This window comes from Gastrolobium bilobum, unplaced genomic scaffold (assembly GCF_033153095.1).
Source record: "Gastrolobium bilobum isolate Gb01-03AN ecotype WA unplaced genomic scaffold, APGP_CSIRO_Gbil_v1 utg2492, whole genome shotgun sequence".
Classification (NCBI taxonomy): Eukaryota; Viridiplantae; Streptophyta; class Magnoliopsida; order Fabales; family Fabaceae; genus Gastrolobium; species Gastrolobium bilobum.
Window position 1 is genome coordinate 108,629 of NW_026896979.1, and position 72,089 is coordinate 180,717.

At 34.3% G+C, this 72,089-nt stretch overlaps 5 protein-coding genes across 5 annotated transcripts; 3 read left to right on the forward strand and 2 right to left on the reverse strand.

Annotated features, from left to right (window-relative positions):
- Positions 1-15,167: 15,167 nt before the first annotated feature.
- Positions 15,168-15,980, forward strand: LOC133303203 (basic leucine zipper 4-like). Its single transcript, XM_061503081.1, has one exon. The coding sequence runs from the start codon at positions 15,204-15,206 to the stop codon at positions 15,738-15,740; it is 537 nt and encodes a 178-aa protein (XP_061359065.1). The 5' UTR covers positions 15,168-15,203; the 3' UTR covers positions 15,741-15,980.
- A 13,529-nt stretch (positions 15,981-29,509) lies between these two features.
- On the reverse strand, positions 29,510-30,352 carry LOC133303192 (uncharacterized). Its single transcript, XM_061503068.1, has one exon. The coding sequence runs from the start codon at positions 30,350-30,352 to the stop codon at positions 29,510-29,512; it is 843 nt and encodes a 280-aa protein (XP_061359052.1).
- A 96-nt stretch (positions 30,353-30,448) lies between these two features.
- LOC133303193 (uncharacterized) lies at positions 30,449-32,736 on the reverse strand. Its single transcript, XM_061503069.1, has 3 exons — positions 32,632-32,736; positions 31,155-32,538; positions 30,449-31,047 (listed from the first exon to the last, which is right to left on the reverse strand). The coding sequence occupies exons 1-3, from the start codon at positions 32,734-32,736 to the stop codon at positions 30,449-30,451; spliced, it is 2,088 nt and encodes a 695-aa protein (XP_061359053.1).
- A 28,013-nt stretch (positions 32,737-60,749) lies between these two features.
- LOC133303195 (uncharacterized) lies at positions 60,750-63,121 on the forward strand. Its single transcript, XM_061503072.1, has 7 exons — positions 60,750-61,147; positions 61,395-61,441; positions 61,538-61,652; positions 62,311-62,355; positions 62,444-62,503; positions 62,645-62,740; positions 62,837-63,121. The coding sequence occupies exons 1-7, from the start codon at positions 60,887-60,889 to the stop codon at positions 62,954-62,956; spliced, it is 744 nt and encodes a 247-aa protein (XP_061359056.1). The 5' UTR covers positions 60,750-60,886; the 3' UTR covers positions 62,957-63,121.
- Positions 63,122-70,856: 7,735 nt separating this feature from the next.
- On the forward strand, positions 70,857-71,696 carry LOC133303188 (short-chain dehydrogenase PC-15-like). The gene has a single exon (XM_061503065.1). It carries the CDS (start codon positions 70,857-70,859, stop codon positions 71,694-71,696), a length of 840 nt encoding a protein of 279 aa, XP_061359049.1.
- Positions 71,697-72,089: the final 393 nt, after the last annotated feature.

Consider the following 72,089-nt stretch of genomic DNA (forward strand, 5'->3'; position numbering starts at 1 on the left):
TTAGCAAGTTTCCTACATCCAAGGGTCAATATAGGATTAAACTCCCTAGCACTTGCACCATATCAAAATAAGAGTATTTACAATACACTCAATAGGTCAAGCAAACAACCATTTGCAACTAACCTAGAAGCCCCAAATTTGCAGAACCCTAACCCTCAAGAATAGTTCAATATCAAAGCTACACTACAGATACAAGCATACAAATTACACCAGGAACCTCTTATCCCAACTGAGACAAAGCAATCTTCAGTTGCACGTATGTATGCACCAACGACTGCTCCAAGAAATCGAAGGTACTTCCTACAAGAACATCGTTCCAGCAATCACCACCAAGAGACTCCTTATGATTGTAATACCACCTGAAATCACAAGAAAATAAGCCCATAAACAAACAAGAAACAACATTTACAACAGTTCAGAGGTTAGAAAGGACACAATTGGTTTTTTGAGATGAAAATCTATCAGAGAACAAAAAGGAATTTTTATGAACGAAGGGAAAAATAGTTTCGAGAGAGTAAAATGAGCTAATGAAAATTATTCCTTTGATGCACATTATATGGATACCAAAAACAAAGTTTTAGTAAAGCCAAGTGAAAATATAAAAATACCCATATTGCCAAATATATAAATAATGCATACAAGTGGGTGCCTATGGAAATATACACAACAACAGTGATGTTTTTCACCATAGGATATTGGAAGAATCTCAATAATTGGTATTAGAGCCTAGTTCATATTGAATCATTATGGTTTATTGTTTCGACTTTTGGAATTTATATAAAAAGTTCAATTTGGAATTTACATAGAGAATGAATCTTTTGGAAATCTAGGATTCATTGTTTAATAAGGTTTTGTTATTTAAACTTTTGAATCTATACAAAGAAATAATATTTTGAAGATCTTAGGATTCTTAGTTTAATAAGGGTTTATTGTTTAAACTTTTCAATCTGCATAAAGATTGAATCTTTGGAAGAATTTGGCTTTATAATTTGATGAGAGTTCATTGTTTGAATTGGGAATTTGGATGAACAATGAATTCTTCGGTGAAAATCTTTGGGATGTGTGGTTTGAAAGAAATTAAATCTTTAAAGTCTTTGGTTTTGGGGTTTTCTTAGATTTGATATTCTTTGTTAAAAGCCAAATATGAAAATTTTTGGGAATTAGTTACCATGATATTTTCTAATGTACCCGAGCTGACTCACTTGGATTGGACTTTTTCATAATTTATTCCAGAATTTAGGACTTTTCAATAATTGTTAGTTATTTCATTTTTTGTTATTTTTAGAAAATGTTTATGTGTGCGTTGCTCATTTAATTGCACATGATTCCTTTTGATTCCGTTTTGTTTTGTTTTATTTTGCCTATTTAAGGCTTGGAGAACCCTATTGTTATTTGGTTAATAAATTTCAGAAAAGAGAAATAGTATTTTCTCGCACTTCTTGCATTCGTTCTTCTTTTTATTTAGCCAATTGATTACTACTTCGTCATTATTTGGTAAACGGGGCTCTGGTTGTCACATAAATGGTTGAACATAACAATGACAGTCAAGGTCGTGGATGACTGGGCCGAGGCGATGACAGCAGTAGAGGGTGTGGTAACACCCTTAACGGTGACGTTGAACAACCATATAACAACGCGTGAGATGCCACAGTTATAGCTGTAATTGTAGAACAAGGTAGACGAATTCAGGAGCTAGAACAATTGTTTGCTCTAACACAGTTGGACGAGTCAGATGAAGGAAGGGAATCTAAAAGATCATCTCATGTGGAGGAAAGAAGCAAAAACCACTTCTAGAACTAAAAGCGGCAAAGAAGAAGTCAACCTTGAAATCAATCTTTTTTTTGATAATATTAAGTGAAGATTGGGATCCCGAAATTTGAGGGAAGCACTCATCCAGATAAGTTCATCGACTAGTTACACACTGTTGAAAGGGTATTTAACATCAGAGACTTGATAGAAGACCAGAAGGTCAAAGTGGTTGCTATCAAACTGAGGAAGCATGCCTCAATTTGGTGGAAAGATATTAATAAGCAGCGAATCAAAGAAGGGAAGTCGAAGATCAGGAGATGGGATAAGATGAAGAAACTGTTGCAACAAAAATTCTTACCTATTCGCTACCGGTATAAAGCATTTATTGAGTATTATAACCTCAAGCAGCGAGACCTATTAGTTGAATAGTATACAACTGAGTTTGATTATCTGCAGATGCACTGTGATATTGTAGAGGACGACGAACAATTGGTTGCTTGTTAACTAAGAGGAAAGCGGACTAAGATCTTAAATGTTGTATACCTGCAACAATATTGGTCTTATAAGGGCGTATGTCGGCTAGCTTTAAAGGTAGAGGGGAAAGTTATGAAGCTCAACAGCTAGGGGTGGCAATTTATGACACGACCCGCCAACCTAACCCGGACCCGACACAAAATTTTCGTGTTCGGGTCAACTCATTTAATAAATGGGTCGGGTTCAGGTTGGAAAAATATAACACGAAAATATTTGTGTTGGGTCACGGGTTAACCCGTGAACCCGCTGACCCACAAATATAATTTTTACTTATTTTATAAAATTATTTTATTAAAATTATTAGATGGTATAAAAGCAATATGTTAGAGTTAGGGTTCAATTAGGTAGTGTCCCCCTTTCTTCCTTTCTGCATATCGTTTGCAGCCCTTTTCCCACAGCCCTCTCCACTGGTTTTTATGGCGTCTTCTCTGTATCGTCTCCGATCTCCACTTTCTGACCGCCCTCTCCCATGGTGTTTTACTTTTTTTCTTTGATGCTTTTGGGGATTTCTTGAATCTTCATCAATTTGATTTCTTTCTTTGTTTCTCAGTGGCAGTGCACGGGACATGGGTGTCAGGGAGAAAGATCCAACCCGGAGTGAGTGTGGAGATGAAAGAAAGAGAAATGTTCCAACAGGGTTTTTGTTTGCATTGGATTTTGATTAGTTGTGCCTATGATTTGGAATACCCATTTGTGTCTGAGCTGGATGTGGTTGTAGAAGAACATATATTTTTGAACTTAAAAAAGAAATTTCTTTTATGTACCATCTTCGACTATCAGATTGCTAATTTTCTCTTTTCCATTTTTTAATCTTTGAAAAAAATTCACTTGGAGATCTGGGGTACTGGAAATCAACACATGGTTGATGCTGCCAAACAAGTTGGGTCGAGTTGGGTCGTTTGAGTTGGGTTGGGTCGTGTAAAGAATAGTGTGTTTATATTCGGGTTGTCGTGTCAACCTGTTTAATTATTGGGTCGTGTTTGGGTTGAGAAATATAAAACGAATTATTAAACGTGTCGTGTTCGGGTTGAGACTATTCGTGTTTGTGTCAGATCCAACCCGTCCCGAACCCGACCCGTGAACACGAATTGCCACCCCTATTAACAACCAACACTAGTGCGTGGAATGATCCTTCTAACTCAAAACTAGCGAGCGAGGGGGATCGACCAATGGTGGAGCTAGCAAAATAGGAACTACAGCGAAGATGTGTTTCAAGTGCCGGAGTTTAGGACACTTCGTTGCTGATTGTCCAAATTAGCAGTATGTTACTCTTGTTGATACTCCAGCCGATGATATAGCAACACATATGATGAGTACAAAGAAGACCAGGTGGAAGAAGAGTTTAAATAGGGCGAGATTATCTATCGTGATGTTAGAGTATCCTTGGTTGTTCAGAGGATTCTGAGTGCTGACGTAGCTGATGATGAGTTATGGCTACGACATTATATATTTCACACCAAGTGCATCAATGGTGGTAAGGTGTATAAAATGATCATTGATAGGGGCAGCTGCGAGAATGTTGTCTCTAATACCATGGTCGAGAAGTTTGGACTGAAAAATGAGGAACACCCACAACTCTACAAGCTTTCTTGGCTGAAGAAAGCAAGTGAGATGAAGGTGAACAAGAAGTTTCTTGTGCAGTTTTCTATCAGCAAGAAATATACTGATGAGGTGTGGTGCGATTTCATTTCGATGGATGCATGTCATATCTTGTTAGGGAGAAGTGGCAATTTGATAGGAAGACATGAGATGATGGCTTCAAAAATACTTACACTTTCAAGAAGGACATATTGACTATTACTTTGGGGCCTTCTGATTTGAGGAATGAGACAAAGAATACTATGTTATCTAGAGTATATTTCCAAGAGGAAGTTGCCAATGCCGTTGAAATATTTGTTTGTGTGGTGAGGGAAAAGAATTTTGGTGTTTCTGACATTCCCTTGCAGGTTAAGCCATTATTGGAAGAATTTGCTGATGTGGTCCCCAAGGAGATGCCACCGGGGTTTCTTATCATGAAACCTTGAAGCATATTAATGGCCAACACAAACTGAATCCCAGGCACGCTAAGTGGGTGGAATTCCTTCAAGTTTTCAACTTTGTTATTCAACATAAGGTAGGAGCGCTAAACATGGTCGCAAATGCACTTAGCAGGAATCACTCATTGTTATCCACTATGCAGGTGAAGATTGTTGGTTTCGATACCTTTAAGGAGTTGTATGTTGATGATACTGATTTTAAGGATATTTGGAAGAAATGCATGGCAGGGTCCTATCTGCAGTTTTTTATAGTTGATGGGTTCCTTTTTAAGAGCAACAAGCTTTGTATTCCTCATTGGTCGCTACAGGAGGCAAACAACCCTTAGGGACATTCATGAGGGTTAGAAGGGAACTTTGGTGTTGACATGACAATATCCTTGATATGTGAACACTTGTATTGGCCCAAAATAGATCGTGATATTGCTAGACTTTTGGAGAGGTGCAGAGTTTGTCACATTGCTAAAACCAAGGGCACCAATGCTAGCTTATACTTATCCCTTCCTGTTTCGACTGCACCGTGGGAAGATATCAGCCTTGACTTCGTGTTAGGCCTTTCAAGAACCCAACGCAATAAGGATTCTATCATGGTCGTGGTGGATAGGTTCTCAAAGATGGCTCATTTTATCTTATGTAACAAAACTTTTGATGCTTCACATGTAGCTTGTTTGTTTTTGCAAGAAGTTTTGAAACTGCATGGCGTACCTAAGACCATCACTTCTGATCGTGATGTGAATTTTGTAAGCCATTTCTGGTGCACTCTTTAGAGGCTAATGGGGACGATGCTACAATTTAGTTCATCTCTCAAGCCCTAAATTGATGGTCAGACCGAAGCTGTGAATAGAAGCTTGGCCAATTTGCTGTGGAGCTTGATTGGAGAGAATCCCAAGTAGTGGGACTTGGTGTTACCGTAAGCGGAATTTTCTTACAATAGATCATAGAGTCGCACTGTAAGCAAGTGCCCCTTTGAAGTTGTTTATGGGCGTAATCCAATTACCCTCGTGGACTTAGCACCTATACCAGTACGTGACTATTTCAGTGCAGATGCCGAGGATTACGCCAATCACATTAAGGAGTTGCATTTGCGGGTTTATAGTCGTATTCAAAAGCAAAACGTGAAATACAAGCAACAAGTTGACAAGCATAGGAAACGAGTTATTTTCAAAGAAGGAGATTTATTATGGATCCACCATATGAAGGAACATTTTTCTGCTAGCAGGTTTGGCAAGCTTCAGCCTAGAGTCTATGGCCCCTTCAGGGTGCTCGAGAAGATCAACGACAATGCTTACAAGATTGCACTTCCTGGGAAGTACAATGTTTATGGTACCTTCAATGTTACAAACTTGTCCCATATCAAAACGAATAGGAAGACTTGGTGCGCGAGAGTAACAAAAGAAGACTTGTTAGATTCGAGGAAGAATCTTCTTTTGGCAGGAGAAGATGTTGCACCCGAGCTGACTGACTTGGATTAGGTTTTTCCATAATTTATTCCATAGTTTAGGGATTTTCAATAATTGTTAGTTAATTCTCTTTTTGTTATTTTAAGATTATGTTTGAGTGTGTGTTAATTGTGCGTCATCTCATTTGATTGCATATGATTCCTTTTGATTCCGTTTTGTTTTGTTTTGTTTTGCCTATTTAAGGCTTAGAGAACCCCAGTGTTATTTGGTTATTTTTGGTTAATAAAATTCAGAAAAAATAAATAGTATTTTCTCGCACTTTTTGTGTTCATTTTTATTTCTGTTTAGCTAATTGGTTACTGTTTCGACATTATTTTCATATTTAGAACCAAGGGAAAAGATATTTTTCTATTAGGTGGCAGACCCATATGCGCTCATTTATGTGGCAACTGGATAAAGAAATTTTAAAGGTTCAATGCAATTAATCATATATAATTGATGGGAAAGATTGATTGTATGACTCTAAAATGGGTTTGTTATTTCTCATTGTTTGCTTTTGGAATTAAGTATGGTTGATCTTTTAACAATAAAGGTGTTCAAATCCTATAAAGTTGATTTAATTCCAAATGGTTGGTCATATATACATTTTTTTTATGTAAATAATGATTGGCCAAATGGAAGGTTATTATTTAGTCGAGCAATAAATGTAGTATGTGTGTCTATTGTTCATGCCAATAATGCTTGGCCCAAAGGAAATGTATTATTTAGCCAAACAATGGATGCATTTGCGGTAATAAATATGTGACAATCATAAAGGAATTTTCGCAGTAGAAGGATCCATTATCTTGACAGAGGAGTGCAGTGCAATCATGCAGAAGAAGTTGCCTCCGAAATTAAAGGATTTGGGGATTTTCAGTCTTCCATGCATAATTGGTTCGGTGACAGTGGATAGAGTTTTATGTGATCTCAGCGCCAGCATCATTGTAATGTCGTTATTTATGATGAAGAAGCTGAGAATCACAAAGGTGAAGTCGACCAGGATGATACTGCAACTAGTTGACTGCTCCACCAAGCAAGCTTATGGAGTCATAGAGGATATACTCGTCAAGGTGGACAAATTCACCATTCTGGTGGACTTTGTTATCATGGATATAAAGGAGGATGCTATTGTTCTTATGATCTTTGGGAAACCTTTCTTAGCAATCTCAGGAGCATTGATTGATGTGCCAAAGGGTGAGTTAATCTTAAGGGTGGAAGGAGATAAAGTTAACGTTAAAGTGTTTGACAAAGAAGTTTCACCACCTACCGCTCAGCCCAAGGAGACTTTCTTCATTTATGAGAAGAAGGCTGAGGAAGACGACAAGAAAAAGGATCATCAGCCATATGAGAGTTGCAAGCCAGAGGTGAAGATGAAAAAGATCAGGAGCAATCATGCAAAAACCAAGTTCAGGATTTCCAAGGCCATTTCTTCCCTTCCATGCATATGAATATGAGCACCACTATGGCAGAGCGTACTTATTGAGCAGAGGTATGGTGTCATCACTTAGCTCGAGCTATAAGCCACCATAAACACAAGCTGCCACGTTAAGCTCGTTTCATTTTCTGGCATTCTTTGCTGATCAAGACTCATCGGATTTTCAGGAACTGCAAGAGGAACCATTCAATAGTGGAGGAGGCACATATGCATTACAGGTTCATGTTTGGTTCGTTTTCTTTTGTTTACTATCTGCAAGCATGTTAGCGAGGAAATAAGATTTATCTTACCTCAAGCTCGTTGGCTTGCTCGAGCTATGATTTGAGTTATTAGTGTTTGTTCCAATTTTCTATTTTGCGTTCTTGATTCTGTTCTTGATATTTAGTTTGTTAGCTCTAGGTTCAGATTTTTATTTAAATCATATTCCCAACATCTTTAATAGTTGATCCAACTTTGGTGAACTTAATGCTTAATATATCAATCCTCGTGGGAATGATAATTATACTTATTAATGTATTATTTGTACGACCAATATACTTGTCGTGATCGCAACAGTGTCATCAACCTTTGAGGAAGATAAGGCAACAATAAAAGCACCAATGTAAGAAAAAGACACATAAGAGAGAGAGAGAGAGAGAGAAAGAAAGAGAGATGAGAAATTTGGGGAGAGAAAAGAAATGAATCTTATTGCATGCGTAAAATTAAAACAATTGACAAATTTTTATGACAATAAGCATACTATCAAATCCTTAAATTGCTTGAAGCCTATATCTATATTATGGCAAGCCAATTAAAACAATTCCCTAATTGATTGGAAAGCAATTGAGCAATAGTTGTGAATCTAGAAGTGAAAAAGTGAGCCACCGGTTCAGGTACAAGATACTATCATTACCGCCTGGACAATTAGACATCCAACTCATATGCTAATCTTTCAAATGCCTAGGTATCTGAATCAGTCATTTGGGCTTAGCACTTAGGGCATGTTTGGTGCATAGTATTGGATAAGGCTTGATAGTATAAGACCTGATTATAAAAGACCTGATTAAATATTAATACTATCCAGCGTTTGGTATGGTATTGTATAAGATAATATCCTCCAATATTTAAAAAATTAATATATTAAAAGTAAACACCCTTTTTGTTCCCTGGCAATATCTACGAAATCCTTTTTAGTCCCTGGCAATAAAAAAGGACCACATTGGTCCCTAACAGTATGCAAAAAGGGCCACGTTAGTGACAGAGGAGTTGACATAAGGACTAATGTGGCCCTTTTTTTCATAATTTTAGGGACCAATTTGGTCCTTTTTTATTGCCAGGGACTAAAAAGGATTTCGTAGATATTATCAGGGATCAAAAAGGGTGTTTACTCATATATTAAAAAAGTATTTTAATATATTAATATTGAAATGATATATTAGTTCTTGAGAATTGTACTTGTAAGCAATATTAATACATCAACCCCTTATCAGGCCTAATCTCACCCCCTTAGGCCTGATTAAATTATACATCATTTTGATGTATTAAGGGGTTCTGCTGTATAAGCTTATACTATACGATGGTCACACCAAACAACTGAAAATGTTATAACGTATAATATAAGTTTATATTATCAAGCCTTATACATCACACCAAACAGGTCCTTAGGCTTAGGGGGCGTTTGGTAGAAGAGAAACTTTTTTTTTACCAGGAAATTATAATTACTAGAAATATGGTAGGAAAGTAAGTTTGGTGGGAAAGTGAAAAAAAAAATATTTGGTAGGCCAAAATTTTACCAGAAAATTTGAGTAAAGTTTGATAAGTCTATATTTGGTTGAAGGGTTAATATTGCTGGAGAAATGTGTGTAATTTACAAAATTAACCCTTTTTATTGGTTCTTCCAACATGATGTAACTGAAGACATCAAATTTTCAACTCCACTGTCATCCCCCTATCACCCTTCCATCACTAACAAAATTCAAAAGCTACAAAGTGCTATGGATGTATTTAGGCGGCCAAGTCTAGTATTTATTCTTGACACTGCTTTCTTAGAAGATGATGTCAACCTTTGGTTTCATTTGTAAATCCTTGCATAAGGCCAACTCTAAATATGAAAAAGGTTTCGTTTTCCACGCTTCCAAAGTGTGGAAAAAGGGTGCTTCCTGTTTGTTTCTGGGAGCTTCTCATGAACACTACCAAAGAGGGTCACAAGAGAGTCCACTAACCACTCTGATTTATCATGCTTCCTTTCCGAGATGCAAGGCCAATAGAGCTTTGTACAAGGTCATTTTCGTCTCTAGGGGCGCTCCCCTTTTTTCCTTTCCTCAGTAATTTCAAAATACCATCTTCGATATGGTATTCTGGAACAATACATTTTATCACATTTTACAAACATTTGACATATGCTGAGGAAATAATTTTCCTGGTTGAATTTTTGTAAAGCTTCTACCAAATATGAACAAGTTGGAAAACCAATCTAATTTGCTTGGATATCTACAGCAAAAACTCCTACCAAACACCCTAGGATACATTGAGATGGTTCACTACAATTCAGTATTTTATCACCAAAACAGCCAAAAATTTCCCCCATAGCTAATATAAATAGTCTTACCATGCCAAATTTTGCTCCGTTTTAGAGCCATAAACTACTAAATTAAGTAACATGTACATGTTGGCACTATCTATAATATGCAACATAAGATTCTAACAATGAAAGGTAAGCATTGCATTCACGTCACTTAAGGCTTGTTACGAATAGATTAAATTGAGTTGAATTTGATCACAGAGTAACTAAATTAAAAAAAAAAACACTATTTATGAATGATTAAATTAAGAATGAGAAGCCTAGAAGGGAATAAAATAGGATTTTTTGCGTACCATTTATGACTGACAAATCGATTTTCTTGTTTACACAAAAATATAAAATATATGTAATTAATAATTTCTCTAATTATATAATTTATATAGTTTGATAAAACATGCATAAGCATAGATCCGTTTAATTAAAAAAGGGATAGAAACTGAAAATTCGATATAATTTAACACTTGGACATATTTAATTCTTTTTAAGCTTTTTACTGAATTCTGTATAAGCCACTAAATATATGATATATTAGTTCTATTATAACATTTTTTAAATGATTCAGATAGATTTACTTTGGAGTCTGAGAAGGTCTTATGAAGAAAAAGTAAATCAAAATAGAAGTATCATTATTTAATTTATGTTAGTAAACTTGTAATTAAATCGACCTAAGAAATTTTAATTTGGGCATAATGGCGAACATAAATATTGGGAGGGCTTCGTTGACTGACTTCTTTTGAATGAGACTTTTTCTTCTTTTCTGAGCCTAGTGCCTCGCTAGTTAGTTCTATGCTTAAAACTAGCGGCAACTAGAACTAACAGCCAAACTTGCCTTGGCTCCAAACTTGGAATTGAGGTGTCTCTACGTGGTTGAAGGGACAAGGACAAGCGCGGGGAGACAAACTTTCAAGCCTTGAAATTAACTGACTCTTGAATCAAGAACTAACAGCCAAACTTGCCTTGGCTCCAAATTCAAAGCAAGAAAAATTAGAAAAGAGAGTTCAAAAGTCACAGGAAAGCCAACTCACTGGAATAATAAAAGAGAGATCTAGAGAGATCACAGAGCGAGGGATTTCACATGTCAATGATTGAAAGCAACAATACAGTTAACGTGTCCATGTGATATAATATCCAACAGATCTGTATATACTCGTACTAGCCAACAGGTTAAAAGCAGTCCCCACTCCCCAGCAATAGCGCATTCCATTTTATCTGTTCCTCTAACGTAGACACTTCATGACATATGAATATGCAATGCTTTAAGTAGTGTTTGGGAGAAGATTTATTTTGAGATTGATGAAAAAGTGTAACTGGATATTGGAAAATATCACGTTTGGTTCAGATTTTTAAAAAAAATACTAGGCAAATAGGATAGATGAGAAAATGACTTTTGTGTTGATTTTTGGATGAATTTCACTATTACAATATCACTTAGGGGGCGTTTGGTTGAGGAAATTTTTTTGAAATAGTAGAGAAATGTAATAGATAGAGAAATGATTGGAAAGATAGATAAAGTGAGATATGTAGAAAAATGTAAAAAAACGTTGTTTGATAGGGAAAAACTTTACTGGGAAAATTAGGTAACTTTATGAAATCAACAATGCATTAAAAGCCAAATAACCGGTTTTTCGAAAAATCCCACCTTCAAATTGGGTTTCTAAACAGTGCGGATATCTATGTTTCTCATAAATCCAGACAAATTGGATAGATGGGTTTTTGGTGAAAAACGTTGAAACAAACATGGTGTTTCTAAAAGCCATACTTGAGAAAGATAGATGTCCGCTGAAAAGCTCCCAACCAAACACCACCTTAAGATGTGGTTAGTGGTATTTTGAGATAACTGGGGAAGTGAAAAAACAGGTGCGAAGTTTCTTCCGAATATAAATTTTGCAAATTTAAATAAGTTTCTCTGATAATATTTTGGTTAACCAAACAACTTTTTTATATTTTCCTACCAAACTCACTTTTCAACCATTTTCGTAATATTCAAAAAAAATTCTCCTCCGCAAACGCTTCGCTTTCTCATAATAGATAGATTTCCATATGATATTGTGAATGTCCTTTGCAAGAGGTCTAGGACTTAAAGATTTTCTCGGCACCTCAATGCCTTTCCTCCAACGCATTAGTTGCTAAAAGAAAAAGAGCCAAGTAAAGAAAAACCTTACAAATCTCATTTTGCTGTAGCTATTATCTTCCTTGTCTTTTGCTTTTTTAGCAACAAAAGTATTGTGTCGCTCCTTTACCTTTTTTTTTTTCCTTTTCTTTTGGGATAAATTTTTAATGCAGCCATAGATTGTACACATACTATAATTTAAGTGGACTATTTTATTATATTATTCATTTTATTGTATAGGAACTTACAATCGTAATTTTTAGTGTGTACGCTTCTAATTTTGTTACTTGAGTAATTGTGGGGTCACTGGGGTGTGTCATGTGTGTTCCACTTGTGGTAGCAACTAATTATCCTCCTCCCTTTTGACGAATTGCTTGCTTCTTCACTTTATATCTCCCTTCCCGTTCACATGGTTTGCTAACCATGTCCACCTTGTTACCATTGTTTTCAGCAATTATTGTACCGGTCTGCCCAACCGCCAAAATAAAGCCAGCCATGTACTAGCTACGTAAGAAACTTGGCCTTCATATATTGGTTAAATATCACCTTGTTTACTGTGCAGAGATCAATCAAAAATTGGATGTGTCCATATATTTGATATTGTGGCCTTATGGGGTCGTAAAAGCCGTGCCATATTTAAGGGTCTATTTCTTTTAAACAGTCTCTTACGCCTAACCTAAGTCACTAGACTGTGGTGAACGTTGGCACAAAACTGTTCTCATGGCCCATTCCCGGGGCATTTTGTTTGATAGCCAATACAGCTTTAGAAGAACTTTGCTCAAGAATATTCCTCGAATTTCTAGTACGAAAAGGAATATTCCCCAATTTTATTAAATATTATTTAAACACATTTCAATCAAAAAATTTAAGACAGTAAATTCATGTGCATTGTTCTACTTATAAAGTTGTCAATTTATATTTATTTTTTTTTAATGTGGAACTTTTTTTTAATCACGTCATCACTTGGGACCCACACAAATTTTCAAATAATACTGACCTCAAAATTAAATTCAATCTGTAAAACAAATTTATGCGCGTCGCTTTACTAGAAGGGACAACAGTTTCTTAATTAATTAAAGTAGTTCATTCAGGCAATCATGCAGTCATCTGCATCAACTAATTGTGAATTTGCAAATAAGCAACTTACGGTTTGTTCATATTCGTGGTTTGAAGTGAATAGCTCTTTTTTTTTATTAATCGTTTATTTATTCATTGAAAGTGAAGAATTAATTACTGCAACCTTTCACCGGGAAGGAAGGAGTATAGACTAGAAAGAATGGAGGTAGAGTAGAAGTGAGAGAAATAATAGTTACCCAAAAGGAAGAAGGGAAAAGGAAAGAAAACATCAACCTTCTGTCAGTGTTTAAAGAATGTCGGTTGTATTTCGTTCTTCTTAAGAATTATGGTTGACATTTATGGTTTTTACGTACTAGGTGAGGATTTTGTATTATCGAGAACTAATGTGTCTACCGCGAATAATAATGAATTCGGGAATGAATCTTTTCAAATCTTATTAATTATTTTAATTATATCATATTAATACAAAGAAACTTAATAAACATACCATTCAAAATAATATATTGTTTACAGTAAAAAAACATTAGAATATTATATATACTATATTTAATAATGTATTTTAAAATTAATAATTATAGTCAATATTTGTTCTTCTATCTCTTCCTCAATCCAGTATGTTACTGTATTTTAATCTCCCACTCGGACAACTGTGATGTACTGCTGTGGGGGCCGAAACTGAGCTCAAACCAAATAAGACCATTTGTGTTTAATTTAAATGATTAGGGGTTTAATATTCTGAATAAGAAAAATGTCAATAGTACGTCACTCACCTTCAGTGTTAAACGGGGCTTTTACCGTTGATGTCATGAATCAATCATCCTCGTATACGTATATCTCTGTATTTTAACCTTGCACTTGGGCCATTGTGTGCTGAACATGAGCTCTACCAAGTGAGACCACTTGTGTTTAATTTTAATGTTTAGAAATGTAGCATTCAGAATAAAGAAATGTTAATGGTACGCCACTCAAATAATTTAGTGCTAAACGGAGCTTTTACGATTGACGTCATGAATCAATGAATAACAAGCTTGGTGCGGCCGTGCATGCACTAGAGTTGCGACTTGCGACTACTACTCGAGAGGCATGGCATCTGTTCTTAGCATCATCTTCGGCTTGGCTTGCGATTAGAGTAGTGATTTTTATTTTTATTTTTTTAATAAATGCTAAAAGTTGTGAGTTATGATTCATGAGGCAAGTTAACTTAATCCACTATAATATGAATAAGGTTACAAAAAAAAACGTCACTCATATTAAATAAGCCAACTCTGTTTGACTTTTTCTTTTCTCCCTAATCAAAATTAATTTGATTTTCTCACTTAAATTTATTAAAAAATTTAAGTTTTATAATTTTTTGGTCATGCTCGCGTAATGTTTATGATAAATGAAAAAACTTTATTATTAAATTTTATGATTTTGTATCTAGTTTACAATTTTTAAATATTTTAAATTTATATTGAGTTAATTATTTTAATTTATCAACTCACTTAAACAGGGGTTTTTACCTCTATTAGAAAGTAAATATTAGTTTGCTACAATTTTACTTGTTATATTAAGACAGTAACAAAACGGTGCCGCACCCACCAAACCTTCAAATCACTGGGCACGCGTGGTTCTCAGACACTCACAGTCTCACACCCAATGACACTTCCACATGTGTCTAGTGTAATTCCAACTGGTATTTTATTATTAGAGCGGTCTTTGACTACAACTACCCAAGGGTATTTGTTTATAAAGAGTAATGCTATTAGGTATGATTGCATTTTTGTAAAAAGTGTTATAATTATGATTGGAGAAAACAATTATTTTTTAATCACAATATAATCAGAAAAGTAAAAATTGTATATTTTTTTATGCGTTTTACTGGAGTTATTTTGTATTTTTAATAATTTTCTTTGTTGATAATTTTTTAAAAACTCTTTTTTTTTTTTTATACAGAATGTTCTGTTTTACCTTCATGGCTAAGCTTAAAAAACAATCTTTAATGTATTAAAAAAAAAAAAACAATCTTTAACGAGGGACCATCTATGCCCCAACTTATAAAAGTAAATGTGACCCTTGGCCCACAATCATAGTGGCAACTGACTCAAAAGCCATGCAAATGTTTGATTTCGGACGGAAACACCCTTACTAGATCTCCCTAATTACAGATTTTGACCCCAACACCTCGTCCATAAATAAGAGTACCCTACGCTGCCTTTCTTCCCTTTCTCCCTCTTCTCCTCCACCACCCTCTAATTACCAAAAACCCTGTCACTCTGCCTCCACCATGCTCTCCGCTCTTCCTCCCTCCGACCACCTTCTCGGAAACCCATTCTCCGCCTTCGCCGGCGGTTTCACTCAGTGGGATTGCCACGACCTCTTCTCCGCCGGCGGCGCCCTCAAACCCACCAATCCCAAACCCGTATATTCGACTTCCGGTTCAGACGAACCGGACCAAACCCATGGCGAACCGAAACCGGTCCCCGACGAACCGAATCAACGTGCTGAGTCGGTCATGGACGAGCGAAAGCGGCGACGCATGATATCGAACCGGGAATCCGCCCGGAGGTCGCGGATGCGGAAACAGAGGCACCTTGAGAACCTACGGAACCAGTTGAACAAGTGTAGGATCGAAAAACGTGAACTGAACAACCGGTTGCAGTTCATCCTGTACCACTGTAACCGCGTACAAACCGAAAACGAATGGCTCCGGTCCGAGCGAACCGTGCTCAGTCAAAAACTGTCCAACTTCACTCAAATTTTGGTTTTCCAACCTTTCTCCTCTGCATGGACCTGCAATAGTACTACGGTCATGACAGAATAAACCGTCTTTATTAACCAAGTAAATTAATTATAATATGATCTCGGTTAAAATCCTAAGGCAAGAACTTGTCTAAGTTGTCGTAATTTGTCTATGTAAATGATTAAAAGTAGTTAAAAAAAAGGGTGGGGGTTTTCGGTACTATTTTTGGGGCAAAATAGGATCGGTTTTGGAAAACATTGTTGGTTTTTTTCAAAACCATATGGGTTATATATTATCGATAATAATTATATTTCTGTAAAATATTAGCCTTTTTTTGTTATTCTAGACTTCTAGTATATGAGTTCGTTTTGTAGTTGCCTGTTTATCAAAATCGTTCCCCTGAGCTACAATTTTGTTATATCATGATGCACGACTCATGACTGGTGCTGCAGAGACCAAACGCCAAAATCAAAACTAATATATATGAATCAAACGTAAAAAGTCTCATAAAATAAGCAATTGATGAGTGCATCTCACAAATTTTACTAAACGTGAAAAGTCTTATGTGCTCTACAGGTGGGAGGACTTATAATCGACTACCATAATGTTCTACATGGGCAATACCGTCCTTTCATTAATTTTATGGCTTTTATACATGTAGTTACAGTATTAGCTGGTAAATGATACAAGCGAAAATCTTTGATCTGTCAACGATCGAACTTAGGTTGCCTTCTCCCTTTACTTAACCTGTATCCCCAATTGAGTTATATCCTATTGAATATGAATTTTTAATACATAGTAATTCAGAATGAAGATCAAAAATAGAAGAAAATATGTCTATAACTTTTCATGGGCAAAGAATACGTCACTTTCTTTAACCAAACAAAGTACAAACTTAATCCGTCTTTTTTTCTTTAAGGGAATCAAGTTGATTGGTTTTGGATTAAGATGGGAACTTTAGCCTATACAATAATATAAAGTGGTCGATGACTTTATGCTCAAGTTTTTGGGTAAGCAGAGGGGCCACAGGTTATAATCAAAGACGTAACCCAATCACTGGTCTACAAACAAAGTGCATTTGTCACCCCAAATTTGATTTTCTTACAATGTATAATGATTGAGACTCCAGAATTTTGTAAAAGCAGAGACTCACCCCAACCCCACCTTCTTTTATCACCTGTAATCAGTACAATGAATATTCGAGGCACATTATTCCTTTCGCGTCCATGTGACTGTCGGAACATCTGAATGACATATACTTTGGAACTATTGCGGTTTTTATGAGTAAAGCAGCGTTATCGATGTGTAACAAATTTTATTCTACGAAAATTATATATAATGTGTTAAGTGTTGTGATTTCGACAAGTGTACCGTCATAAAAGTAATAAAGTGTACGTGAATATGAGATCATTCTCACGAGGATTAAAATTCAAGCACTGATTCCCTATTCATGCTTTATTTGGACAAACAATTACAAGAATCTTTGAATTTAAACTTAAAACTAAGCAAGAGCATAAACTGACAGATTTAATAAGCAAGCAAATAAATGGAACTGTTTTGACAATCAAGGAAGAGCAAAGAGGTATCACTGGGATAATCCTTTTCTATATTTCCAATGTGCTGACAAAATTATTCGCAGATGTGTGGCTAAATTTGAGATTTCAAAGATCTTGTGGCATTGCCATGCATTAGAGTATGGAGGGAAATTTGGTGGAAATAGAATTGCGCATAAAGTCTTACAGAGTGGATTCTACTGGCCCACTATATTCAAGGATGCACAAGAGTTCATAGAGAAGTGTGATAGATGGCAGAGGATGGGAAACATTTCCCGAAGAGATGAGATGCCTCTGAATTGCATACTAGAGGTAAAAGTATTTGATGTATGGGGCATTGACATCATGTGACCATATCCCACGTCATATTCCAACCATTACATACTGGTTGTTGTAGACTACGTGTCCAAGTGGGTGGAAGCAATGGCTCTGCCTACAAATCATGCAAAAATGGTGGTTTTGTTTCTGAAGAAGAACATCTTCACCAGATCTGGAGTTTCTAGAGTTATCATTAGCAATGGAGGAACCCATTTTTGCAATAAGCAATTTGAGAGTCTACTTACAAAGTATGGAGTCACACATAAAGTGGCTACACCATATCATCCTCAAACAAGTGGGCAAGTGGAGATCTCTAACAGAGAGCTAAAGAGAATACTAGAGAAGACTGTGGGAAGCTCCATAAAAGATTGGGCAAGGAAGCTAGATGATGCACTATGGGCATACATGACAGCCTTTAAGACTCTCATAAGTATGTCACCGTTTCAACTAGTATATGGTAAGTCTTGTCATCTCCCTGTTGGATTAGAACATAAAGCTATGTGGGAAACTAAGTTTATGAATTTTGAACCAACTAAAGCTAACGAAAAGAGATTATTACAATTATATGAGTTGGATGATTTCAGGTTAGCTGCTTAAGAGAATGGCAGGATATACAAGGAAAAGACAAAGAGGTGGCATGATAAGAAGATTGCTCCGAAGAAATTTAAGCCGGGATAGCAGGTATTATTGTACAATTCTCATCTGAGGTTGTTTCCAGGTGAGCTCAAATCGCGCTGGTTAGGACCTTTCGTTGTGAAAAAGGTATTTCCTTATGGTACTGTGGAGATTTCACCTAGAGATACCGATAACTCTTTCAAGGTTAATGGTTGTAGGTTGAAATTATATTATGGAGGACAAGTGAATAGGGAAAAAGTTTTTGTCCCTCTGGCTTCACCTGAAACGTAACTTGTCCGTGTCAAGCTCGGGACATTAAACAAGTGCTTATTGGGAGGCAACCCAACAATAATGAGTCATTATCTTTATTTAAATTTAAGTTTCTTAGGTAGTTTAAAGTTCAAGATGAATGGTGTAAAATTTTATGTCAGCAGCGGATCCACGCTAATTCGCGCTATAGAAGAAAGATATTAACTTCCTACTCACGTGAGCCACACCAAAGAAACAAGGAGTCTCTGTGATCCCGCACAGTTCGCGTGAATATGGCGCGGATGGCATGGGCTGGGTTAAATTCGTTTGAAACGCGTGAATTTGGCGCAATCAGCGCCATGAAAGCCTAAACATCACGGCCTCTCCGCGCGGATTGCACTAGAATGACGCGATCAACGCTGGCGATTTTGAGGATTTCAAAAGTTTAAAATTTTAAAAGAAACCCTAGAAAAAAAATCCCCCTTCCCTCTTCAGTCGCTCTCCCCCTTTCTTCATCTCTCTTTCACCATCTTTCTCACCAATACCCCATTTTTCATTCCTCCTTCCTCTCCCTCATTCTCTCAACCCTCATTTTCTCAATATTTTCTCCCCTCATCACAACCACACCAACCCACAACAGCCTAACCATATCTGTCACCAGACCATCACAGAACCTCCATAACCACAACTTCTCAACCATCCACTTTCTCCATTATCATATCCATGTTCCTCACTATGGGTAGATTTAGGGTTAAAATTTGCATCTTCTACTTCTACTATGGCAAGAGATAAGGTAAGCTCTCTTTTCTCCTTAATTGTGCGGTAAATATTTGAAAACCATTCTGAGCCCGAGAAGATTTCAATCAGATTTACATTGTGGTTTGTATTCAAAATTGGTTGAAATTTGGTTTATTGTGTTGTTTATCTGTTAGTTAATTTCACAATGAATGGACAATCTTGAGTATGAATAATTATTGCAAATGAGTTCAATAGATTGCTGCATTTGGTATATATTCATATGGAAACATTGGTTCTATTAAGGTGTCATTTATGCACATAATCATTTGTTGCTTAATTACTAATATTATGATGAGTTGCTTACTAGATGTGCATTCGCCTTGTGAATAATCAATGTTTATTTTTACAAGAGTAGCTTTGTGGCACACATTAATACTAAATTGGTTGTTTGATAATTGGGCATTCCCTGGGAAACATAATGTTGAATTAAACCTGGGAATCATGGTTGTGATGAACATAGGTAGAGCTATGTAATTAAAGTTGAATGGATATGAATGCATTGGTATTTTTCTAAATTTTAGGGAAAACAAATGGAAAAATCCAAGAAAGGAACAAAGGCAGGCATTAAGGGTACAACTACATCTGGTAGCAAGAGACCAAGGACCTCATATGGTTATGAAGAGGACAGGTTTCTCTCTGCTGAGCACCAGCAAAGATATGAACAATGGTTCATGCCTAAGAAGGTTATACCGAAAAGGCAAATTGCCTTGAAGACCTTTCCTGAGAACTCTGAATATTGGAAGTAATCAAGGAAAGGAAGTGGCAAACCTTAGTAACATTTGCAACGCCCAGCTTTAGCTCCATTTTGAAGGGATTTTATGCTAATGTGGATAGGGAGAGAGTTAATGCAATTAGGATAAGCTGGGCGAGAGGGAAAGAGGTTTCATTTGAGGAAAATGATATTGAGCGGTTCCTAAAGACTTCCTTTGATAGAAATGATGCTTACAGGTTTATGACCAGGTAAAACAAGCTTCAACCCACCACCAGTACGAGCCTATACACAGAAGATATGCCTGATGTACCTAAGACAGTCAAGCAAGGAATCACTGGTTTATACTCTGCTTGGAAGCCAAAAGCTGGACTAGATAATGTCCTGAAAAGATGGAGAAATATGACTTCACTAGTGAAGCTGCATTTTGGCACCAGTTTAATAATCTACAGTCATTCTCTCCCTAACCTTATTGATATGAATGTAGAGAGCCACATTGTTGTATGTACCGATGAGAGACAAGAACCTCAATGTATCTAGGATTCTTTCATATAGAATCCTTCACATCATCAGGGCTGGTAGAGGAGACACCAGACTTGCTCACTCTTCCTTGATCACACATTTGTATATCCAAGCAGGAGTAGAGATACCACCAGAGGAGCCCAGAGATGTGAAGATGGCTCTAATTATGACATACAAAGACTTGCTTTTAGAAGCAAGGAACAGGTAGATTCTCGGAGCTGCAAAGCTTCCACCAGCATCTTTGGTCACCAGGAGCCCACGTATATGGCCACACGAGCCTTATGGCCCACACCTAGAGCATATACATTCTTCTTCTGCATCTTCTTCATCTACGCCCTCATCTTCCACATCAAGACCACCATCACAGTCACTTTATAAGGATTCTCCCATCATCCAGCGCATGCAAGGACAGCTCAACAGATTGACTATTCAGGGCGATTACTGGACGCACATGCTAGAGGATCTTTGTAGAGCTGGAGGAGTTGATACTTCTGGCTACAGGCCCCATTTCACACCAGTACCAGTAGCAGCGGATTACATTGAGCCCACAGTTCCTACTGATCCAGCAGCTGAGCATCTAAAGACATCACATGCTGTTGGAGGCGACACCATGGATGATGCATGGCTCGATGATTGATTTCACTACACCACCATTTATCTTTTGTTTTTCTTTTATATTATGATGTTTTAATTTCTGTTTTTACTTATCATCATGTTAGAGTTTTTGAGACAGCTTGGATATTATAATGTTCTTGATACATCTGGTTAATTTTATTCTGATACAATGTTTAACAAGTGTGTGTGTGTGTGTGTTCCAACTGCGCAGAAGTTTTATTCTTCGACTCGTTTAGCTTAATTGCTGAGGACAAAAAAAATTTAAATCTGGGAATTTGGTGCATCATATGCGATAATAAGGAATCACACAGAGAGGACGTCTAACAGAAAAACTTTCTGATTCAGGGGAGATATCCTAACTTCTCGTCTCAAAAAAAATTGTTAATTGTTTTTAGTTTTAGTAGTAATAATCCTCTGAAAGGCATGCTTAGATATTCAAGAGCTACTCAGTCAATAAGTTGATTAAACCTTACAGAGTATATGTGATATTTTGTGGGAATTCAACATGAATAATTGTTATGATATTGCATTGGAACTGTCTGAGTGATGATTGCTCGTTTGGTTGATTTTCTTGTTGAGAATTGTTAGATGATGCCTAATGTGGAAATTAAAAATTAGATTCTAACTTGATTCCATAGCCTGTAAGGTTTGTGCCTATATAGTGAATATTTTTTTTGGAGAGACCTCACTATGATAGTACTCTAGAATTTGATCTGCTTCTTTGTGATGCATGCATGAATTGAAATGATAAAGGCAATTTTTATTCTTATTAACCACTTGGCCAAATAGCCAAACTGAAAAGTTTTCTATTGCTAGTCCCCTTTGAGCCTTAGAATAATTTTTCTTGATAAATTTTCCTATAAATTACTTAGCCTATATTCCTGTTGACTTTCCCTTGAATGAGATTTGAACATTGATTAGTAAAATTCAAGGTAAAGTTCTCATAGAAGTTAAGTGATTGTAAAGGAAAAAGTTAGGTTCAAAGGAAAGAAAGAAAATGATGAAAATATGTGCAGCAGTGAAGAAGTATAGAAAAGTGGTGAAAAAGGAATGAAAAATATTGAACTGAAAATAAGAAAAGCAGTTGAAAATATTGTCTGAGTTATGAACAAACCTTGAAGTAATATATGTGTTTCAATCTCACACAATAAAATTAGCTACTTCCACATATCCCTACCCCTAAACCAGGCCACGTTACAATCCTGAAAAGATCTTTTGATTAATTTTCGCATGTTATCTTTGTTTCTCATCTTTAGGAACTTGAGAATAAAATCCAGCTTATGGTAGTGCTATTACACTGATGGATCAAGCGATTATACCTCCAAACACTTGAGTGATGAGTGTATTGTTTATCTTAGTGAGGTGTATTCATGTTAGATTACAATTTCCTTTTTGAAACTGTAAAGTTTTGTTTGAAATTCTCAACACTGAAAATCAATCATTCTTAGCATAATACTCTTATGAGCTTTTGCTCTAAATTATTTGTTTGATGTAATGTTATGCCTAAGTAATATGTTCTCTTCTCAGATAATTAATCATTGCTACCTTTTGTTTGATCTTGTTTATTTCTAAGGACAACAATGTCTATATCTGGAAATTGTTTGATATGCCTCTAGTATATAGAGTTTTCTAGACTAAAAGGAGCAAATATTTGATATTAATTGAGGAATAAATGTTATTATCTATTAGAAATATTGATAATTCATACATAGGCACACTTTCACTAAATTTAGGTGTTTTGTAGAAGAAAAATGCAAGAAAAAAGATTAATTAACATAAGAAAAAGGATCGCGCGCGCGATTTGCGCCAGGGATGCTTGAAGATTGCTTATCTCACTGCCCATCCGCGCAATTAGCGTGGTACTGGCACAGATCGCGTGGATGCCACGTACACTATTTAAATGACGCAGAATTTTGATTAGAGGAAGATTTCTTCAAAGATTTGGAAGAGATTTAGACAGATCCAGAATAAAGTTATAAAAGGGGAATTCAAACCCTTATGAAAGCATCTTTTGGCTGAAGAATTTGAGAGAAATCAAGAAACTGAGAAGATTATGGAGACTTACGCTGGAGATCAGGATTTTAGAGAAAGTGAAGATTGAGGACAATTGATCTTTCTTCTTCTCCTTCTTTTCTTTTCATCTCAATGAATTCTTTTTATTTTTCTTTAATTTGTTTAAGCCAGCTATGTCTGGCTAGTTTTTATTTTGTAGTTAGGGTCACGGATCTGATGTGAACCCTTTATAATATTTGAATTATTTTTATAATTCTTTTAATTCAATTATTTTTATTTTACCTTGAAAGGAATTTCTATATCCTTATTAGACTTGATTAATCTTATAGGGTTTTGAGGGTTAAAGCTCATAATAGACATATTGGGGTTTTAGTTCTGACTAGGGTAAAATAACAATTTGTGCATGATCTAGATATAGACTTGTATGAAATGTAGATTTCTTAATTCATTGAAATTAATGCTTAATTCAAGAAGGATTACTAAGACATTAGGATTTTAATTGGGTTAAAGGGTTAAATACACTAAGTCATTAGAGTTTAACCAATTAATTTGCAGAAGATAAATTGTCTGAATTATTGAGTTAATTAATTATAAGAATTAATTCAGATTAATAAAGGGGGATCAAAGGCGAAGTGTATCTTAGCTACATTCATTTATTATAATTCAGTAATCGTTCTTGCATGTTCTTGATAATTATTTTTACAATTGCTTTTTGATTTTAATTTAATTCAATAATTACTCTCAACAATTAAAACAAATTGTCCAAATTAAAGAGACTAGTGCGAATAGTACTTGGTGTTTCAATCCTCGTGGGACAATATCTTACTCACTCTTTATTACTTGTACAACTGATATACTTGCCGTGAGCACAACACGTATATCCATCTATTAATGAAAGTATGCCTTGAATATCTTGGAATAAACTGGTATGTTGAGGTGCAACCCTATTGATACACCAATGGATTCTTATGTCAAGCTTCTTCCTGGACACGAGGAGCCTCTTACAGATCTTGGCAGTTATCAAAGACTGGTCAAGAAGTTAAATTATCTAACTGTAAAAAGACCAAATAATTCGTTGTGGTCAGCTAATTCTTTAATTTTCCTCATGATTCCCATTGGGATGAAGTTTTCAGAATTCTTCAATACATCAAAAGAGCAACAAAATAAGGCTTATTATATAAAGATAAGAAACATGTTGATGTTTGTAGCTACTCAGATGCTGAAAGTGGTGGAGCGATAAGGAGCTAGCGGGTGATCGCCCAACAACAAATGTTACAGATATAGTACTTGAGCAACTATGCTTGAAACTAGCTATCATGTTTTTGCAAGAATTGTTTGTTATATTTTCCTCTAATTTTGTTAAAAGGTAATGTTGTTTGAATTAGTTTAAATAATATAAAAATAAGAAATATATTCGAAAAATATAGAAGAAGTAAACTTTTAGAAAGTAGATTTGAGCATAATATAGTTGGTTTTACTTTCTAGTCAATCTCAAATATATTTGATGTCTATCTAAATATTAATATATAATAATTAAATAAATAAAATAAAAATAATTGACGTAGAGTTTACAAATTGGATAAAAAATACATTTAAACATGATAAAATTAGTTTTTTTATATCCAACTTTAAATGGATTTAATTTCATTTTAAATAACAATATATAACAAATAAATAAGATTAGAAGAATAGAATTAGGATTCGACAATTGTATACAAAGTAATTTATTTGATTTTTTATTCAGTATGAAATATATTTGATATTTATCTAAATATCAATATCAATATTATACTAAATAAATTTGGTTTTATTTTATAGTGAATCCAATTGACTTTAGTATTTATGTTTATATTATATTATATTATATTGTGATTTATATATTATGAGTATTTTGGTTCAATTGTATTTTTTATTTTAATCATAAATTTATAATACATATAATCTTGCCCCGCTCCCACCAAAAGTCTTCGCTCTGCCATTGGATGCTGATTAGGTAGGTTTTTCTTCATGCAAACGATCCATTTTCAGGCTATTGTGTTCTCTTTGGGGGATATTTAATTTCTTGAAAAAGTATGAAACAAACCATGATAGTTAGGTCAAGTGTAGAGGCTAAGTATCAAGCAATTAGAGCTGCAACCTATATGTTTATCTGGTTGAAATAACTGATTAAAGAAATAAGTCTTTGTAAATAACATCCTCTGAAATTGATCTATGACAATCAGGTAGCATTACACATATCTTCTAACTCGATTTTTTCATAAGACCAAACACATTGAAATTGTTTGTCACTTCATAAGAGAAAAGATTTAGTCTAGAGAGATTGAGACAACATTTGTCAACTCTTATGATCAACTTGCAGATATTTTCATCAAGGCTCTTAAAAGTCACCAAGTAGACTATATCTGTAGCAAACTTGACGCATATAATATATTCACAAGAGCTTATGGAAAAGTATTAAAATATTAGAATGTATATTGTTTAATAAGTCCCACATCGTGTAGATAAAATCCAAACACATGTACTCTTTTATCATAAATATAAGTCTTATATCATCAAATTTGACACCTAATTTCGTATGCTTTTTTCCCTTTTTTACAATTAAAAATTATCATTATGCCCTCGTTTCTAAATATTTTACCTATATGCTCCTATATACCCGAGTATGGACCCAGATACTCGAGTATGTGTTGTTTCATGCAATATACTCGAGTATATAGGTACATACCCGGGTATAAGTTCAAACAAAAATTTACGAGAATTTTCCAACATGTAGCTCTCGAAAAGTTATGTGAAATAAAAAAAAGCATTTGATTTGGACTCCCGAGTCAAAAGTTATAGTCTTCTGAAGTTTTACTCTAAAATTTCCAAAGTTTTGTAATGTCAATAGGTTTTGTGATATCCATAAAACTCATTCTCAGATTACCCGAATCAAGTCATATATTATAAGTATATGACTATAGAAACTTGTTTGATCCAAAAAATATGATGTTAAATTTTTTCCACGAGATTTTACGGATAAATACGGACACCCAACTGGTTAGATTTTTTCCCACGCTTTTTTTTGAATCAAACAAGTTTCTATAGTCATATATTGGACTTGACTCGAGTAACCTGAGAGGAGCTTTGTGGGGATCACAAAACCTATTGGTATTACAAAATTTTGAAAATTTTAGAGTAAAACTTCGGAAAACTATAACTTTTAACTCGGGTGTCCAAATTAGATGTCTTTTTTTATTCCACATAACTTTTCGAGAGCTACCCATTGAAAAATTTGTGTAATATTTTTTTTTTTTGAACATATACACGAGTATGGACCCAGATACTCGAACATATGGCGTGGAACAACATATACTCAAGTATATGGGTCCATACTCAGGTATATGTTCAAAAAATCCCAGAATACTCGAGTATCTAAGTTCATACTCGAAAATACAGGGGCATTTAAGTAAAATATTTTGATACGGGGGCAAAAAAGTAATTTTTTAAGTCATAAAGGGCACAGTGGTAAAAAAACCCAATTTCATAATCTTTAAGTTCATGAAAGGGTGATCTTCTATATTATGAGTTATACTGACATAATAAAAATCAAAATCAGTTCTAAAATATGCCAGGTCGGTTTGTGTGGAATTTAGTAAATATAAAATTGGTGAAGTTCAACATTTTCCTTATCGAATGTTTTTAAAAACTTGTATAAGAAATTAACAACGAAAAACAGTATGAATTACATTGAAAAAAAAGAAAAGGAATATCATATATATAATTTTTCCTTTATAATTTAGGATGGAAGTTCTCCATAGGCTAATTCCATTGTCCCCCTAATTGATGTACTCAAAATATCAGCAAATATAAAAGTGTAAATGTATTTATTTTTTTTTGTATAAAGAAGAAAGCAAGAAAACTACAAAGTAGGACTCCTGGGCAACATATTGCCCCTCTTGTCATCTAAGACAAGTCCTACACACCCAGAGGGCTTACACTATACCACTGGGTATCCACCACCAGTTTGTTACCTCTTGTAACCAACCAATCTGCTACAAGATTGCCTTCCTTGTACACATGACAAACCTCCACTCTCCAGTCTTCCTTCAGTAAGTTCCTGATTCTGCTAATGATATCACAGCAAGGATGGGACATAACACATCCCTCTATAACTAATTGGACTGCTACTAGGGAATCACTTTCCAAGATGACCTGCTTAAACTTCTTCTCCCACACCCATTCAAGCCCAGTTAGCAGACCCCAACACTCTGCCATTAGAGCTGATTCAGGGACAATATTCCTTGAGAACCCTATGATCCAATCTCCTGCCTCATTCCTCACCACTCCCCCACAAGATGCTCGAGCCAGATTTTCTAAATAGGATCCATTACAGTTAACCTTTACCCAGCCAGGCCAAAGAGGAACCCAGTTGACCTGAAAATCTGCCTGAATTGAAACAGTAAGACCAGCAACAAAAAGCAAATTATTAGCCTCCCTGATATTATTAGAAAAAATAGAAGCTTGGGAGAAGATCCCCTAAGGAGAAAGGGACTTCCCATTGAATATTAAATTGTTCCTATCCTTCCAAACCAGCCAACAAATCACACCAAACTTCAGCCTCCACTCCCTGTTCTTGTTGTCCCTGCTCAAGTTCCTAGCCATCCAGGTACCCATATCAGTCCCCAAAAAATTCAACAAATTACTGTTATCAATCCAACACCTCCAGACTTCCCGAACCCACCAGCATTTCCTAAAAATGTGATCAGCATCCTCCACTGAATTCTGGCATCTAGGACATAAATTAACCAAAGTCATGTGCCTGTGAGTTCTTTCTTCATTAGTCATTAGTTTAATCTATGTTAGAAGCCAAAGAAAATATTGAATCCTAGGAGGACCTTCCCATTTCCAAATGAGATCCCAATTCCAAGGACTGGTTCTCAGTGCAGGACTGGATAAAGAACTAAAAGCTGTACTAACAGAAAACATACCAGAGCTGGATAGGGACCAAATTACTCTGTCTACTCCAGCAATCCCATATGAAGGGGTGATCTTCCTAATAGCTTCCAGGATCTCATTATTTAGGTATCTACTAAATCTGTTCCAGTCCCAATAGCCATTACTGATGCAGTCAGCCACCTTCCAATCTCTGCAAGCTTCAGGAACATTTGAAGAGGAATAGTCAATCAGTCTACCAACCTTAGGCACCCATTTATCAAACCAGAATGAAGTCTTGGACCCATCTCCAATGATTACTCTGGACCCATCCAGCACCTTGTCCCAAACTTTCTGAATACCTCTCCATGTATTGGATCCATCCCTGCATTTTCTGATATCAGGCCTAAAAGAGTCTTCAACTTTATACTTGCTTTTCAACACTTTCACCCAAAGGTTCTCCTTGTTGGACAAGATGTCAAAACCTAATTTCATAGAAAAGGCTTTATTGACTAACTTCTGGTCCCTGAATCCTAGCCCACCCTCCTTCTTAGGCCTGCACACCTTTTCCAACTCACAAGATGGACTTTCCTTTTACTTTGAGAAGAACCCCAAATAAAATCCCTAGTCAACTTTTCTATTTCATTGCAAGTACTAACAGGCACCAATGCTGATTGCATGGAGTAGGCAGGTAAGGCTTCTAACACAGATTTGGCCAAAACAGATCTTCCAGCCAAGGATAAAGAGGACAGGTTCCAATTAGATAACCTTTCATGCATTCTATCCAAAACATATTTGAAAGTGCATTTGGAAACTCTCTTATGCTGAATGGGGACTCCCAAATAATTACCCAGATCAGTAGTAATCCCCATCCCCAAAGTTTCACTGATTTCTTTGGAATTCTGAAAGCCAACATTCTTCGAGAAGAAGATCTTCGTTTTGTCCTTGCTCACCTTTTGTCCTGAAGCATCAGTGAAAATTCTTAGGACCTAGTTAACAACATGTGCTTGCTCCAAGCTTGCTTTAGCACAAAGAATGATGTCATCTGCAAATAGTAAATTCGAAATAGGAGGAGCCTTATTCCTTAGTAAAATAGGCTTCCAGGCCTTGGAATCAACAGCCACCTGGATAAGTTGTGACAACTTTTCCATGCACAGCACAAATAGGAGAGGGGAGATGGGATCCCCTTGCCTAATACCTCTTTCAGGACATATATCCTTAGAGACCACCCCATTCCATAACAACTTCATTGAAACTGAAGAGATACAATGATAGATTAACTGACAAAAAGATTCAGGAAACCTAATATCAACTAAAGTTTCTAGGATGAAACCCCAATCCAGCCTATCATAGGCTTTCTCTAAATCAACCTTAATCAGCATCCACCCGTTACCTCCCTTCTTGGTTCTCATAGAATGGATGATCTCCTGAACTATGAAAATGTTATCATTCCCTTGCCTACCTCTAATGAAACTACATTGGTTCGGGGAGACAATCTTTGGCATAAGGAATTTCAGTCTACCAGTGATGATTTTGGAAATGATCTTTTACACTACATTGCAAAGACTAATGGGCCTAAACTCCTTCATATTTTCAGGACTCTCCTTTTTAGGGATTAAGCAAATTAGGGTCCCATTAACACTCCTCACCTTCTTAGGGTCAGAGAAGATTCCCTCAATCAGCTCACAAATAGACACACAAATAGTCTCCCACTGACTTTGGATGAAAATAACACTCAAACCATCCGGGCCAGGGGCTTTGAACTTCCCCATCAAAAACATAGTTCTCCTAATTTCTTCTCTAGAAGGGGCACAGGACAGTAGTCTCTTCTCTGAGTTGGATAACTCTGGAAATTTATTCTGTATAGGAAAGCTGCCCTCTCTCTCCCCCTCAGATTTGAACAGATTCTGGTAGAAATCAGTGGCCATGTTAACCAGCAGGTCAGTATCTGAAATCCAGTTACCCTGATCATCTTTTAAAGCCACAATCCTATTATGTCTTCTCCTAGCAACAGCTGAGGCATGAAAGAACTTGGAGTTTTTATCTCCAAACTTTAACCATTGATTCCTAGATCTTTGAAACCACATCAGTTCTTCTCGAACAAGGATGGCCTGAAGCTCCCTCCATAAATCCTTTTGCAGTAATTCAGTATTGTGATCAAATCTACCATATCTAAAAGAATCCAATCCATTCAGCCGAGAGTAAAGTCTGTTTTTCTTCTTATTATGCTCCTTGAACACTCCCTGATGCCAAACTCTCACATCTGCCTCAAATTGGTCCATAGCATCCAGCCAGTTAACCTTACCTTCAAAGCTTCTTCTAACCAACTCAGTGAATCTATTATCTGTAAGCCAAGCTGCCAAGAACTTGAAACTCCTTGTATGCACCATAGGGGCAGATTGCCCCCCATTACATAGGAGAATGGGCCTATGATCAGAACTGTAGAAAGGGAGATGGGTCACATATCTGTCAGGCCAAGCTATGCTCTAGGCTTCATTGGAACACATTCTGTCAAGCCTCTCATGTAATCTACCCCTTTTCCAAGTATAGTCAGGGCCTTTATGCCCCAGATCATTAATTTCACAATCAATAAGGCATTGATTAAATTCTTCCATACTCTTATAGCAAAGATCCTTACCCCCTGTCTTCTTAGAAGCCTTGAGAATAGCATTAAAATCACCCAAGATCAACCAAGGACCTGAAATTCCAGCACTAAAAGCCTCCAAATCAGACCATAAGGACTTTCTCTCCAACCTCCTAGGACTACCATACGCAAAAGTCATAGTCTCAGAATTCAGGGACTCCAAGTGAATCACCCTGGTATGAATATATTGATGATTGAAATCTAAAACTTCCACATCAACCAAATTACCCTCCCACAGCAACCAAATGCCTCCCGAAAATCCAACTGGATCCTGTCTAAAAAAGTTGGGGAACCCCAGCTTCCGAATAATCTCATCCCCTCTAGAGCCCCCAACTTTAACCTCAAACAAAGCCAAAATACTGACTTTAAATCTAAATTTCAAATCTTTGATGAGAGTAGGGAAACTACTTTTTCCCACTCCCCTACAATTCCAAGCTAAGACTGATATGAATGGAAAAACCAAGAAAAAACAAGAACAAAAACTGTACAGAGGGCAACCCCACATAATCATCTATTAACCTGATGGGTAGATACACCACCCACCACACCAGAGGAGTTAACCTCAGCCTTAATCCCTACCAAACCAGAATTAGTATACACAGCTGAGAAGAGAACACCATTAAAATCCTTCCTAGAAATAGTATTACCAATGCCCCCACCAGGAGTATGAACTTCAAGACTTCTAGACTTGGTCTTAGCTTGCCCTTTAGCTGATCCATCCGGAGTAGAAATAGGAGGGACATTCTCAACTCCTTGTTTCTTCTGGGACTTAGTTCCAGTCTTAGCTCTGTCCTTCCCCTCCTTCCCTACAAATTTCTTAGTATCCTTTTTAGGAGATCTACCTTTCTTCTGGGGACTTGAAGAAGCCACTACAACATTGGTGGCAGCCACTAGGTTCTCCTCAACAACCACAGAACTGGCCAAACAGCCCACCTCCATAGGGGTTTGCCCCATACAATCCATGGACTCCATCCCAACCACCTCTCCATTCAGGCTAATCTTGGTGACCATCCCATTGGGACTAGGATCTCCCAACTCAGAGTTCTGCTTCTGCTCCACCATGACACCCTTACCAGAAGAGAGGGGCTTAGCCTTTAATTTTTTGCTCTTAGGTTGTCTTTGAATCACTATCAAATCCCCAAAAGCTTCCTCTGCTTTGATCACCTTTGGTTCAGGTACAACACCCTCAGTAACCTCCTGAACAGGAATCTCAAGATCATGTTGAGCACAAGGAACCTGGGCCACAAGACACTGGTCCTTCCTGTGACCGTACACACCACATTTGAAACAAATTAGGTGAAGGCCTTCATACCCCACTTGATACACCTTACTGCCTATCCAGAATTTAGGCAAAAAGGTCCTCCTCAAATCTACTTCGACACAGATTCTAGCAAATCTGGCTCGTACAGTGATAACATCATCACCCAGCTCACTCTTCCTAAGAGAGTTCCTGTCCACTTTCAAAGTGCGACCAAATATGTTGCCAATTCGCCATAGATGGCGAATGGTGTACAACTCAATTGGTAACCTTGGGATTCTTACCCAAACCGCCAGTTTCTTGACACTATCGTCATAGGGATCAAAGAGAGGCCTCCATCTCTGGACGACCACATAATGGTCATTGACAATCCAGGGTCCTTCCTCAAGGACATGACGGTAGTCACCATCATCCTGGAACCGCAAAAGCAGGAAACCATTGTCAAGATCAATAGCTTCGTAAGAACTCACCAGATTCCAAATCCTCTGAAGTCTGGCCAACAGAAACTTGAATTCGATCCGCTTGCCCAGCATCTTAGTGATCAGAGCCTTCTTCCATTTTTCACAATCTTGCTTGTGCTCTTCTGCCGAGAAAGTATATCTCGGACAAAGAGGATCTTCCTCACCAGACAGGCCCAACCCTTCCACACGGTCTGCTTCCTCTTCCTCGCATTTCTGTTACAAGATCCAATTATCATCTTCACTATCCGATTGGCCACCGTTGCCATTTAATTTCAGGAGCTTATCCTTATAGGACACAACTCTAGCCCGAGTCCCACCACTGTCCTCCGTCATCTTCACATCCTGATTCGTGTGGACATGGTCACGGCATCCTGAGGAGTCCACAGCTTCCTCATGCATCTCCTCATCCATAGCCAAATCCTCTGAAGCTTCTCATTTCGGCTTCTTCCCCGTCGGAGAGGGGTTCTCCTCTTCCGTCAAGTGCCTACCCCTACCGACCTTAGATCCATCACCAGCGTCCCGAGATTGTTGAATGTCAACTCCGATTTCCATGATTCAAACAGGAAAAAAAAAAAAAAACCCTAGCAGAAGAAGAAAAACTCGCGCGCGTGAGCTTTACGCGTTCACATGTTAACTTTTTTTCTTTCCATAAAAAAAAAAGTGTAAATGTATACTTTAATCGGCCCTAGTCTTTATTCATTACACTTTCACAAGGACGGTAACTAGTGTTATATATATATATATACATATATATATATATATGGATTTTATAAGAGTTATATTGTAGGAAAAGTGATTGTGTAATGTTATAGAGATTCGTTTTGCGTGCCGTAGTTTTTTTGGTTTTTTTTGTTTCAAAAAGTGTGGGCCCCACAAAATATTGTGTGTGTAGAAAATTTTATTATGTCATGTTAAATGATAAATGTAAACCCCTATATATTATATATATATATATATATATATATATATATATATATATATATATAGGGCTTTATTAATCTCATGCAATATGAGAAAACTCTCTCATGCAATAGAGATATTCATGTGCGAGACCCAACCACCATAGAAAAATAAAAAATGATAAAAAAGTAACACGATAATCGATGTAATGTAGGACAGAAAAATTATCTCCTACAACATAAGAGTATATTTTCCCATATATATAACACTTTCACAAGGACGGTAACTAGTGTATATATATATATATATATATATATATATATATATATATATATATATATATATATATTAATCTCATGCAATAAGAGAGAACTCTCTCATGAAATAGAGATATTCATGTGTAGGACCCATCCACTATAGAAAAAGAATTAAAAGTAACACGTAAATCGATATATGTGTAGGAGAGAAAAATTCTCTCCTACAACATAAGAGTATATTTTTCCATATATATAACACTTTCACAAGGACGATAACTAGTGTTATATATATATATAGGGGTATATATTTCTGCAGCTACTGTACGTGCAACAATAAAATTCTTGTCATATATATACGTGAAAGCAATAAATGTTAGGAATCGTAACCATGCAAAAGATGAAATCATTAAATGCGGAGAATCATAACCATATATCTGTCGTTGTTGTACGTAAAGTGGCTGCAGAAATAATTTTACTATATATATATATATATATATATATGTGTGAGGTAGGATCATTTGACACCTCATTTTTTTTTTTTGGAAATATTCCAATCAGTTCATTGCTTCGCAACTAATCCGATTTGGGGCGGTCCAGGATTAAGGCTTTAAACCCCTCCCAAAGGTGGTACTGAAGAGATTCGAACACATGCTCTCATCCCCACCTGCTTAGCTCCCATGCGCCAAGTGAGTCGTGGATCGGTTTGATCAATGTATATAGTGTATGCAAAGTTGCAAACGCACACAATAAAAAATATGTTGCTAACGTGTCTATAATTAATGGTAAATGCACCAAATGAATATTTAATATATTTTTTCCCAACGTGTCTATAATTAATGGTAAAACTTATCATTGAAATTTCTATGCGATTTTAGTCGGGTTTCTACGAAAACAAAAAATTTCTTTGGATTCATTATTTAAAATTGTTTCAGCAAAATATGAACCTAACAAATCTTTGTATCCATTCTTGTTATTAAATGAAAACCCAAAGAGTTTTCATATCAATAATCAAATTTAAAATAAATACGCGATGCCAAAAACATCTACCTCCTTCAATAAGAAATTAAGAATAAAGCCTGCATGTCATGATCATTGGGGTTAGGTATGGGTTACACCCATTTCAAATCATCAATCCATCACTCTCAAAAGCAATATCTTATTTTTGGGAAAACTCTCAAAACCAATATTTTGAGAGTACGAGTGTCTCCATCTTTGTCTTGGCTTGGTTGCGTCTTCACTTTCTTCACTTCCAATTTACATTGTGGCCTAGACACTGTCTTTCAACAAAGACAGCACGAAAACCCATGTAGAACTATGAAAAATCTTTGATGACCCAATCTAGAATTGTGACACTAAATACACGTTTGGCTTCTAAGAAGAGGTTTAAAACTCAATTTCAATAGAGATATGAAATCTTTTAAAGAAAAATAATATGATTATATTTTCTTTCCGCAGTATATTAAAGAGTTTATTTTCACTTTACCATTATCACCTAAGCTACGTACATCCTTTAACTTTTTTTTTTATTGAAAATATTCTAATCGGTTTATCGCTTCGCGATTAATTCGATTTAAGGTGAGTCCCGAGATTAAGACTTTAAATCTTTTTCAAGGACGATACTGAAGAAGATCGAACACATACTCTCATTTTCATCTGCTCAATTATTTAACATTAACTGAGCTACCATCATTTAGTGTACATCCTTAACTTTAGAAGAAAATAAGAATAGACTAACAAAAAATCTAAAGAAAAAATCATTTAAGGGTACCAAGGAAGTTGATATAATCCGTATAAAGATACCATATCTCTTCTGGATTACTCTTAGGTCCAATATTAGTGTTGGGCACGAGTCCGGATCTATATACGTGCCCTAGAAACATCTATCGATGGAAGTGTCAAGCAGGTCCAGAGGAAGATCGTGGCAAGAAATCATCATCAATGGATTAAGGCTATGCCAAATGTAATTAATGGGTTCGACACAACATTTCAACCCAAAACTTTAAGGCATTAGGTTGATGGGTCCTCTAACTTATATACTCTTTACTTAGCCCATTATCAACCAATGTGAGACTCATCACACTTGAATATTTCAACAATCTCCTCCTCAAGTGTGAAACTCATCATTGATATGCTCCCTCTCAACTGAGTACCTAAGCCCAAAGTACTCAACCAACCTCCTAGCCCATCACCAGGCTAGCCTGAGCTCAACCTGGCTCTGATACCACTGTTTGGAGGTTCCAGGAGGAGCTCGTGGTGGGAGACTACCACCAATGTGCTAAGCTAGGCTAACCACACTAAGTAGGTCCAACATCATGTCACAACCCAAAACCTTAAGGCTTTGGGTTGAAATGTGATATCGAACCCACTTGTTACGGTGCCTTAACCCATTGGTGGTGGTCCCATGTGTTAGAGAATAATATACACTGTTAAAAAGGCTTTCTTCCAACACTTTAAGATTTTGGATTGAATTGGTTCTTTACATGATATCAGAGTTTAAGTGACCATAAGGTTACGAATTCGATCTACACTGCTCTCTACTTGTGAAATTTAATAAACATAAGATAAAACCAAAAACATTCGGCGTATGCAATATTCATGCTTCAAACCAAAAAGACTCTTGTGTGAGAGAGTGTGTTAAAAAATAATATAAATTATTAAAAAAATCATTATCCAACATCTTACTATTTTGGATTAAAGTGATTCTTTATACCGTGCTACAATCTTCCCGTGGACCCGCTAACAGAAAGCACCTGAACGTATAGTGCATTTTGTAAGAAACATCATCCCATTCTGCCCCATCAACCACAGTTCCAAGAGCACAGATACCAAACGAGACCCACATAAGCCATTCAGAATCACGGACCAGTTCAATACCTAAAATGAGTTGTTTATTGTTTGTTGTTTGTTTTTATTATACATGTTAGAAATTTATCTAATATAATTAATGAATAATTTACAATTTACTTCGAATACTAGTTTAAGACTTCAATGTTTCTATATTGAATGTAGATAAGTTATTTACATTCACTCTTAAAACGATGTCGTTTTAAGTTTAAAAATTAAAATATTATAATAAAAAAATTATTATAATCCTTAAATAAATTATAATTATAAAAAGGGGAATGTTATATTTACAAACTTTTTGTTTACAAACTCTTACAAACTACGCTAAGTATGACCAATCATATTTTAATCAAGAGTGTATGACCGATCATACTTAGTGTAATTTGTAAAAAAAAATTATAAACGGATCATTTTTCTTATAAAAATATCTTAATTTCCATATTAAAATGAAGTCATTTTGGATTCAATATAAATAACTTATTTATATTAAATACAGAAAAAACGAACCCCAAATTTAATTGGGAAAAAGTATATATACCGAAATCATTAATACCTCTAAAGCACAGACTCGTGCATTTATAAAAAATGTGCGTGTCGGACACTTGTCCGACACGAGCACGCTCCGACACCCGTCTGACACGCGGTCAACATTTTGTGACACGTGATTAATTCTTCGGCACGTTTCGACACGTTTTTCCGATTCGACACGTGGTCAATGTTTCGACACGCTCCGACACGTTTTTTTTTTTTTTAGTCTTAATTTTATTTTATTAACTAAAAAAAAATATTTATAAATTAATTTTTTTCTGTTATAAAATTTGACATGAAAAATTAACAATATACGAAAATTTATTTTTGTTTATATTTATGTTATGAAATTTTATATGACTTATTATAGGCTATTATATGTGTTAAATATAAATTATATTATATATATTAAAAATATTATTTAATATCAAAACGTGTCCAACGTGTCGAAATATATCATTTTTTAGAATTAACTTGTCGACATGTCGTGTCGTGTCCGATGTCAGTATTCATGCATCGTAGACGAATACGTATACGTTATTTCTAAGTAAAGACGATGGCCTGGAGGCACTGCATCACAGGTTGGAGGCCAACTTTCAAGCCTAATATTGGACATGTCCCTATCAGTCAGTCAAGTGGGTTTTGTATGGCTCACTATCGTGGATTTTTACTTTAATTTAATCCGAAAGTTGGTAGTTCACTTTGTCATTGGAGAACTATCACAGTGATAGTGTTGATTAATAAACACAAAAGCATCGCTTTCTTCATCGATTGTGGCATGGAGTATGCTCTATTAGAGGCATAAATTAGTTCAAAAGAAAAAATAAAATAAGAGATATCAAATAAGCATGAAGTAACACATAGTATATATGAAAGCAAGTGATTGTGACTCAAAGGGTAAGAGCAGGGGAGCTAAACAAATTAAATATGATCGACATAAGGCCAAAGGAAAGAAAATCCTTTATCGAAATTATATTTAACATAAATTAAAAATAAAAATAGCAAATAAATTTAAGTAACAAAAATAGATAAATAAAAGTTTTTCTTTTTTTGTGATAAGATTTATATTTCTACATATATCTTTGTTAAGTTTGGAAGCCACGAATGAAAAGTCATGGGACCAACTCATATGGAAACCATGAAATATATATACTATAGTAAATATTTGCAAGTGTTTAAAAAGGCTATAAAATCTACAAATGAATGAGCCACTCGCCCTAGCTAGGAAAGTTCCTTAATCATTATGTCATACCTTAATGTTTTGACATCCCTTCCCTAATTTGAGGAACTAGCTTTAATGATTCTTATTGAGATCTTATCGTCAAACAAGGTCTATTCTTAAGGAACAGGTAGATATCTACTCAACGAAGAGCTCGGAAAATCAGTGCAACCAGCAAGAAGGACACGATTAGCTTACTTCTTGTTCCTTGTAACTTTATGTAAAGCTATTGGACTATCTTGTCTACATCTTAATCCTATTGAAAGCTATCATTGGTGCAAAATTTGGGACATTCAAATTTGAAGATTACCTATCTAAATATCATAGATGCTAAAGCATTGCTAAGCCTTTGAAAATTAGTACCTAGAGTCTACAATCATTATTCAAGTTAAACAATGCAATTCCGACATCTTAAAAGACATGTTGTATATTTTATATTAAATTTCATCCGGAGAAAATTGACAAGATTACACTTACACTCATGTTCGAAGCTACTAGATGCTGAATTTCAAACTGTATAAATCTCACCCTCATTGGCTCCTCAGTTTGGAGCATTTTCCTTGTTCCCTTCTTTTTATTAATGAAAGATTTACGGTTCTAATTAACCGCATAGTTACTGTTAAATAATTAATGTCGTCCTAACAGAAGAGACTGCAATGTGAAAAGAAAACGTAAAATTCTTAACATCTACTCTTTTCGATTTGAATTCTTGCCATGATAAGATATGGTTAGGGATTGATCATACTTCTTATTTCAAAGTTAACTTTTTTTTTTATTTCTTAAACAAAACCCACTTGCGTTTTTCATGATTAAGTGAAAACTCAGATCCTTTTTTTTATAGGTTCCTGCAGATAAGTTATCTGCAGTAAGTCCAATACGATGTCGTTTTAGAGCGGAAATCATGTTATTTTTATAATTTTAATTTATTTCAGGGTTATAATAGTCTTTATATTTATAAATTTTTAAGATTTCAATATCAGAACGATGTTGTTTTGGGAATAATGCAGATAACTTATCTACAGGAATAATTTTCTCTTTTTTTATATATATCAAAGGAATAAATTTGGTTTAAATAAAAGTACGCTCCCTATTATTTTATACCTATTTGGTCTTTGGTCTCCATCGATAAAGTGTCGGTGTCTATATTTTTTTACTCCCTTGAGTTTCAGTTTCTGTAAAAAATAAATATTTTTGGGGGGATGTTTAAATCTATAATTTATATTTATTAAGATATTAGTTGAAATGAATTGGTTAAAATAAGAAAACCAATATCCATAAAAAATAAATTATTATAACCAAAATCTAAATCTTTTTTTTTTTTTGATAACAATTTAAATCTTATTTAAACCGTTAAATTAATATAACTAATATCTAAATGAATAAAAATCAAAGAAACCAAAATCTTATTTAAACAGTTAGAGTTTTTATTTTGAGAATTATTTGTTTATGAGTAGATTTTTTAATTAAAAATTTACGTTCCACCTATTTCTAGTGAGACTTGAGCCTAAAGAATTCAAATTAAATTACTTAAATATCTTCAATACAACATATAAATACACTTTCTAATTTTGTAATTTTTTTAGTAATTTTTTTTTCTTGTTTTTATATAAATTGGAAAGATTCTAATGAGTTATCACAACTCTGTCTTGCAAACTATTTTCATAGAGTCATTAATTAAATTTAAGACCATTAAAATTAAACAATTCAATCTTATATTCGTATAAAAACAAACGCGACATCACTGAATAAGAGATTTTCTTATATTAGTTACAAACATATGAATGTCATATATGTATATAGAAATTATTTGATATATTTTTTTAGTCTTTTTTCTTATTTTATGTTAAACACCTTTTCGATGTCCATTCCGTAATATACCTAACTCATAATATATTGTTAATTAGTCACATCTAATTCACGTATATAATATTTGTGAGGTGTTCGATAATCATACCTATATCGACAACATTAAGGAGTAGGCCCAGGTTTAAGCTGTTAAATTTAGCTTTTATATAGTTGGGCTTTAAGCATTGTTATTCTAACACAAAAACGAGTGATGTTCCATGTAGGCCCAAAGTAACTTCGATCAACTGGTCCATGTACATTAGAGTTTTTTTTTTTTTTTTTTTTAGACGTTTTGCAACCTTTTTGTCAGTGACTAAATTGACCCAAATTTATAGCTAACAAATTTATTTAAAAAAATTATGTAAAGCATTATTTATCGTTTGTTTGGATACTTTTTTCTTGTTAATTTATGCTAGATGATTATCCTTTCATATAATGTGACTATAAGTCTATAATTGAACTTATGAAATATAATTCTTTATGTGTATATTGAATTACTTTTACAATATTTATTATTCTAACACTTCCACGTTAACTATTATTGTCTCTATATTTCTTTTACTCAAACTGAGAAGTATTGTTGTTGTATTTTTTTCTCAATAATTCCGAGAATAATTAAGTATTTTCACAGAGAAATAATAAATGATAATTTTCTGAAAGAAAAAAGTTTAGAATATTTTGATCCATAATTATGAGAAATTCTTTCTTTATTTATTTAAAAATACACAAAACATCTACCTAAAAAAATGCACAAAACAAAACTCATGCATCTTTTAGTTACAGTAAATTACATTCTAATATGTTTTAAAAAAAATACATTCTAATATATTCATATAAATAATCTAATAAGAATTTAATGCCACCATTAGTGTACAAATTTTACACTATCATTTAAAGTTATATTAATAATTTAAATAAAATTTCGCTCATTAAATGATATAATATATAATTAAATATAAAACAAAATGTTAGTGATTTTTTTAAGCTATTAGAATTGGTTTAGTGGTGAACTGGTGATGAATTTAGATAGTTTGTGAGGTCATAAATTCAAATCTTAGTGTCATCATTTTAATATTACTAAAATTGAACCGATTAACAACTCATGAAAGTGTTGGGTCAATAACTCATTGCTTCAACCATTTAAATTAAAATTAATTTTAACATAAAACAAGTAAAATAATTGTTGTAAAATAAATAGAAACTTAGAATAGTGGTACATGGATCACCAGTGGGATTTTCTCTCCTTGTTCAAATCCCAGTGAAACCTTTTATTTTAAAACATTTTATTAAAATATTCAAAATTAAAATTTCGGTTGAACCCAGTTTGATATTTTTATTTTTATTTTTTTTATACAAATCATCTAGTGTCGGTTATCAACTAATAGAGATTCAAACCTTCCTCTTGTAAAAAATTAATTCAACTAGTGAAAGTATTGGGTTAATATGTCATTGCTTCAATTATTTAAATTAAAATTCTATTTTAACATAAAATAAGTAAAATAATTTTTATAAAATAAATAGAAACTTAGAATAGTGGTAAATGAATCACCACTGGGATTTTCTATCCTGTTTCAAATCCCAGTGGAACCTTTTATTTTAAAACATTTTATTAAAAAATTCAAAATTGAAATTTCGGTTCAACCCCGTTTGACATTTTTTATTTTTTATATAAGTTATTTAGTATGAGGGTCTTTTTAATGATTTATCTTATTCTCTAATACATCCCTTCACGCAATAGGGCTTTGGATTTGAAGCGTAGACATTGCACAATCCCAATTTTTGAAAAGCTTTTTTAATAATTTATATTATTCTTTAATGCACCCCCTCACGCAAGATAGCTTTGAGCTTGAAGCGTAGATATTATACAAACCGATCTTGTAGTCAAGGAAGCTCTAATATAATATAAAGAACCGATTCAACTCAAAACTTAAGCAGTTAGGTAAAGACATTTCTAATAATTTATATTATTCTCTAACACTCATGTCAATTCTTTTAACATAGATTTGTACCCAAAAACTAGGGGTGTCAATATAAGTTTTGACATTCGAGTCGACCAGCGACACGACATCAAAATTCGTGTTCGGGTTGACCCGCAAAAAAATTCGTGTCGTGTTCGTGTTGACGTATTCGTGTTCGTGTCGACCCGTATTTTTTTTAAATTATTTTATTTTAATTTTTTATTGTTATTATTTTAATTTTTTTTAATATCTATCCATTTTTTTAAATTTTTTTTGTCAATTATCATTTTGACCCTATTTTGCGTGTTATTCGTGTCGTGTCATGTCAACCCGCAAAAAATTCGTATCATGTCAGTGTTGAAGATTTTGACACGAATAAAAATTCATGTCGTGTTAGTGTTATTATATTTGTGTCGTGTCGAATTTGTGTCGTACCGACCAGTTTTGACACCCCTACCAAAAACAACATCACGTTCATCCACATGTTTAGAAATACATCCATAAAATTTAAATTCAACTAAGAATTTATATAATTGTTGCTATATAAATAACTTTAAAGTTAATACTAAATTTGTCTCGGTTTCACTATTTTATATTTTGGTGTGTATATATACAGGGTTTAATGTTTCTAAAGTGAATGTAGATAAGTTATCTACATTCACTCCCAAAACGACGTCGTTTTGGATTAAAAAATTAAAAAATTATAATGAAAAATACTATTATAACCCTGGAATAAATTATAATTATAAAAATACCTAGATTTCTGCCTCAAAACGACGTCGTTTTGAGCTCAATGTAGATAAGCTATCTACATTTACTTTAGAAAAAGCGAACCCTATATATATATTGGGTTGTAGTTTGTCTTTTAACATGACACAACAAAATTTCCTACACACACAATATTTTGTGGGGCCCGCACTTTTTAAAGTAAAAAAAGAAAAAAAAAATTAAAGCACGTAAAACGAATCTCTATAACGTTACACAATCACTTTTTCTATAAAGTAACTCTTATAAAACCCTATATATATATATATATATATATATATATATATATTTAATTTCTTTTAATTTTTTATCCTTATCATTAGTTACCACTCTTTAAACTTTTGTTATTTTGGTTTTAATCGATATAATTTTTATTCACTAAAGGTAAATAATAATCTTAATTTTTCATAAATATTAACCCTTAGTTTAACTTATCAACTTATATAACTAATTGGACCTATAGCTCGTTCTCTCTCTCTCTCTCTCGTTTAGAAAAATTGTTCATTCTCTTAAACTATAAAGACTTATACAGCTCGTTCTCTGAAACTATAAAGACCTATATCTTTAAGAAAAAGAAAAAAAAAAGATTATAAGTACCAGAACTCAGACTCAAATGAGTGACGACAAAAATCCAGCTTAGTCAACATTGAAATAGTAGTGTGTCTGCTTATACTTTATTTTTTAATAACATGGATTGGCTGTTAGTCGAGTTAGAGTTTACTACTCGTTTAAGAGTGAATAATATGACCGAAACCATTCAATTCCCCAAAAAAGTGCACAAAAAAATGCATCATATAGATTATTATTTGTCCAAATGTTAACTGCTTATCATCAACCCTTCGCTACTCTCTTAAGCAACACAATAGTCCTCAAAGAAAATAAAATAGCATGGAGAAAATAACATATTCTTTTTGATACACGGGGAACATATTCTGGATCAGATATATGACTACTTAATACAATCAAAGAACTATAATAAAGTGTAAGCTACAACTAGTTGAGAAGCTGAAAGAAAAAATTGAAGACAAGAGATTATTGCCAATGCCATGATTCATAGTTGAATCCTCGTTTTTGTTCATCTAATATTAAGGAGCGATTTCTACCTGCAGGAATACGAGGGAGCTGAGATAGCTTAATATAACTATCATCCTTTACATCACTGGTACTTTTACATGAGAAAATAGATTTGCTTCTCCTTAAACTAAAATTAGATCCAACACCCTTTTTGCTCTTTCCGGGCAAGTTGCAAATTTTCTCACTTTTAGTACACTCTTTGAAAGCTAAAAGAAAAGGATCTTCCTGAGCTCTGAATCCCTTCCCAGAAGTGCTTCTACGAGGAGGTTGTGATAGACATGGAGGCAGAGGAATCTTGTCCTGAATTTCCAGATTCATCCTTGAGCTGTCCAAATGGCAAGGAAGTGGTGGCGATGGTGGTAAAATGGAAGATGATTTTTTATTGATGGCTTGTAATGATCCCATGTTTAGAGGGCACTCATTGTTGGGGGTCTTACAAACCCCAGGCTTATACTCCCATGAAAAGGGTATGCTTCCCTGTGAATGAGACTTTCTGTGACTCATCTTAGCATGACCACTAAAATAAGAAAGATGGATCAAATTTTGGAGGAGGAGGTAGAGGATGTGGCTTTAAAGCTATTTTCATGTAGTTTGTATTCCCTAACGGCTAATGATATCTAAAAGACAAGCAAATAGAACGTGAAGAGGAAGCTGGTTATTGCTTTTAAATGAATTAAAGGAAGCAGCAGATCATGAAAGCAAAGAAAAAAAAAATTGGTCTCGTCGTTTTAATTTTCCACAATTGTGGGAAATTAAGAGTTAACTAGCGAGATTGAACTCGACTTTTTATATTATTTCTTTCGAAGATATTACAATTGATTCATAGTTTCGTAATTAGTCTGATTCGAGATGGGTTCGAGATTAAAATTTTAAATCCATCAGACGATGCTAAGAAGAATAGAACATATGTTCTCACCCTTACAGCTTACTATTATTTGATAGAACTTTTATATTACTTGCAAGTTGCAATAACAATTCAATTATTGATTAATGGGTAGGTGGAGCGGATGATGTATTCAATAACTGACATGCCAACCGTCATGTTTCCGCCATATGCACCTAGTGCTATGGTGTCGTTTGAAATGTCAAATAGTACTATCATATTAAATTTGAAGATGATAAACGGTTCCATATGTGTTCCCCTCTTAGGTCACTTTCTTAGAATTTAGAGGTCTTCCTCAAGTGAATAATACATTGTGTTAGTACAGCTTCTTTCCTACATGTGAAAAACAAGCAGCACTAACAATTCGATGCTAAGTTAGTGTTAAGTCTTTTTGGATATGTTAATTTTAGTTTTAGCTATGTATCTCGACTAATATATAATATTAATTTTAGCTCAAACAGCTGCTTGAAGACATTTGAAGTTGGGCAAAAAAAAATAATTTATTGTAATTTAAATAAATAATTATGAATTTATATCTATTTCGAAATTATTTACGAATCTATTCCAGTTACTCACGTCCAAATGGTCACGCCTAACTTAGGCATGACCCACGAGGCATTCACACCTAGAAAAGGCATGACCACTTACGCCTCTTTTTGGCATGACCAACCTCACTTCCGGTGCTACCACGTGGCATACATAAGTTAACAGTTTGACCGTAAAATTTTGAAAGACCATAACTTTTGACTCGAGTATCCAAATTAGGTAAAAAAAAATTTGATTTCACATAAATTTTTGAGATCTAAGCAATGACATCTCATTGAAAGGAATTTTGGTGAATTTTTTTCCAAAATTTGGGATATTTTATCATAAAACTTTGAAAGGGTAAAACTTTGGTCTCGAGTGCCTGAATCAGTTTTTTTTTTATTCCGCAAAACTTTTCGAGATAAACATGTTTGGTATATTTTATATCTATGAGAACGAATGATGTTATTTAAGTTGAAGTTTCGCCTCTCATAAATATAGTTTGAATTTGCAACAATGATACCATAATTATAAGGATATTTGCTAGGAATTTTTCTAATCATGACAGTGATTTTCTCTCATTCAATGTTGCACCTCATGGTGTTGATTCAGAAAGAACTCGGAGGCTTTTGAGTTTGTGAGAGATAAATTATGTCAAATGAGGTGTCATTGCGTAGATCTCAAAATTTTACGTGGAATAAAAAAAATCACCTGATTTGGACACCTGAGGCTAGAGTTATTGTCTTCCGAAGTTTTACAGTCAAACTATTGATTTTTTTATGTCACGTGTCAGCACTAGGTGAGTCACGCCTGGATTAGGCTTGACTGCCTTCATGGTCACGCCCAAAATGGACGTAAGTACTGCAATAGATTCGTAAATAATTTTGAAACAACTATATATTCGTAAGTATTTATTTAAATTATAATAAATTAATTTTTTTGCCTTTGAAGTTGTTGTCGCTATTGGTAGTCAACTGCACAATCATGCAACTTTGAAATCAAATTTACTTTACATCATTAGGAATAAAATGGACAAGGATTTCCGAAGTTGATTGATTCACATATGGTTTTGTCAAAGAACACATTGTAAACAATGAAAAGGATTGTTCGGTAGTTTCCAAGCATCGTCCAAATTAAAAGTATGAGTTGGGGATCTTTTCTGGGTGGGGGAATGAGAATAACTTACTACCTAATGAAAATGATAAAGTGTTGAATGATAAACAATATTTTGGAGTAAAGTGTAAGAAAGGATGTTAGTAAGAAGAGATGGATAAGCTAGTCAAAGAAATTGGTGTGCATTCTTTATTTGGTATGGTAGGGCAGTGTTCCAGTTAAATTTGGAAACAGAAAAATTAAAACACCAATAACATTTGTTATTATTGGGTGGGAAAAGAGTTTCATGCACTACAATAACAGAAGCCATATAAATTCCACTTAATGAAAATTTTAATTCAACGGTCGAGACTTTATGAGATTTGTAATTCAATTAGTTTTTAAATTGTATGACAGTTAAATTTGATTTATTTAATGAGAATTTTTTTGTGTGGACATAATGGTGAAACTGATATTTTAACTTATAACGCAAATTATCCAAATCTCTTACCAATGTATCAATCCTTAATTCAATGGTTGAATTGATGAAATTAAATGTCCATAAAGAGTTATTGAACAATTTAAGCGTCCAAAATTTTTACTATAATGAGGGTATACCGTCCACTCAGTAATGATTAAAAACAAGAAAGATTTATTTAATTTTGATTCTTTTTTTAATAGTGTGTTTACGTATTCTCATAAAAGAATGATGTGTTCATATTATCAGATAATAATGTAGTAATTCTTATACTGTTGTAAAAATAATAAGAACTAGAAGAAGAATATGGAGATAAGAGAGATAGCGGAATGAATTCTTATTGTATTGTAGTACAATCATGATGTTTTATACATGTCTTATTTATAGGCTCAGAAAACATGAAAGACATAATAACTACAATTACTTCTCTAATGATCATAAAGTTTCCAACAGTTATAACATCTCTAACGGTCATAACGTCTCCAATGGTCATAACGGTTATATAACAGATTAGACAGCCAATAAATTGTTTATAACACTCCCCTTGGATGTCCAATAATTCTATTGAAAAGAAATATGTATGAGAAGCTACCTCATTAAAAACCTTACCAGGAAAACCCAATAGGACAAAACCATGGTGAAGAAAAAAAGAGTGCAGCATTTATTTCACTTCCCCTGATGATAACATTATTTAAAATCTCTGAGTTTACACATCCCGATCTTGTATAAAAGTTTCTCAAAACTTGAAGTAGGTAATGTCTTGGTAAGTAAATCTGCCAAATTATCACTTGAACAAATTTGTTGAACACCATGAAATAATTATGCTTCCACTTTGTGATCGAAATCTTGTTTGGGATCTGCCTTTGTGTGGCTCAGGTAAATGACCTGCATTATAATTATTCTAGTATCTTCGTGTTGGATAAGAGTATGATCCTGCTAATAGACTTACAAACAAGAAAGTAAAAATATAAGGGTAAAAAGGGGAGAATATGTGGGGTTAGAAAGTTGAACATCCACTTATTTGATATTTTCATAACTCTTGCTTGGATGTTTACCCTTAATTATACGCTAATAGATTGCCTCATTAAAAACCTTCATAAGAAAAAACCAGTGGATAAAAACTTGGTGAAGGGAAAAAGAGTGCAATTCTTATAACTCTCCCTTTGAATTTTTATTGTAGTTATCATATGAGTAAATATTATCATAATATCTCCCCTTTAACTGAGCCATATAATTAATCTCCTTTATCACGCTATATATTATGCCTCATTGGCATTTCAAGATTAGGAATTTATTTTTCACGGGGGTAAAATAAATATTTTATTTATGTCGAGCGATCTCATAACCATTGGGGTACTCAATGAATTTGCTTTATCCATATACAATCTCTTTTAATTATAAGTCAACTAAAAAATATTTTATCAAGGCGATTATACCACATACGCCTTTATTTCTTTAATCCATTTACCGATATTTGAAGCTTTATTCAACAAATTTCCCAGGAATTCTTATATGCTTCAAGAGTTTTAAATCTTTTTAGGATTTTTATATAAATTTCATTATCGATCGAATAAGCCATATAAATAGGCTATAATAACATTCATTAGACGCATGTCAATTTTTCATATACTGCCAGATTAATAAGATATCTGAAGGTGATTGCATCCACCACAAGAGAATAAATGCCAGGCTTTTGCGAAAATTATTATGCTACAGGTCGTGCTTTATATCATACGACTTCATTTTTCTTATTATAGTTTTTGCACATTTGTACCCCACTGGCTTTACACCTTTACGTGTTTGGATTATAGATCCAAAAACTTTGAATTTGAGTTGCGTCTTTATTTTTGGCCAATTATTTCTTTGTTCACATTTCTTTAACAGATTTAGCTTCAAAATCCTTGTCTTGTTTTATCATTTAATTTATGCAAAAATGTTGTCAACAACTATATCTTCATGATTCCAACTTTTTTCTATAACGACATAATCAATAGAGATCTGTTTATTTTCATTATTTTCAGGTACTTGAACCTCCCTTGAGGTTTGATCAAAGTTATTGCCTCCATATTATGACTATCTTAATCATTTGCTCATTTCCTCCATTTTTGAGGATTTTGATCCTTGGAACCGATCATTTGTTTTCATGTACAATATAAATTGGAGCATGTACAGTTGGAATATTAGACTTATTGGTCAGTTAAATCACTTGGCAGTCAATGTATAATATCCTTCTGCTCATATTTGCTTTGTGCGAGGATCTATGAGATAATGATAATGAATTATATATTTTTCAACTGTTTATTCTCTCCCCCTCATGTTGGAAAGACTGATAACAATAATCCACTAAATCTCCAGTTATTATTTCAAGATATTATATAAGGAAATTCATATCCAACATATATTCCCAACTATATTTGGGATTCATCTTTGTGCGTTGTGGTGGAGTAATTAGAATATAAATCGCACATAAAAAATAGTATTTGGCTCCTGACCATAAGCCAATGTAATGGGGAGATGATAACTTATTAGCATGATGCGTACAAGTACTGCAGCATAAAATATAACATATTCCCATGCAAAAATAGGGAGCTTTGTTCTCATAGCCAATGTTCTAGCAATCAATTGGAGACATTTATTATGCTCTTAATATTATCATTTAAGCAAACAATCTCACAAATGACAAGATTTAAGTTGATAATAGACATATATGTGGCCATTTTGTAGATGCATCTGTTAAATTCATAATATTTAAAAGGTCCACATGTTGGGTGAATGGGCCTATATATTTCACCCTATATGCATTTTAAAAATGCAAGAGATTGAATCTCAACTTTAGCTGGTGATAATTTCTTCTGAGAACTAGCATTATATGAAAATTCAATAAATTGAAGAATCTTCTAGGTCTTCAATACATGATCATATGAATTTTCAATAATATTTCGCATCATATTTGATCCGGGATGGTCCATCCGGTCATGCAAAAATAGGGAGCTTTGTTCTCATAGCCAGTGTTCTAGCAATCAATTGGAGACATTTATTATGCTCTTAATATTATCATTTGAGCAAACAATCTCACAAATGCCAAGATGTAAGTTGATAATAGACATATATGTGGCCATTTTGTAGATGCATCTGTTAAATTCATAATATTTGAAAGGTCCACATGTTGGGTGAATGGGCCTATATATTTCACCCTATATGCATTTTAAAAATGCAAGAGATTGAATCTCAACTTTAGCCGGTGAGAACTAGCATTATATGAAAATTCAATAAATTGAAGAATCTTCTATGTCTTCAATACATGATCATATGAATTTTCAATAATATTTCGCATCATATTTGATCCGGGATGATCCATCCGGTCATGCAAAATAATATAGCTATCAATATCTTTTTGATTTACCAAGGCATGTTTTTCAATCATGCTAATATTAGTGTAATATATGTCAGAAGAAAAACAGGTAATTTTTCCTTTTTATACACGATTCTTACCTGCAATATTTATAAAAATAGTCAATTTTACCATCATTTTGGTCTCAATGTGATATCCTTTATAGCCAATTTGATCCCCTTTGATAATCACAAATTAGCTCTTCTAGAGCTTTATATTGCCAATTATTGTATTAAAATTTGCTTCCTCCATATCAATATTACATGCATCACATATTGAGGCATTAAAGTCATAGGCAATTGATAAAATAATCCTGATTTTGCTACTTCAAGAGCAATAACCAACAAAGGTATTTAGCTTCATCAGTGGGATTAATTTTAATGGCATAAGATTCATAACACTTGCCTTTATTTTAATTTGCCATATTCATTTCATCAGCCATTTTCGTTTCGCTTCTTTCCTTTTATTGATTTTTGATTTTCAATCATCCCTTCAAGGGTTATATCATTACTTGTGCTCATAGCCCTTAATAGCTAAAGTCTTTCACAGATTTGACATTTGCTTATGCTTTTGAACAACGGGTCTAAATTATAATTATTCTCACTCATTTGGATATGGAAAAAATACTATAATAACTATATATTGAATGAATATTCATAATTATTCAAATAAGAGATAATTTAATGAATTGCATAATTGACTAAATTGCATTCAATCACAAATACCACAACGGTAATAATCATTATTGTCTCATTTAATACATATATGCATAATCATATCAACTCACAAATTCATGCATTGAATTATTGAATAACATTTAACCATACATGAGACAACTGTAACAGTTATGAGATTTAATCATATATAAAATAATTGTAACGGTTATTTAGTTAACGATAACGGTTATTTAGTTAACGATAAAATTTCAAATAAAAGAATGCATTTATTTGTACATCATCATATCTCTTTATTTGCATTCAATTAAAAGAATATTATAGAATAAAATATATTATGCCCAAAATAAAATGGTTAAACTCATAACCTTTCATTCCATAGCAAGCATAAATGGTTGCAATATCAATATGTATTATATCTCTCTTTATGAATGCATTAGAAAACAAAACATAAATTGCTCCAAAGATTTCTCGTTCATTTCAAAAATTAAATTTGATTGATGGCAAATGATTTGTAACTGCCCCCCCCCCCCCCTAACACAAAATTAATAGCAATATAAAAGGCAAAATTATTTGCACATATTCTAATACACAAACAAAATTGATTACATATATTCTAATATATGGTTATATAATAATTGCAAGAAGATGACATATTGTCACAATAAATTTTATACAAACTAGAAATAAAAATAAAAATCAAAAATTCAAATTGACGTTTAATAATTTGAGTTTGTAGTAAGATCCCACGAGCATCATTCATCAATAAATTAATATAACAAATATGTGGTCCAAAGTCTAAGAAGTAGATCACCTTCAAATTGAATTATTATTTGGTAAATGACAATATTATATATAATAAATAATTAAAATGTAACTGCAACAACGTGCAAATGAATAGAAACAATGCCTCTATTACCCTTTCCAAATTCTATGCTTTCGAGAGGATAATGATCAAGTGGGTTAATTCCTTAGCAGTGCCATGGAAAAGTATATATATGGATACAATATATAAAAACAATATGCTGGTTTGCATGATATGCTTAAAATATATATTGGTAGGCAACTTGTTTTAGCAATCTGGATCCAATATGGATTAAGCAAATGGAATTTAGAATATAAATCATGTGGGGCTCATCAACTTTAAAAATTGTCGAAAACATAATAACACATGTGCAAACCAAACAATATGCTACTTAAAGAAACATAATAAACGACAATAATTACATTTGAATAAGAAGGGAAAGTATCAATATAAACCTGGATAGTGGCTTTGCTATGAAAGGTCAAACACAATAAAGAGGAGTAGCTTGTTTGGGTTCTTGAAAACACAAACTCAATGCTATGGCCTTAATTAACCGCCACGGGATCAAGCTCTTCAAGCATGGTCATCCCTATCCAACATAAGATCCAACATGTGCACCACCTTTAGCAGCGAGCTACCAGGGACTCAAATCTCCAAACGTGAGAGGCACATGGGCAACATAACAAGATGAAATAATCAGATTCAGATATTTTATAACAATAAGTCAAGGAAGCAAAACAAAGCAAAGAATAAAGTAAAAAAAAACATCATCCTGAATCTGACAGCTACGAGTATTTCTGACACATATCCAATACTGCAGATCATGTTGGAATTTATATATATATATATATATATAAATTGTATAGACAATCTATTGGTTATGAATAAGAAGTTTGGTAGTGAAAAGGTGTGCCTTTTCGTCGACAAACAGATGTATCTTTTCATCCTAAACGATGTGTTGTTTCATCCTAACGGACATGTTGTTTCATCCTTGAATGGGTGTCTTTTCGTGTTGAACGAATGTGTCTTTTTCGTGTTGAACGAATGTGTCTTTTCGTGTCGAACGAATGTGTCTTTTCGTGTCCAACGGATGTGTTGTTTCGTCGTCGAATAGGTGCCTTTTAGAACGTGACTTTACGTTGTCTATAAATAGACACTGACACTTTCAGAAAATGGATCCAATTTTTCTGCACTGAAACTCTGCCGGAATTTTTCTCCTTCCGGTTTTGCATGTTCTTTTTCATACTCCGGTGTGATTTCCTCTGGCATATTGTTGTGTTCGTTTGGGCTGTTGACTGGTAGTGCCGCCACTCTTCAGACGAAATCCGTTCTATCCTGGGAGACAAGTGTCCATCAACCTTTGACATCAGTGAGGGGGCAAATTGTCTTAAGGAGACACATTCTGTGGGCTCGGATTTAATTCCTCTACTGCATACATTAATCTCTTCTGATTTTTTATACTGACTACAAGTAAGTCTGTTCTTATATTTTTTATAATTGCACAGTGATAATTATGATCATCTACCTCCTCTGCCTTATACATGGGTTCAAATCTCTTAGTGATATAATATCACCGTCTTCTATAACAATCTTAAGACAATTTGGTGTTTTGAACCTGTGATCAGTATATTTTATTTTTTGTTTTATATACTGTTTTTATATAGTGTGTGATTAATCTGTGTGATTAATCATAGTTTCTGTTTGCATGAATAATCTGTGAATGGCATCGCTTTTCTACGATTGGAAATATGTGTCTTTAGATTTCCAATTGATATATAATATTATTTTTATGAGATATTATATTTCATTAATCTGTGTTTTTTGAAGATCGGAATTTACCGCAATGCAATTGATCTGCACTTTGTTGCTAACGTTGCAATTTGTGGTTTTGAATTTTATATATATATATATATTCATTTTCGATTTTCGTGTCTGATTCAAAAGTTACGTAACCATGCGACTTTAAAACTCATTCAGATATGTCTTAATTGAATTTTTAAAAAAATTGAATAAATAAATTTGATTTTGACATTTTCATTGTTGTCTCGTACGACGTGCTTAGAAATTGGCTTCATTTCTAATTGCTTGTTACGGCTTCATGCTTTCTTTGATATATATATTGTTTACTTCTCGGTAGTCGTGCATTGATATTGCTTTTCAATTTATTCATGTGTTCATGACTTCATGTAGCGATAATTGCAACTCCATTTCTAAATTATGTGTTTAGATTACTTTGCTCCTCGATTTTCGTGCTACATATATAAGAAGTTGGAACTTTTTTTAAAGGAAACAGTACATTATTTTAAAGGAAACGTTACACTCTTTGATGATGACCGTCAGTGGTTTTTGCATTTCTTCATGCATTTGAATGACATAACCTTTTGGTGAAGACCAATCATATGTAACAATGTTGAATATATTTGTGTCTGCATTGTTATTCTCGTGTTATAACTTGTGCATCTATATGTGTATGACGTTGGTTTTGAATAGCCTTTGTAGTTTCAATGCACTGTTACGATCTTTCTTTTCATTGGCTTTGAAATATAATTGCTATTCAAATATACATGTGTTATGGGAGGACTTGGTTCCATATCATATATAATTATATACAACGTTAACTGTCTTCTGATTTTCGGGTTTGATGTTCAAAATAACAAGGAAAATCCGGTTTATTGTTTTGTTGAATATATGATTTTTGAATCCGTGAGTGAAATTCATAGAAGTAAACATCTCTATGTTTGTCATGGAAAGAACCATTTCGTTTTTTCTTGAATCGATGCTTTGTATATTGAGAAACTTGAATTAAAATTACAGAGGACCATAATGGAAAATTGAAATGTTTCCATTGATTGGTTATGATTTTTGAATTAATGCCTACATATATTTTTGGGTTTGTGGCCTTTGATTGTATATATATGACTAATTATATGCATGGCTTTATTCTAAAAGAATTGTTTTGTGAAAGACAACCATGACATGCGATGAATCCGGTTTGATGGTTGATGGTCTTTCCAATTATATTAAGTCTTTTGTGAAATGGCTTTATATATTTATAAGCATGGTACCAAAAATTGATATATGACCTTTTGGTTTGATGTGCTTATTTTGATGCTGGTTCAATGAGAAATGTAGTGAAATTTGATGTCATTTAATGGTATATAGTATGATAAATGAGAAATATTTATGACATGAATATTTTGTTATTATGTGGGAAATGTGATGCATTTATTGGCATTCAACTGTATATGGTATACTTAATGGATTTGACGGTATATGATGGTGTTTGATGTCCATTAATTCATGACTTGTAAATATGAAAGTTTGACTTAATGATTTGGGGAAAGTGATAATTATTGCTTAAAAAATGCACTATGTGCTTTGATGGATATAAAAAATCTTATATCTAGTGAAATATTTGATACTATGTGAACTCAAAAGAGCTATCGTAGTGATGGCATGATCAAAGTCAATGTGATGACTTTAAATGTTGTCGATGACATGATAATTGTATATTATTTTATGGTAATGTTCAGTAAGAAAATTAAAGGCATAAGGAGCAATCTAGTGGAGAGAGTATGCTACCCCTTCGAGAAATTTTGTTTTAAGGTTTGGTATTACATACCAAAAGATGGCTCCTTATGCTTCAGAATCCAATAGGATTGCTAAGAAAAAGACCCAGACATTAAATGAAATGATATTGTTGATGTCTGGTTTGTGGGGGAAAGTCATTTAATGACAAATTATAAATAATCCGTAAAGTACCCCACAAGAAAATTAAGAACAACCCCTATGAAATATGGAAAGGTAGGGAGCCTACCTTGAATTATCTTGAAGTGTGGGGGTGTTTGACAAATAACATACCATATGACATATGGAAAGGAAAGAAGTCATCCCTGAAATACTTTAGAGTATGGGGGTGCTTGGCTAAGGTTGCGGTTCCTAAACCCCAAAGGTTGAAAATCGGACCTAAAACCGTGGATTGTGTATTCATCGGTTATGCACTTAATAGTAGTGCTTATCGGTTTCTAGTGTATAAATCTGATGTCTCAGATATACATGCTAATACGGTTATTGAGTCAAAGGAAGTTACTTTCTTTGAAGACGTATTTCCGTAAAAGAGGATACCTGAATCAAGTGGTAATAATGATGATCAGGTTGTGATACCTCAGGATGCTACAACTGATACTGATCCTGTAGAGGATGTAGAAGATGAACCTAGACGTAGCAAGAGGCAAAGGACCGCCACATCCTTTGGACCTGATTTTATGACATATCTATTAGAAAATGAGCCTCGGACGTATAAGGAAGCTATAACGTCCCTGGAAGGACCATTCTGGGAAGAGGCTATCAATAGTGAGATAGAGTCTATCTTGTCCAACCACACTTGGGAATTGGTAAACCTTCCTCCTGGCAATAAGCCTTTAGGAAGTAAGTGGGTTTTCAAAAGAAAAATGAAAGAGAATGGCACTATTGATAAATATAAAGCAAGGCTTGTGGTAAAAGGCTACAGGCAACGTGAAGGTCTCGATTATTTCGATACTTATTCACCGGTTACAAGGATCACATCCATTAGGATGTTGATCGCAGTAGCTGCACTGAATGGATTACAAATACATCAAATGGATGTTAAGACCGCCTTCTTAAACGGCGACCTGGAAGAAGAGATATATTTAGAACAACCTGAAGGTTTTGTTGTTCCAGGACAAGAACGGAAAGTTTGTCGCTTATTAAAATCCCTTTACGGGTTAAAGCAAGCTCCAAAACAATGGCATGAGAAATTTGACAAAGTTATGTTGTCAAATGAATTTCGAATTAATGAATGTGACAAATGTGTCTATGTTTGAAATACTGAAAAAGGTTTTGCCATTGTCTGTCTTTATGTAGACGACATGTTGATCATGGGTAGTAATAATCAAATGATTAATGCTACTAAACAATTACTTAAAAGTAAGTTTGATATGAAAGATATGGGGATAGCAGACGTTATCCTAGGTATTAAAATCCATAGAACATCTACAGGGTTGGCCTTATCACAGGCTCACTATATAGCTAAGGTTCTTGAGAAATTCAAGAGTTTGAATATAACTCCTGTGAGGAACCTGTAGATTCTAATTTGAGTTTATTAAAGAACACTGGTAAAGCTACAGCACAAAAGCTATATGCTCAAGTGTTGGGAAGCCTTATGTATGTTATGAACTGCACCAGACTTGATATTGCTTATGCAGTAAGTCTGTTAAGTCGCTTTACCAGTAATCCAAATGAGAATCATTGGAAAGCTATGGTAAGAGTTTTGGGATACTTGAAGTATACTCAGAATTATGCTTTGCATTACGAGAAATACCCCGCGGTTATAGAAGGGTATTGTGATGCAAATTGGATCACCGGCTCTAACGACACTAGATCCACAAGTGGATATGTGTTCACCCTTGGTGGAGGTGCTGTGTCTTGGAAATCGTCCAAGCAAACCTGCATTGCAAGGTCAACCATGGAAGCAGAATTTATTGCTTTAGATAAGGCCGGTGAAGAAGCCGAATGGCTTCGTAATTTTATTGAGGATGTTCCTAATTGGCCAAGACCGGTACCATCTATATGCATACATTGTGATAGCCAAGCAGCTATTGGAAGGGCCAAGAACGTCATGTATAACGGTAAGTCTAGACACATACGTCGTAAACATGATATCGTAAGACAACTACTCTCGAATGGAATCATTTCAATTGACTATGTTAAGTCTAAGGAAAACATAGCGGATCCGTTAACCCAAGGGATTCCTAGAGAGTTGGTTGAAAATTTGTCAAAAGGAATGGGTTTAAGGCCTATCAATTGTTGAGCATTGCGGTAACTCTACCTAGAAGAGTGGAGATCCCATGAACTAGGTTCAAAGAGACAACTAAGTGATGGTCGACTGTTTAAACACTGTGGAGTTTTTAAACTCATACTCATTCCTAAGACAAGACAGTGTATTTATGAGGGTAAGCACTTAGGCTTTTAATGATTTCTTAATTTGTTGTGTTCAGATGATGTATAAGTGAGTTACATCACAAGAAATCACCTATGTGAGTGTGAAGTGAGGGCCGCTTCTATGAGAATTTTTCAAAGGCTGATTCTCTAAAACACTCGCAGAACCAGGCAGGTGTCCCACGGCCAAAATGGGCGCAACAAAGGACCAACAATGCTAGAGAAGCAATTGTGTGACTCCTATTGTCTAGGTATACACTAAAGGTTGACGGTTCAAGTCGACCTAGACCACCGATTGACCGAGTATATCCGATAGGTTTCCACTAGAGAAGGTTCAAAGGTAACTCCACCTATCTCGATGCAGTTGTTTCTCGTTGAGGAAATTACACTTTCGATTTATACTCTTGTGCATTTTTTGTCACGATGATTTGACTTATCCATGTGGGGGATTGTTGGAATTTATATATATATATATAAATTGTATAGACAATCTATTGGTTATGAATAAGAAGTTTGGTAGTGAAAAGGTGTGCCTTTTCGTCGACAAACAGATGTATCTTTTCATCCTAAACGATGTGTTGTTTCATCCTAACGGACATGTTGTTTCATCCTTGAATGGGTGTCTTTTCGTGTTGAACGAATGTGTCTTTTCGTGTTGAACGAATGTGTCTTTTCGTGTCGAACGAATGTGTCTTTTCGTGTCCAACGGATGTGTTGTTTCGTCGTCGAATAGGTGCCTTTTAGAACGTGACTTTACGTTGTCTATAAATAGACACTGACACTTTCAGAAAATGGATCCAATTTTTCTGCACTGAAACTCTGTCGGAATTTTTCTCCTTCCGGTTTTGCATGTTCCTTTTCATACTCCGGTGTGATTTCCTCTGGCATATTGTTGTGTTCGTTTGGGCTGTTGACTGGTAGTGCCGCCACTCTTCAGACGAAATCCGTTCTATCCTGGGAGACAAGTATCCATCAACCTTTGACATCAGTGATGGGGCAAATTGTCTTAAGGAGACACATTCTGTGGGCTCGGATTTAATTCCTCTACTGCATACATTAATCTCTTCTGATTTTTTATACTGACTACAAGTAAGTCTGTTCTTATATTTTTTATAATTGCACAGTGATAATTCTGATCATCTACCTCCTCTGCCTTATACATGGGTTCAAATCTCTTAGTGATATAATATCACCCACTGTCTTCTATAACAGATCAGGCTTTCCAAGATGCCGCCGGTGAAGGCTATGTCGTCAAACCATCCGAACTCGACATGGTGATAATGGCTGACCAAAATTGCAAAGTCACCACCGAGATCTAGATTGGGATGAATCGCAGATCGTGTTGATAACGTGTTGTAAAAATAATAAGAACTAGAAGAAGAATATGGAGATAAGAGAGATAGGGGAATGAATTCTTATTGTATTGTAGTACAATCATGATGCTTTATACATGCCTTATTTATATGCTCAGAAAACATGAAAGACATAATAACTACAATTACTTCTCTAACGGTCATAACGTTTCCAACAGTCATAATGTCTCTAACGGTCATAATGTCTCCAACGGTCATAACAGTTATATAATGGATTAGACAACCAATAAATTGTCTTGATATTATATCTTTCTTTTTTGGGTATTAATTATAGGGCATTAGTTTTCTTATGCAACATGTGACAAATCTTATCTTATGCTGAGATAAAACAAAGTGGGTCATCAATTTTTTTTTATAAAAAAAAGGAAAAAAGTTGGGGCTCAGTTTTCGATGTGAGGAGAGTAGGAGAGAACACTCTCATATAGCATAAGAAAACAATTTTTGTTAATTATAAGACCTTTATTTCACACCTTTAAGTGTAAAACTAATACTCATCTAAATAATGAGATTTTCTTCTCTCCACGAGTACTTTGTCGCAAGCTGAATCTTTGATATTATAAAATTATCTCAACCCCTAAGACCAAACTTACTTACTGTTTGAGTTATCCCTCATGATTAGTAAATAGATCAAATTTAAACACAATACTATTAAAAAGTAGTTGTATAGATATATCATATATCTATGCTTAATGTCATAATAAATAATGAGTGATGATGTATACAATCGGGAAAAGTTTTATCTTTTCATTACTTATTCCAACCATATAATATATGCCTTATGATTTGATTTTGTTTGGATGGACTTTTTATAAATTGCGTAGATCTCGAAATGAGATGTCATTTCGTAGATCTCGAAAAGTTATGTGGAATCAAAAAAAATTACCTGATTTCGATACCCGAGTCAAAAGTACGACCTTCAGAAGTTTTATGATTAAATTAACTTTTTTTTGAAAAAAAAATATGACACGTGTCAACACCTCATGAGAAACGCCCCATTGGGGCGTCTTCCCTTAGGTGAGAGACGCCTAAATGAGGCGTCACATGTGACGCTCAAAAAAGGCGTCACATTGTGCAATAGATCCGTAATTATTTCCAAAACTGTAATAAATGCGTAATTATTTAATTAAAATGCAATAATTAAATTATTTTGTCGTTATGTTGTAGGAAAAGTAATTATGTAATGTTATAGAGATTCGTTTTGCGTGCCGTAATTTCTTTTTTCTTTTTTCTTCAAAAAGTGTGGGCTCCACAAAATGTTGTGAGCGTAGAAAAATCTGTTGTGTCATGTTGAATGACAAATGCAAACTCCTATAATTATATGGTAAAAATTATACAAATGTGAGATAATATATGTAAGTATATATAGATAAACTTATTCTATGTAAATCACATTGGAGCTTCTCAATTAACATAATATTTTAAAAAATCTAAAGATTTTTTTAAAAAAAATGTATGTACTCTGAATATTTTTTTTGGTGAGCATATATTCTGAATTTATTAAATTGTATATAAGTTATAAATAATTTAGTTTATAAAAATTGATAATTAATTTAATAAGGTATTGAATCTGATGGTGACAATATTTTAAAGAAAAAGTATAAAAAGTCTTGTAGATTAATATTTCTTATATAAGTTAACTCATTTAAAGGTGCCATTGAGGATGCAAAAACGGAGGCATTTTCATTGTCTTCGTTTACCCTATCTTTTTTGTTTTTGGTTTTATATAAATTGTATAGGGGACAGAGGGGCCCTTCTGTGTGCACCTTATCTAGATCTAAAGCTGAAATGGTATACTCATAATTCATTATTAATTTAAATTTTTTGTATTACTAATTAATAATATATAATCACATTATTAAAATAATTTCTGTGGCTCCGTGAACGACGACACATCTTCGAGTCTCAGTTCCATATTCAGTAACAGCGTCTTCCACAGTTCCAATACCTCTATTCGAGGGTTCATCTTGATTTTCTAATTGGATTCAACAAGCCATGGCAACACTGCAATCTCTGCGACCTTCTTTTCATCCTCGTATATCACCCCCAAATTCTCACACTATCCCCACCGCTACCATTAAGTATTCCCCCAAATTGATGGGCACAAAGAGTTTCACCCTAAAACGCAGTGTTATTTCTGCCAGAGCTTCGAGTTCGCAGTATAGTCCCAGAACCGCGGAGGACCTCGGTGACGTTAGCATTTTCACCGCTACCGGCGAGCCAGTCATGTTCAAAGATCTCTGGGATCAGAAGCAGGTCAGCATAGCTTATAGTCATATATAAAAGCTTTGATTTTTATCATCATATCATAACTCTCTTTTATTCCAAGCTAATTTCTTATTTTTATTCTTTAATATTTTTACCCTAGATTGTGGTTTCAATTCAAGTTAACGTGTTGGTTAATGTGGGGTTCTTATTTGTGTAACTGTTCTTTTCAATAGCGTAACATTGGGTATGGACTGTTTGATATTTCAATAGCGTAACTTAGTCTTAATTTTTGCAGGGAATGGCTGTGGTGGCCCTCTTGAGGCACTTTGGATGCCCGTGCTGGTAACTGATCTTCACTTTTGGTCATCAATCAAGACTTGTTTTTGAACGATAGTTTTTTTTTTCTTCTAATTATGGGTTGTGTGCTCTTGCTCTAAGCTGGGAATTGGCTTCAGCCTTGAAAGAATCCAAAGCAAGGTTTGATTCAGCTGGTGTCAAACTCATTGCAGTGGGTGTTGGTACTCCCAATAAAGCTCGTATCCTTGCTGGACGAGTAATTTCTATGCCCACCTTTTGTCATTTCAGTGTTTTCTTAGAAAAGTACATGCTTTAAAAAATAACATAAAAATAAGAGGGGTTTAGTACTTATAACCTGTTTTTCTTATAGTTGAATCAAAACAAAGTGATTGTAAAGAAAAAAAAGGTTGTAACCTCTAAAAATAAAGCAAGAGACAAGTCTATTTTTTTGGGGATTGTTGGAGTTAATTGTAGACAATCATTATCTTAACAATTGTAAAGGACATCCCTTACTAGTTTTGGTGTGGCATTAGATCTGGAAAGGTTGCTTTTAGGTGACAGGTTGGAATCAATAGATGCTAATTTTCAATATAGGTTTTTAGATCTAGTTTCATACTTACGAAATTTATTTTCATTTTTTTGTCTGAAGTATATTTTTGGCTCTATGGTTTGTGATTCAGTTAAGTTTAAATCCATTTCGTTTAAGGCTCACCATTTATGTCGCAAATTAGCTCGAGGATAGCAGCATGAATGGTCATTTTGATCGATCAGGCATAGAATCTGGATCTCAATTCTTTAACATATCTGAATTCTGAAGACTTTTCATGAAAATAATTATTTGTATAATACTGGCATGCACTTGTTCTTGATGTCAAAACTGATATTTTATTTTTGACTTGATATTGTATGTTCAGCTACCATTTCCAATGGATTGCCTTTATGCTGATCCTGACCGCAAGGTAAGATGTGGGTAGCAAATTGAATATTCGTCTACTATAATTCATCTTCTAGTAAATGTGTATATTAATCAACTTTGCCTTCTTTCAGGCATATAATATTTTGAACCTATACTATGGTTTTGGCCGAACATTCTTCAACCCAGCCAGTGTAAGCTTAACTGACTTTTCTGAAGTGTGTATATATATATATATATATATATATATATATATATATATATATATTGCGCGTCATTGCAATTTTGTATGCTGAGTAATATATGGTTTTTACACCTTAAAATTGATATTACAGGCAAAGGTGCTTTCAAGATTTGATTCTCTGCAGAAAGCTGTCAAGAACTATACAATTGAAGCCACTCCAGATGATAGAAGTGGCGTGTTGCAGCAGGTTTGATATATTAATCTGATAGCAAAAGGATGAAAACAAACTTAATATTACTTTACGACATGCATTCTCTAAATTGATCAATTCTGTTTTTGTTAGGGAGGCATGTTTGTGTTTAGAGGAAAGGAGCTATTATATGCAAGGAAAGACGAAGGGACTGGTGACCATGCCCCCTTAGATGATATTTTTGACATCTGCAGCAAAGCTCCTGTTGCCTGACGCTGTACTGTATAAAATTTTAAATTTGCTTAACATTAGGAATGTTCAGTTTAAGAAGAGTTGTGTTAATAGAGTAGGAATCACTGTGAATCCTATACGTGACAATATATTATAAGCTGTGGATATGAATAAAAATCATATACAAATATTATAGAATTCTGTCCATATATATTTTGTTTCTTAAATAGTTCACCGTGAACTTGATGGATAAATCTTTGATACCACTGTTGTACTCAAGTGAGCACAATTTTTTTTCTTTTTTGGAAAAAAATTCAACACTTTTCAAATATATTTTTTCTGCCACATTGCTCGTTTTTTCAAAAATGGCAAAATATTGTACTTACTTGGGTACAATAGTCATAGTAGTTAATTGCGTCGCAATACGAGCTGCGATGTGTGGACGTTGCCGAGCCTCGCCGCAAGAAATCGTGTTGCGCTGCACTGGAACGCAATAGTGGCCATTGCGATCACATTTGCGGCCAAATCGTAGCCATATTGCTGTCATAAGACAAAATTTTAATTTTGTCCTAAATTTAAATGTGTAATGAAAAATTTTTAAGAGTTTTTTAATCTATCTGTGTCTCTCTATGTAACTTTTGCTATCTCTCCTTTTAAAAAATGTTTTTTTATTATTATTTCTATCATATATCTATTCTGCTATTTTCGCAACCGCAACTCGCTATAGCATTTTTTGGGGTTGGTCGCGACATGCCGCAATCCGCATTTGATAATTTTGACAACATTGGTATTAAAGATTTATCCGAACTCGATACCTTAGTGACAAAACTCGATTTAAAAATTGTGATTATCAAATTATAATAGCTCAGTTGGTATTAGAGAACTGAGCAGGTGAGGGTAAGGATGTGTTTGATCTTTTCAAATACCATCTTTGCGAGGGATTTAAAGCATTAATTCTAGGATCCATCCCGAATAGGACTAGTTGTGAAGCGATGAACCAATTGAAATATTTCAAAAAATAAAAAATAAAAATGTTGATTGTCTGTTCAAATTTTAATCATTTGCATACCGTTAACTGAATGATTATAATGTTGTAAATTGGTATATACCTCAAAATAAATTACTAAAGGAGTGTTACATATCCAAAAAGACTCAAAATAACAGTAACATAGTATGATTGTAACTGTGCTTACTCCCCTTCTCCCTTTTCTCTCGCTCTCTCTGGAACGGTCAAACTTTCTTTTGTGTTGAGGTATGGGGAGCTTTGTCCTCCGGTGCATGGCCCTACGTCATGTACTTATCCTCAAGCTGGGTTATTTGTTTTTGGGCCATCACATACAAGCTATATTTAGGAAATCCTTAGGAAACAGACTGTTAAAAGTGTTAATTTGACTCTAGCAATTCTCTTCGTTTTAAGAATTCTGACTAACTGGTTGAGAATTGCTCAAATGATTGGAGTATGCAAGGAATTGGGTGGTTCAAAAGATCACGACAATAGAGGATATCCCCTTTAAATCATACACTTTTATGATAAAATAATAAAGAAATAGAATTTTGAGGATTGTGAGCGGAAAAAAAATTAAAATATTATTACTTTAATAACTAATTACGAATAAATAACAGTTTGGAATAATTTATGGATTTATTATATTTAGTCACATCTAAAATAAAATGGACGTGATCACCCGCACCCAAATAAGACGCCACACATGCGTGGAACACACTTCATTTTTCACTTTTTCACTTCATACCATCTCTCTATCTTCTCTCTAAGAGTTTGCTCTAATTTCTATCTACAATTCTCCTTGAGTTTTTTGTGCAGCGAAGTTCTATCACTCAAGTAAGTCTTAATATCTGCTTTCTATATTTTTGAATTACAGCAAAAGATATGTTATACTAGTGACCTAAAAAATTGTTAGTGTACTAGAAAATTGTTAGTAACTTAGGAAATGGTTAGCGACTTATTGTATGAATAGTGACATAAGATATACTTCTGCGACATGGTTAGTTATTTATAATATGTTTAGTAACTTAGGTTATAATTAGTGACTTAGAAGAATTATAGTAACTTATAATATATATATATATATAGGGAATTTTATTCATGATTAATAAATTAGATTATGCATACATACTTTTAAGATGGCTATTAATTTTTATCATAGTTAGTCTAATTTATTTTGTGTAGTGACTTAGGGCATACATAACAAATATATTGTGCTTAGTGATGTGCATTAAATTTAATGAATTTTTATTTGTAATTTAATATTTTTCTAAATCTTGTACTCGACATGTTAATTATTTAAAATTAAATTAATTATAACAATCAAATTGTAATTTTTCATAGTATATTATAATGGTTGAGTCCTCCTCGTCCGAGTCTCCTCGGTCTGCATCTAAGCACAAGGCTGAGCCTACCGATTCCACCACACATGTGCTTCTAGGACCATACAGGTGGGAAGTACTACGAAGGCGGACACAACGCACATATGTTTTACAGGCCGTGTGGAACGAGGACAAGATTCGAGCGTTGAAGACTCCGTGCAGTAGACTGTAGGGGGACCAGCTTCTAACGATATTCCAAACGTGGTCGCAGAGTACCTTACACAGGCCGGATTCATACATGTACAACTCTAAGAAATCTTTACTTGTCTGGTTGAAGAATTATTCCATTACCATGTCTACATCTTCATCATCCATAACTTGCAAACTAATGTATTGTTCAGATTGTCTTAATCTTGCGTGACCAGAGTGATAGATTGGTTACTTTCGAGAGCTATTTTTTGACGAATTTTCTGATGCAGTTTGTCAATTGTTGAGTTGCGCTTGAAACGTGTTTGCCTTTTCTCGCCTTAAAAAATTACATTTCGTCGGCTTTCTACTTTTCTACCATTATATTATAGAGCAACATGAACAGAATCAGAATGTGAATTCATTCTTAAATATATGAACAAAAAATACAAAAATGAGTATGAATAAGCAAGTGAAGAGTAAGGGTTTATGATAGAGAAGAGTTGTGAAGAGTGTAGAGAGAAAAGGGGTTTAAATATGGAGAATTGGACTAATCGCGCCCAAAGCAGGCACGTTGGAGAGGTTGGTCACACCCAGAAAAAGCATATTAAGGTGTTGGGTCGCGCTTAATTTGTGTGTGACCAGTCAAGCATTTTTTAGGCGTGTTCCATGCATGGGTGGCGTCTTTTTTAGGCGCAAGTGATCATGCTTATTTTGATTGTGACTGGGTACAATAAATCTATAAATTAGTTCCAAAGTGTTATCTATTCGAAATGTATTATAAAATAGTAGTATTTTAATTAATTTTTTTTTTCGATTATGAACCACTAGATCATGATTGCATTTTATGTAGCTAAATTTGCTACTCTAGAAAATCCGTTCTCATCCCAAGGTTCAAATGGTAACAAATGCTTAGCCCGTAAATAAAATAAAAAATAAAGTAGTATTATCGACTGAAAACATTGCTTCCTGGAGGATGGCTATATGTAGGGCTATGCATGGGTCACGTCGGATTTTTGTGCCGACCCAATCAAATTTGGTTTTATAGGTCAGGTATTTTGATCCGACCTAGTTTAATTTGATCCAAGTAAGGTCTGACTTGATTTTTTTTTTTTGAACTGGTTTAGAACTGGGTCAGATCTGACCTGACTTAGTTTCTGAAGTGGATCTGACTTGGTTTCAAAATCAGGTCAAATCCGACTTGACCTGTTTTTGACTTGGTTTCAAAACATTTTTTATTTTATTTTTTTATAGTTATTGATTTAATTTTTAAACTCATGTAATTTAATTATTTATTTGTTTTAAAATATATAAATTATATAATAAATTCGATATTTGTTGAATAAATACCAATTCTTCAAAAAAAATGTTAATATTACTATTGCATGGTACTATTCAGTGTCATGGGTAGCTCATTCTAACTTATAATTGATATTTGCAATTAGCAATTATCATGATTTTGTTGAATCACCAAAAAGCTCCAAATTGATGATAAATTAAAAAGGGAATATTTTATGTCGTACCCAAAGATTTTGGTTCACATACTAAACTTTGAGCTTATATCTAGCACACACAAGTATCAAAATGAGATGCAATTTAGCGTATGCCTAGCATAAGTACCTATTTCTTTATTGACAGAAAAGTAGATAGAACACGAGAGAAGGGCTAATCTCTATAAAAATAGAGTGTCTAACTAATCTGACAATAAGTGATTAAAAAAGATTAAAAAGTTCATACTAAGTAAAACATATACTAGTTAAGAAGGTGATACAGCCTATGCAGAAGCAAAAAATTTATGGGAAAAAGAAGAATAATATTGTAAGAAAATTATTAGGATATGTTATAGATATAGGGATTGTGGGACCCACACTTATTTTCAAAAAATAAAACAATTGTGGGTCCCACAATCTCTATCTCTATAACATAACTTAACAATTTTCCTACAACATTATACTTCTATTTTCCATAATTTATATCATATAATGTCAATGCAGAATAAAAGTGGCTGATTTTTTGTTTTGTTTTGTTTTTTTGCACATAAAATGTATGGGTCAAGTTTTGGATTAATGAGTTAATTATTAAAATAAGTCAGGTTTAAAACTGACCCAAATAAAAGTGGATCAGTAATTAAATTCAGATCAAAAAAATAGGTATTTATAGATCAGGTCAAGGTCAGATCAAAGATAAGGCAAGTGAACAGGTTTTTTTGCACACCCCTTGGCTATATGCATGTACTCAAGCTTTGCATTGATAGTCTTAGACCTCCATTTTACTTGGTGAGGAATCCAAGTGTGAGTGAGTGAAGTTTTATATCGGTTAAGAATAAATTGAGTGAACATTATATAAATTGAGTGAAGTTTTAAGATTTTGGATTTAATTGTAGTGTCTAAACTCATTTAATGTTGTTGCTCACTTAACCCATAAATAATAATTTCTCCTTGTCATGAACTTCCCTGCCGGCCCAACACTACTACCAATTTTTTTTCTCTCTTTTGTTGCTGCAACATTATTAGTATTATTATGCACGTTATGTTCTGTAATCTACCACTTAGTCTTCGTCATTATGATTAGTAGAATTTGATTCTTACCATAGTTACAATTTGAAGGTGGCTTTACCTCTAAATGCATCTCAAGATGAACCTGATGACTGAAGTCACTGGGTAAAATGAGAGCAGGGGTACATTAACGGGGTCTAAACCTATTAAATTGGGGTGGTCAATTGGTCATTCTTTTTTAGGACAGTCTACATCGATTAGGTCAAATCAATCGAATTCCCACAAAAGCCAACATGCAAAAATAAACATATGATATTTATCATTCTTTAATCTTTACGATGTTGTGAAGACAAAGTAAAAGTACATAAAAAACGAAGAATTTATGCAGTGTCTTGTTATTGTAGCGGATACATGATAGGCACCTGTAAGTGAGTCAAATCTGGAAAGAAAGCTTTAGCTTTTTCTGTTTTTTAATTGAAAGAAATCCCTAGCAACCATCCCCCCAACTGTACATTTTGAATATATTAGTTTGGATAGGCTTTAGTTCACTAAATTAGGAAGCAATTAGGCTCACTATTTTATTTTAATTTTAATTTTAATTTTCTTGAGTATCTTATGACCTTTCTTTCCTGGTGAAAGAAAATCTAGTAGTAGGTCTCCGCTGCAGGGCTAGAACCTAGAACTAATATAGACCAGGTAGTCCTCTTGCCTATGTCAATAACTTGGATAAAAGGGTGGTGGATCCGGGGATGTCTTTATACCATAAGTTATAGGAAGGTGGATATTTATATTATTACTTTATTTTTTCTATCAATTCATTAAGGGTTTTATAAGAGTTATGTTGTAGGAAAAGTGATTGTGTTATGTTATAGAGATTCGTTTTGCGTGCCGAAGTTTTTTTTTTTTTTTTGCTGCGGGCCCCACAAAATGTTGTGTGTGTAGGAAAATTTTTGTGGTCATGTTAAATGATAGATGATAAACCCATTCATTAATTACAGTTAGGTTAGAATTTATTTTCTGAAAAATTTCTTAAGAGAGAGGGGAAAAAAAAATTAATATTATAATTATATACTCCTCGAATACATAATTATAATAGATGATATTAGATACTCTTCGAATACCCAATAGGTGCAGCTCAGTTGATAACTTGGCGCTGAGTTAGTGGGGTTGGATATGTGTTCGATTCCCGCTGAATGCATTCTTGGAGAGGGGGCTGAACCTTTAGCCATCACTGTTCCCCCGCACTCCGGATTAGTCTCATAGCCGGCTCAAAGAGTCGAAGCTCGTGGGGATACCGGAGGGAGCCAACTCGTCTCAAAGAGATAATTAGAGTTGGATAACTCTAAAAAAAAAAAAAAATTGGTAGTACAGATATCCTACCTCAATTCATAAATTATAAATAGCCACAATTTCCTTAGATATTTGGAAGTAAAATGAGGGTAAAAAGAAAAAGGAAATGCTGAATGTTGCAGTCAGCAAAGTAGTCATAAAAGAGATTCTCATCCAAGAGTACGACATGCAACATTAATGCCAGAGAAGAAAGAGAGAAGAAATGGACTGGGCGTAGGGTAAAGTCAAGTAAAGAGAGTAATGGGGCTAAGAGATGCAGAGAAAAATGCCATTGGGTTCAATAAAAGGGTTACTTAAATACTAGTCCTCAGAAAGAGAAAGTGCACAAGAACCTTTTCTTCTCATGCATACACTATAGCATTAACAGGGTTCTGTGGTGGCATTCAGATAAGTTGCTATCCAATTTCACTTTTTCCTGTTGACTCCTTATGCTTGGTTTGGCAATTTTATTTACTTGCATTTGGTTAGATTCCATGTTCCCACGAGACATATCTCACCTCCTTTTACTTCCCTTCATATCAACACAATGGAGTTGGTTTTCTTAATCTGCAAACTTGAAAGGCTGTGATCCCAAAATGCAATTTTCCAGTGTTCACATTATTAATGGAGAGCTTTCTACCCTTGTAACTAACCAATACGGAATATCGATCAAAATGTCACTGTTTACCAATTTTTTTACCTAAATACCACACGAACAGTGTTATTTTTCAATCTGTCATGGGGGCAAGTTCGCTACCCGATGTAGCGAACTCAGTTTGCTGATGTGAGACATTTCTAGTGGATAACAAGTACCAAGTTAAAAAAAAAAGTTTGAAGTTCGCTACCCCGTGTAGCGAACTTGGTGTCTACTAGAAACGTGATACGTCAGCAAACCGAGTTCGCTACACCGGGTAACGAACTTGCCCCCATGGCAAATTGAGAAATAACAATGTTCGCGTGACATTTAGGTAAAAAAGTTGATGAAGAGTAACATTTTGGTCAGTGTTACTTTACAAAGTTAACTTACTTATTCTTATAGAAATTTCACTATTAAGAACCCCCAAACATTTTTTAAATGTACGTCTTATACGAATACGAGTGTAGCAAAGGAATAAAAGTCATAGAAGAAAGAGAGGCAAGAAATTAGATATGTTTGAATGTGTTTATTTTGTAATACGTGGAGAATCAAATTTGTACTATTAGAGCTTCTCACATTGTTAAATTCATCCCTATGGCTGTCATTAAAAGCTGAAAATGTCTTGCGCATATGGAGCCATGTTTGTAGCGAAAAGTGTAGTAGAAAGTGACAGGATGACATCCCCATCACACTACATCCATAAAGAAAACAACTCCAACATAGCCAGCCAGACGGCCAATCCAAGATGAAAGAAGCATATTTTGAGTATAATAATCAAAATAAGAAAAAAACAGAATATTCCTTATCCTGATGACATAATAATAATCAAAATAAGAAAAAAACAGAAATTATGAGCAACAATGTAGGATAGTTTGATATTAAAATTAGTATCCTTGTTATTATTGTATCTGATTCAATTCATATAAGAGTATTAGAACCCAAAAACTCAACAAGAGAAATCATAAGAAGAATGAGTGACAGCAAAATTGTTCTAGTGACTGGCTGTGCTAAAGGTGGCATTGGCTATGAGTATTGCAAGGCATTTGCAGAGAAAAATTGCCACGTGTTTGCCTCTGACATCTCAACGCGGATGCAAGAGATGTCAGACTCGGAGTCAGATAACATAGAGACACTTGAGCTTGATGTGTCTTGTGATCAAAGTGTAGCTTCAGCTGTTGACACTGTTATATCAAAATATGGTCGCATAGATATTCTGATTAATAATGCTGGAATAGGTAGCACGGGGCCTTTGGCTGAGTTACCACTTGATACAATTAGGAAGGCTTGGGAAATTAACACACTTGGGCAACTAAGAATGGTTCAGCACGTGGTGCCTCACATGGCTATGCAAAAAAGTGGGAGCATAGTTAATGTTGGAAGCGTGGTAGGCATAGTGTCAACACCATGGGCAGGGTCTTATTGTGCTAGCAAAGCTGCTGTGCAAGCTATGTCAAACAGTTTGCGCCTAGAACTTAGGCCATTTGGGATTAATGTAGTTCTAGTTTTGCCAGGGTCTGTGAGATCAAATTTGGGGAGGGCTAATTTGGAGAAATTAGGTAATTATGAGTGGAAGCTTTATAAGGACTTTAAAGACGTCATTGCGGAGCGAGCTAGAGCTTCTCAGGGTGATAAAGCAATGGATGGTAGAGTTTTTGCTAGACATGTTGTCAACAAAGTTTTAGGCCCTAAACCACCGAAGCAAATTGTGTTTGGTCACATGACTGGTTTGTTTGCCTTGCTCTCTTGGTCTCCCCTGTGGGCGAGAGATCTGTTTTTCTCTACCCGTTTTGGCCTTACCAAAAAGGTTTAAGGATTTGTATCAGTTTCTTTGTGTGATCATCATCGTGTTCCACTGTTTACTGTTTATGTAAATGGAATAAGAGAAATGTTTGCCCCCTACTCTTTGACACTAATTAATACTTTATTATTGGATGAAATTTCATGTTGTAATTATTAATAAAGAGCAGAAGGGTGGTATGATGTTTGAAATAAAAAAAGTATTAAGAAAATATCAAAGAATACATTGTTAACATTTGAAATAATATACTATAGTGTGGTATGATGTTTGGACGATATCTTCTTGCTATATCTACATAGTTTCTTTGAATAGAAGAGATGTGGTAAAAAAAAAAAAAAAAAAAGCGCTTATTTTCGACGAACAATATCCAATGCAAATATTAAATTCCGTCGCAAACGGTCAAAT

Excerpts from the sequence above, each read along its gene's own strand:
- LOC133303193 (XM_061503069.1), bottom strand. The coding sequence starts at position 32,736 with ATGGATGAGGAGATGCATGAGGAAGCTGTGGACTCCTCAGGATGCCGT. Across the intron at positions 32,539-32,631 it reads AGGACAGTGGTGGGACTCGG|AAATGCGAGGAAGAGGAAGC; the intron begins GCTAGAGTTGTG and ends ATCTTGTAACAG. Across the intron at positions 31,048-31,154 it reads GGCTGAGGTTAACTCCTCTG|TCTTAGCTTGGAATTGTAGG; the intron begins GTGTGGTGGGTG and ends CATTCATATCAG.
- LOC133303195 (XM_061503072.1), top strand. The coding sequence starts at position 60,887 with ATGGCAACACTGCAATCTCTGCGACCTTCTTTTCATCCTCGTATATCA. Across the intron at positions 61,653-62,310 it reads CTCGTATCCTTGCTGGACGA|CTACCATTTCCAATGGATTG; the intron begins GTAATTTCTATG and ends TTGTATGTTCAG. Across the intron at positions 62,741-62,836 it reads GAAGTGGCGTGTTGCAGCAG|GGAGGCATGTTTGTGTTTAG; the intron begins GTTTGATATATT and ends TGTTTTTGTTAG.
- LOC133303203 (XM_061503081.1), top strand. The coding sequence starts at position 15,204 with ATGCTCTCCGCTCTTCCTCCCTCCGACCACCTTCTCGGAAACCCATTC.
- LOC133303188 (XM_061503065.1), top strand. The coding sequence starts at position 70,857 with ATGAGTGACAGCAAAATTGTTCTAGTGACTGGCTGTGCTAAAGGTGGC.
- LOC133303192 (XM_061503068.1), bottom strand. The coding sequence starts at position 30,352 with ATGGTGCATACAAGGAGTTTCAAGTTCTTGGCAGCTTGGCTTACAGAT.